Raw genomic sequence first — 72,089 nt, forward strand, 5'->3', positions numbered from 1 at the left:
CACTGAAAATTCAGTTGTTCAATTTCTTTTTGAGGATATTTTTACTCGTTTTGGTGTCCCAAGAGAAATTGTGACAGATCAGGGAAGTCAATTTACATCTAACTTGATGGGGAAGCTGATGGAAGAATAAAAAATCAAGCACAGAAAATCTGCCCCTTACCATCCTCAAGCACATGGTCAAGTGGAATCCACAAACAAAGTTCTTGAGAGCATCATCACCAAAACTGTTCATCTCCACAGAAGGGATTGGGCAGAAAGGCTTCCTGAAGCCTTATGTCCTACAAAACTACATGGAGGAACACAACATGACATTCTCCCTATGAACTTGTTTATGGGAAAGAAGTCCTGCTCCCCATTGAGTTTCAAGTCAAGACTTTCAAGATGGCAGTCCAGTTGGGGATGAATCTATCAGAAGTCAAAAAGCACAGAATGGAGCAGCTGAATGAGCTAGATGAGATCAGACAAGATGCAATTTTAAGGACTGGTCTAGTTCAACATCAAAGAACTAAGTGGCATGACAGATATATTAAAGAGAGAAAGTTTCAAGAGGGAGATTGGGCTTTACTGTTTGATTCCAAGTTTAAAGACTTCAAAGGGAAGTTTCAGACTCATTGGCTTGGGCCATATGAGATTGATAAAGTCTTTAACAATGGAGCAGTAAGAATCAAGACCATTGATGAACATCAGACTCCTCTTATTGTGAATGGCCACCGATTGAAAATTTATCATAAGCCACTTTCAAAAGAGGAGTTTGTCAAAATGTTCCAAGAGAATTCTGCAATAAGGTTGGTGGAGAAGAATCCTTCTCTTCCACTAGCCTAATCTTTGTTTCTTTCAGTTTTTGAAGAAAAAAAAAAAAAAAAAAAAAAAAAAAAAAGAGAAAAATAAATAAATGTGTATAAGCCTGAAAACCAATCCCAGATTGGCGGTCTTATGCAGAAAATATAGAGTGAAAATCAGGGATACTTGACACTCTATATTTTCCAAAAAAAATCTCCTCTCCTTCTCTTTCCATCTTCACTTCATCTCACTTGTCATTTCACTTCACCTCCATCTCATTTTCATCTCCATTCCACTTCATTTTCACTTTCACTCATTCCATTTCACTCCATCAATAAAAGTCCCCTTCAGGACTATTTTCATTCAGTTAGTTCTTTTCTAACTATCTTTGTGCAGACAAGGGGGTGCTGTCTCAGTTTCCGCAGCTGGGAACCGTTTCCGCAGCCAGAAGCAGTTTCCGCAGCCAGAAACGATTTCCGCAGCCAGCATCACTCTGTTTTCAAAAATACAATCAACCGTTAGTGCCATAATCATGAAATGCAGGTGTAATTGAGCTAAAGACATGGGGCATCTCAAGATATCAAAGAAGAGCAACTGGTTAGAAGCCTTGAGCAAGAATTGACAAAGCTTCCAAAGGTATGATCAAAAATCTTTATCAAATAACGATTCAAGTCATAATTACGTATAGTTATTAAACCATAACAGGCTCTCCTATGTGCAATGATTTGATATATTAGCCCACTATCACTCTTATTCCGCAATGTCACTCCACACACCTCACATTTATCTCCCTAACGGTCTCATGATTACTCCGAGTTTGAACTCAAATGTGACTGCACTTCTAGTTATTACCCGTACTCTTGAGACGTGACCTATTGTGCTACGGCTCTTCCCAGCTGTAATTTCCGCAGCCGTCTGTTGAGACGTGTAAGATCTCATACATAGTCATCCGATTCGAAGGAATCTTGCCGTTACTCCACCGCTTATCACTCCACTCATACTCCACTTATATCATACTCTTTGCATGCATCCACATTTCATTTTATGAACTCGTTTACCGCTGTTCACTCACTGTTCTCTATTTCCAACTGCCGTCACTACAGTTTGCTCTAAACCCTGACTACCGTCATTACAGTCTATCCAAAACCCTGAACAGAGCTATTTTTTCCTCTTAACCCTCACACGCAGAAGAACTCTCAGTGGAATTTAAAACAAAGAATGGGAAAATTACTGAGAGCTGAGCCGGAAGGATCGAAATACTTGGAGGGTTATCCGCAAGTTAAGGAACTGCTGAAGAAAGTCAGATGGCTACAGTTTATCCAAAAGTTTAAGGGCTATAACAAGGAAGTGACCAAAGCTTTTGAAAGGTCCTTTAATGGACAAACAGTGGAGGTTGGAGATTTGAAATTTACAGTGACCGAGGCCACAATAGTAGCTGCCACGGGCCTACCTCAAGAAGGTGAAAGGTGGTTTAAAAATAGAAGTGTGGAAGATCAAATATGGAGAACAATGCTACAAAACCAAGGTATGGATACCACTGTATTCACAAGAGGCATCCCCGTTAATGTATTAAAAGAGGAATGGTCTAGTCTATTGTTAGTCATTCAGAAATTTATCACGTGTGAAGGTCGTTTTGGCTCTATGTATATGTATCATGTCAGACTGATGATGAATTTCATGGACAGTCACACTCTTAATTTGCCTCATTTTCTGCTATCAAGTTTGAAAAAGATGAGTTTTACAGTTCAAAAACATGTAGGCAATATTGAACCTCATCTTTACCACCATGGATTCATCAAAATTCTTATTGAGGAACAGTTGAAGAAAACTAAGGATACTTGGGGGCAATTCTTGACAAGGAACTACTTCCAAGAGCCGTCTGAGGCCTCTGGAAGCAGTCCACCAAAAATTCCAAGAAAAAGTAGGAGGAAAGAAAAAAGCATTACAATCCAAGACTCCCCTACAATAGAAATTCAAGAAACAGTCCAAAAAGGAACAAAAGATAGAGCTAGAAGTAAGGAACAGAAAAAGGAAAAAGGCAAAAGGACTATCCAAGAAGTCTATCCATCCCCTGAGCAATCCATAGAAGAAGATTATCAACCTCTGTCAGAGAGATTAATAGATCTTCAAGCTGCTGCCATAACCAAGAAAAAGCAAAGAGGAAAATAGATTGCACAAGAAAAGAGTACTAGTTCATACTTAAGAAGGAGCACTAGGCTAAAAGGGAAGGGGAATAAAACCAAAGAAAAACAGTCTCACTTTATTGATTTAGATAAAGAGACTGTTGGGTGAAACTATGTTCGTTTAATTTCGTTGTAGTACTTACCCAACTATTTAATTTATCAATCCGAGGTCCGTAGACTTACGAGACACATGCACTATATATGCAGGACTGAAGTGGAACTAATCTAATCTAATCTAATCTAAATTACTGAAATCAAATTAAAGCATTGAAACACTAACTAGGAAAGCATGAAATTGCATAAAGGAAAATAAATACAACATGTGAAGAAGTGAATGGCAAACAACATATGTGAGCTCACAAAAATAAAACTATGTCAAATTATATTACAAGAACTAAATTACAAATTCAAAGTTAATCTCCATTCTCTATTATTCATTATTCATTATTCCAATGAAGAGAGAGCACTCTCTTATATACATGAGGAAGACAACCTTTCCATAATTACATATCCAATATTCTCTCAAGCACTCTCAACTAGTTTCCCGTTATTACAAGAAATCATCGCACAAATCTCTCAAACATGATCCCACAAATCTCTCTCATATCTTGGATAAGATATGTTTTCATGATTTTCTCCTTAGGATAAGATATGCCTCCATGATTTTCTCGATATGCCTCCATGATCTTCTCCTTAGGATAAGATATGCCTCCATGATTTTCTCGATATGCCTCCATGATTTTCTCCGTAGAAAAAGGCTTGCATAATTATCTCCTTGATATGGTGGAGGAGATATTAATTCTTCACATATTTCCTACATCACAAAACTCACATATTCTTGAGATATATATAAAAATATGTACATTTTCTAATAATTAATCATAAATTCACTTATAATACAAAAATGAATAAAATGGAAAATAAGAAGGTGAAACCCAAGTGTATGTAGGAAAGTGATATGATAACAGGTTAATGGGATGATGAAATGTAACGAAAAAGGTGGATGAAAATATGACATTTCTGAGTCCCAACATCCTCCCCAACTGAACTTGTTGCATGTCCTCATGCAACCATGCATGGGTATCTTTTAAGAACATTTGGCATATTGAACTTTGGCTTTACATGATGATGTCTTAAATGTTTCCAGGATATGTGAGAGACATTGGTAACAATTTACATTTTCTTATGGTTGGTTCTTGTGTGACAACCATGAATACAAAGAGTGTTGGTTCTTGTGTTAACAACATTCATTTCATTTTCTGTTCTCTCTTCTTCAATAATGTAAACATTCACTGGAAATCATAATGTGCATAAGAAAGCCCTTTTTGTAATATTAATAAAGCATGCCAATATTGCGTATGAAACAAAGTGCAACAAAGTATCATTGGAAAATAATTGTTGGTGAATGGTAAATGGAGTGATAGTGGTGAAGAAATGGAATCATGGAAGTGAATATGTAGTGAATGTAGTTCCCCCCCCCCTCAACTGAATTGGTTGCATGTCCGCATGCAACTTAACATGGCGCATGAAAGGAAATGTAGCATGGTGAGGGAATTTTCCAAAATATTCAAGTTAGCATATAAGGAATTGCATGATTAAAGATTAGAAAACAACATACCTCTACTTACCCAAGAATGATGAAGTATGCAATAGGAATGTAGCTGCTGCTGGATCAGGAAAATGTGACTGATGTAACTGGATCCTGGAGAATGAAGGAATCTGAACTGCTGATGCTGAATCACGGAAAAGATAAAAGCTGAAAGTGGTACTGTGGTACTCTCATAGATCAGAATGGATACTGCTGTAACTGCTGAGGGAGTCATGAAAAAGTGTATAGTCTTCACCCGCTACAAACCCGATGGTACAATTCTAAACATGCGAATGAATGTGTTGATGTCGATCATGAATAGAAATCATTGGATTACCGGCCATTGATGTATGTCGTTAACCAATGCGAGGCAACTCACCATTGATGTCAATGAGTGCCAAGGTACCGGAGTACATCTTGCAAAGTGCGAATGGATGTGTCGAGGTCGAGCCACTTGCAAGATCTGAAGATCAAGGGACATTGATGTATTCCCATGATCGCCAGCGAGAGAACTTGCCATTAAGGCATGCAAGCCTCTAGGTACTCAAAATGAACTCTAGTCTATTTCCCAGATAAGGTGCTGGTGTCGATGGGGCAAGACTTGTTGAAAGGTGGGCCTTAAGGAATCCCACATCAGTCAACGCGAGTTTGTACAAAAAGATTTGGTAGGACTATAAATGGAAAGAACTCACGGACAAGCAGTGTGGATCATCATGGCTAGGAAATCAAGGTAATGTGATCATGGAAAGGGAATGAGTTTTATTCAGAAGGCAAACTAGAAGGAAAAACTAAACTGAAAAGGATAAATGGATGTATGCGATTCAGAAAAATAGGCGTGCATGAAGTTGTGAAAGATAAGGAAATGGAAGATGGGCTGCAACACAAGGATGGTCTAGGTATGTGGAAGGAAAAAGGGAAGTAATCATGACGCAAAAGGTGTGTAATGGAAAATGTCATGATATGTGCAGTGAAGAATTTGTTCCTTCAAGCGTCCAATGATGCATGTTTCATTGTGATTTGGAAAAATCACTTTGCATACTCTGAAAAACTTAGCACCATTCCTGCATAAAAATTGTCATCTTCGTGTGCCATCTCCATCGATCATTCCTGTATGAAGTGACTCAAAAACAAATTAGCGCATTTTCAAGAATTTACAAAATGTCCATTTTTTTAATTATTTTCCGAAATAACTCTAATTGTGGATGAAAAAGGTGTCGCATCGTAATGTTGAGCTTTCTGCATAAGCTTCTCATTGTCCTACACATAACACCAATCTCATTTCACTTGTTAGTATATACATCCTAATTTTGCCCACAAATTCACAAAAAGTCCAACATACTTTTATTTCCCCCCAACTTAGAAATATTGCATGTCCCCATGCAATGTACTTATTGATGGTGCAATACTTTTTCAAAATGTTTTTAGTGGCTTGCAGAAAAATTCATTTAAAACATTTGAAAAAGCATTGTATTTGTTAGGGAACAAGTAGTGAGTGTATGAATGAATGAGGGCAATTATTATTTATTATTTATTATTTATTTTTATTTTATGTTTATTTATTTTTTATTATATATTTTTTATTATATATTTTTTATTTTTATTTTATTTTTATTTTTTTGTTACAGAAAACAATTTCATAAATTTGGAACAGAATAAACAATGAATGGAAGAAAGGTTTTCATAAACGAGATATCATTATCAAAACCCCAAAGGTGTACAAATCAATGATGATAAAAATGAAACCAAGAAATATGGAACAACCGCTCCATTGATACCAAGCACCATGCCGCTTTAGCATTAATGAGAATTTGTTGCTGCGCTAATATCATTATTTGTCTGGGCTAGTGCTTCAATTGCGAGATTTCTATCAAAGCTCATTATAACCAATGTGGAAACAGCTTCTTTAGATGGATCTATAGTTACATGAAGAAGTGGAGTTGCAGCAAACTCATCCTCAAATTCCGTGTCATATGAAGTAACAGCCTCCCTTGTAACATTCTCTCTTGAAGAGGTGTTAGATAGCCCCATTAACAAAGTCGACAAGGAAAGGCGAGAAACAGTAGAAGCTAATTGCTCAGGGAACTCAATTCTGCGAAGCCCAAAGACATGCAGTCGATAAGACAATCCAGCGATGATTTCACAAAGACCTGATATTTTCCATGATGAAATAAGTGGCTGAGGACCAGCAAGGTAGACAAATGATTTGTCAGAGAATTGGATCCCAAAAATACGAAACCATGTTGAAACCGGTATATCGAAATAAAAATGTATAAATGAGGAAAATATCAAGCACTATCACTCACTAAGCACTCGTAATGGAAATTTGATTGGGAGCAATTAAGTGAAAACCTCTGAGAACTTTTGGTCTGGACATTATAGCAGCGATTGTTTTTGGCATCCATGCAAAATCAGTGGCATGATACTATGATGAAAGGTTCTTTAAACGCTGGTATAAGGAATGTAAATACTGAAATGTCAAAATGGCACGCTGGTTTGAATCACCGCAAACATGACTAAAATTAACCATCATCTCTACTATCAACTTGACGAGTAAATTCAGCTTTTAAATGAGAGTAATAGAGAGTGTAAGGAGGCATTGGGATTGCGCTGAAGCATTGAACATGACCATATAAAGGAGCCGTGGTAAAAAGGGACAGCGCCAACGCTAACCTTGCCAATGGAGGATGCAATTATATCCGTCAACAAAAGGCTATGCATTCAGTCTCGAAACATCAACATCACATGAATCATTTTATTGATAATAGGCAGAAGTAATAAGCATAGTTGTGCATCATCCTCAGGAAATTGGGGCATCGAACGTACATTGCAAATACACCAAAAACCAAGCAGTGTGGTAAAGTGGCTCTCAAAACGCCGGAGTCGGAGCTCGATGATCATGCAGGACTTGAGGGGGATTTTCACAGCTGCAAAGATATGATACTTGACATGCAACAATGCATAAAGCAAATGGCAATCAGCCTATCCACCTGACAGAGCCTTCAAAAGACAGATGTACAAAACCGTTTTTATTCACGCAGTTACCAAAATAGGGTCTCGAAGAATCGCGATTCCCTCTCAAACCGTTAGGAATTCAAGCAAACAATTTCTGGGTTTTATAATTCATTCTATTAGGGAAAAAACCCATGTCTTCTTTTTTCTAAATTTGTCCCGGTTTGATCACAAACCGCTTTTGAAAACTGACGTTTGCAGGGATTGCGTATGGATGGCCTGTCAAATCCAACAAAATTCAATTGGCTTTGCCAAGCCTGTGACTTGACTAATCAGAATCAGAAGGTTTTCATTGCCATAAGATTCATGCATTTAACTGGAAAACCCAGCGATTGGATCCCTGGCATCTTGGGCTTGGGTTCTGGGTGAGGATGATGTGTATTCTTTGGACTTGGTGGATGAGAACTGAATTTAAGAACCAAGAACTTAAAGCAGGGAATAAAAACAAAATACAGTACAACCAAGATGAAGGGCGCTGCAACCAGCGAGCCAAGCATCAGTGCATCTGAAGTCAAAGAAAAATGATCCCCGCCAGTAATGACTTCACCAAGACGCAAGAAAGGCACCACCAAACTCAGTTCTATGGGTATGGCAACAAAGTTGGCAAGCATCAGGGTGGGTGTGTGAATATTGGATCCAAGCAAATCAGCAGCAATCCCACATAGTATCACTGTTGTACCGCAATTGGTTGAAGACAGGGCTAGTTCTTTGGTTCTGCACCCCTTTTGAGAATTACGAGAAGAGCCCAACCAGATCCTCGACTACTACCCATCCTGAAAATTCCATTATTTTACTGTTTTTTTTTTATTTTTTTATGTTTTAACAATATGGAGACGCTGACTTCATTTGGTTTCTCTCTGTTAGATTTTAAAGCCGGGTAATTGGGTTCTTCTGCTTTGAAAAAAACAATCATCCCCTCTCTCTGTGTTTTCTTTCCCATCTGTGTCATTGAATTATGCATTGGGTTTTATTGAATGAAGTTTGGCAGTAGGTTATCTTGAAAATCCCACGGTCCATTGATGTTTTTGAAATCATGATTGCTAATATTGATTTAATGGCATGCGGGCTTTACAAATGGATGTCTAGAGTCGAGTCCTCGAAAGAGGATAAAATCCCAGATGGATCCTCCCTGGATTCCACAGTCCAATATGTTTCCTCCCCAACGGAATCCTCGATAACAAGAATGTTCGTCGCTAATTTAGAGCTTCCAACTATCAAGCTATAACCCGTGTGAAACCATACATGAGTGCGTTGGTTGACTGTTTTATTATTATTATTATTTTTTTATTATTTTTATTATTTTTATTTATTTTATTATTTTATTATTTTATTTTATTTTTTATTATTAACAGTCTAGAAAATGAAATTAATCCTATCTTTAAAAACAAAAATGGTTAGTTTTAAATTTTCTTTTTAACAAATGGACACAAAAATTTGCATATTGAAAGATATTTTTGATGAAGCATATTGCAAAACATTTATTTATTCCTGAAATTGGTCGCCTAAATCATCCCTATTTTCTGATCCTCAAGATCGTACAAAGACGCAGGAGGAGAGCATACTTATTCTAAGCAAAACTGAAACCTATTTTCTGATCCTCGAGATCGTACAAAGACGCAGGAGAAGAGCATACTTATTCTAAGCAAAACTGAAACCTATTTTCTGATCCTCGAGATCGTACAAAGACGCAGGAGGAGAGCATACTTATTCTAGGTAAAAGCAGAACTGAAAATGAAAGCAAAAACTAAAACTGAAAGCCTACCTACTCTATACTAATTAGAATTTACAAATTAGCTACGTGTAGTTAAACTTCCAATGAAGCCATTCACGTAGCAGTGACAACAATAGATTCAGTAGCAATTTGTCAAATGATGGATGAAAATATTTGACAGTGAATGAGTCTGGTTGCTGTAACTGCAAATCAACTAAAAAATTAAAAGATGAATCTAATCTAGTACTTACCTGGAACCATTGTTCGATGAAGCTTTGATAAGCACAGTTACTCTCACTCAGATTATGCTGTAATTCCTGTTCTTCTTCTCCGATCTGCTGCTCTTCTTCCTCGATCTCCTGTTCGAATGGTTGTTCGCCATCAGATACGCAGGATTCTTCAGATGTTGAATCTTCATTTATTTCTTGGGGAGTAGTTGAACTTTCAATTTTTGTCCAGATCTCCTTTTCCAGGGAAGAGGAGATTCCAACTTCTGCAAGGATCTGAGTGAGTAGTTCCAAGCTGACACTCATTATAAAACCATGTTGAAAGAAAAAAAAAACAAATAAAAATCAGCACACTAAAAACAAAAGGACCACAGAAATAATCTTGAATTCAATACTCAATTAAACCCTCTTACAAGGACTGCTCATTAATTGAGTAATTGAATGCTTCAATTATAACCATGAACCATGAATTCATCAAACACTCTTCACAGTTGAGAAAATCAAACACACTTGCAGAAATCAAAATTCACACTTGCATAAATGTAAACACACCCTACATGCCCTGATCCATAAGAGGTCGAGCCCATTACGGTATCTCGAATGCGATGCGTAGGCTGTTCCCCACGTCTTACCGCCTTAACACCTCGGAGTTAGGAACATGTCTAAACACACTTGCATAAAAGAAATCAAACTAAACTTCAATCCATCGTGCCTCCCCGGCAACGGCGCCAAAATGTTGGGTGAAACAATGTTTGTTTAATTCCGTTGTAGTACTTACCCAACTATTTAATTTATCAATCCGAGGTCCGTAGACTTACGAGACACATGCACTATATATGCAGGACTGAAGTGGAACTAATCTAATCTAATCTAAATTACTGAAATCAAATTAAAGCATTGAAACACTAACTAGGAAAGCATGAAATTGCATAAAGGAAAATAAATACAACATGTGAAGAAGTGAATGGCAAACAACATATGTGAGCTCACAAAAATAAAACTATGTCAAATTATATAACAAGAACTAAATTACAAATTCAAAGTTAATCTCCATTCTCTATTATTCATTATTCATTATTCCAATGAAGAGAGAGCACTCTCTTATATACATGAGGAAGATAACCTTTCCATAATTACATATCCAATATTCTCTCAAGCACTCTCAACTAGTTTCCCGTTATTACAAGATATCATCGCACAAATCTCTCAAACATGATCCCACAAATCTCTCTCATATCTTGGATAATATATGTCTTCATGATTTTCTCCTTAGGATAAGATATGCCTCCATGATTTTCTCGATATGCCTCCATGATCTTCTCCTTAGGATAAGATATGCCTCCATGATTTTCTCGATATGCCTCCATGATTTTCTCCGTAGAAAAAGGCTTGCATAATTATCTCCTTGATATGGTGGAGGAGATATTAATTCTTCACATATTTCCTACATCACAAAACTCACATATTCTTGAGATATATATAAAAATATGTACATTTTCTAATAATTAATCATAAATTCACTTATAATACAAAAATGAATAAAATGGAAAATAAGAAGGTGAAACCCAAGTGTATGTAGGAAAGTGATATGATAACAGGTTAATGGGATGATGAAATGTAAGGAAAAAGGTGGATGAAAATATGACATTTCTGAGTCCCAACAGAGACACTTGAGAAATCTCCAACTCAGCCAAGCATTGAGTCAAGTCCTCCACGTGAGGAAAGCCCTTTTCGGCCGGAAAGAGAAAGAAGTCCTCCTTCATCAGAATTTGAGTTTAGGCCGAGAAAGACACCTGAGGTAGATTCTAATCAACAAGAAGCATACAATTACCTGGAAACCTTAGAACAATCAGCTGCAGGACCAAGTACCTCTCTGCCACCTGATGCACAAGTTCAGTCTTTGAAACAGGAAATATTTGAGTTAGAAGTCCTAAATAGGCATATTATACAAGAAAATGAAGCACTCAAAGAGCAGAGTAAAGTAGACAAGATTGTCCATGATAATACTATGCTCCATTTAGGACTGTGGCAAAAGAAAAATAGAAAAGTGAAGAAGAAGTGCAAAAAGTTAAGCAGAGCATTGATTAACCTCAAGTTCAAATGCCTAGTCAGGAAGCCAAGGATGATGTTAGCATCAAGGAAGAAGAAAAGAGGGCTAGATGTCCTTGCAGAAGCATCAGAACACATGGATTAGAGGGAAATAACTCAATTTTGGTTGCATGAGGACATGCAACACCTTCACAGTGGGGGTATGTTGAGCCTCAAACCTGCACCTTCATATACACCCTCTCAGCCTTCCTTTTCCACTTATTGCATCCACCCAGCTGCTAAATCATTGCATTATAGTTTAAAAAGAGTTCTTTACATGGTTTTCTGACTATACTTATGACTGTTGTTTGGTTTAGTTTTTTTGTTCATGCAGCTGCGAAAACTTGTCAATTTCTGCAGCCAGCACAGGTTTCCGCAGCCAGCACAAGATTCTGCAGCTATTTTGTTAAAATCTGTGCTACAGGTGTCTTATGAAGAAACGAGCCACATAGGCAAGCTCCAGGCGACGAATACATGGAACGTGTCCCTTCGAAGCAGCCAAATTATCCATGGAAGGTCACGGTCAACGGAGGTCAAAGGAAGAGCCAACCAAAGAGTTCAGTGGTGGCACGTCTCTGTTTTGAGCACGTGAACGTTACGTGGCACAATCCTCAGCTCACGAAGACACCAACACACCTGGAGATCACTTCTGTAACCGGAATCTAACATCAACCACTCCAGAGATTTAATAAAAATTATGACAGTTACGCTAGATCTCGGATGAAGGGATCTACGTGTCTTTGTCAATACAGTCAATAGCGTAGGAGTTAGTTAGCTAGTCTCAGCATTTTGTCATTATAAATAACGCGTCGATGAACGCTGTAAAGGAGTTTTTTTCTTGATATGTAAATTCTGAACTATTGTGTTGCCACCCCACTGTTTATACATATTGCTGTTTTAATATATGAGGAGACTTTTCTGAGCTTATTCGTGTGATTACTTGTGACCGGCCGAAGTGGCAGAGGGCCCCTGCGCGCTGAAGCCTTGTAAAGTTGTCATTTGGTTTTATTATGTTTTTGTATCATTAGCTTGTACATAACATACTTTTGATGTTTCTTAACTCACTGCTGCTTAGATTTTCATCTCTGTTTTCTTATAATTGTCAACTGATCAGTGCTTTTCTGCAGGTTTTCTTAGGCAGCCCGGGCAAATTTTCATCTTTTTGATAACTATTGGCATATGAGATCATCTTGTCCTTCCTGCTAACTTTCATTTTCTGAAGTTCTTTCATTTTCTGAAGTTTAATTTCAGCACTGTCTTTTCCAAGTTGTGATTTGCTTACTTATTTTCTTTGTTATTTGGATATCATACTGCTCATCAATTTATGGTTTCTTTCTATAGTGAAGTGTCTCTATTAGCAAGAAATCAGAATATCACTAACTGTAGTGTGATTTAGTTATCATATTGCTTAAACTTATTCATGATTGCTTCCCACAAGGTAGATTGAGCTGAAGGGTAAAGGATCAGAAGAGTTGAAGTAGTGTGATTAGTTTCTTTTCTGCAATTTAATTTCTTGCAATTTAGTTATCATATTGCTTAAACTTATTCATGGTTGCTTCCCACAAGGTAGATTGAGCTGAAGGGTAAAGGACCAGAAGAGTTAAAGTAGTGTGACTAGTTTCTTTTATGCAATTTAATTTCTTTCCATTTAGATAGCATATTGCTTGACTTATTCATGATTACTTCCCACAAGGTAGATTGAGTTGAAGGGTAAAGGATCTGAAGAGTTTGAGTAGTGTGAGTTAGTTGCTTTGCTTTTGGTTTGAGTTGCTTTAAGTTCAATTTTTACTTTCTTATCATTCAGCAGCAAGGATACTGGGCCATTGTCATTAGTTCACTTTTTGATGCATTTACTTTCTCTTAAGAATTGATTTCAGTTTAGCTTTCTTCTTGAGAGCTTTCAAGTTTGAGGAAATCACTGTAGAAACCACCATCACTGTCCATACTTCATACTTCACTTTCACTCTCACCATCACACATTAGGGAAAGATAAATCCAAAAATAAACTAAAAAACGACAAAAGATTAAAGAAATGGTTATCTAGTACATATAGTACACTTCACTTCGTCAGTTTACGAACCCCGGGTTGACATTATAAACAGAAATTTAGATCACACTAAATTGACCAAACAGCTGGATCTGAACCAAGGAGGAACCTAAGCGCAAGAAGAAGGATAAGTTCTATTTTTGGGTGAAGATCTTAAGGCTTGAATAGTATTATCTTTGTGTGATTTTGATCTGTTATATTTGGTGCATGACTTGATCTATAAATCTGATAATCTGGGTATAAATCATGTCTGAATAAGTGAAAAGGGTAAATTATCTTTTATAGATCTGTACGCAGGTTCGGCATAGCAGAGGCACGTATCCACGCTGGTTTAGTAAGTCAAAGCAGTGTATACGATGGTTGGTCTTAATAAAGAAGGGTATGTATGCAAGTTATACATATTGAAGTAGTGTGCGTCTCATGAAATATGTTTTAGATACTTCTATTTATTGCTGCAGTGTTCTGGGTTTAGGATTGGTTTCTGATTACTGTCAATGTAGTCTGGTTATCACATTCAGAGAAGTAATTGTTTGATTGAAGCAAAGGAGATTGGTTGATGCAAATGTATTTGATGTTTGATTATTGTCATTGATGGATCCAGTCTGAGATTTTACGAAACGTGGTCCCTAGAAGAAAAGAGAAGGTTGTAGCCTTCTATAGTTTAGCACCTACGTACTAGTACATCAGCTAGTACAAGAGCTAAAGGGGTTGTAGCTCCCTTCCAGGAGAAGCTGGAAAAAGAGAGAAGGTTGTAGCCTTCTGCAGGTAGAAGCCTGCATACTGGCATAAGACTGCACCAGTACAAATCCATTGTAAAAAGAAGTTTCTAATTGAAAGAAGATAGAGACGAATTGTAGCAGGTGGTTTTCACCCACATTGGGTTTCAACCTTAGATCTTGTGTTCTTGCGTGTGACTGTCTGTTTTGTTTTACTGTTCCTGGTTCTGACACACAAATTAATGATCAACATCTGAAGAGTAAATTAAATTATAAGTCTGCAAGTTATACGTGAGTTTCCTTAACTGTAGTTGTGTATATATGCCAGTTTCACTATCTGAAGTAGCGTATGCAAATCTAATTATGAAATGAAAAATAATTGACTTGATAATACTAATTCAACCTCCCTCTCAGTATTATTTCCAACAAATTGAAGATTGCCATTTCAGAGGAAAACACAAGGTGAAACCAACTACTGTCCCTTTGGTAGGGAACTGCATCCAGACGAGACAATCCAGATTGGAGTGCATAAGCCAGGAAAAGGAAGAAGAAATACCAAATTAGTGCAAGAGGATGAAGAGGTAATTGAAGGATAACGATATGGAAAATCCCTCAGGATCCTTTGATCCTGAGGGATAGCTACCTTAAGAATATCTGTATCTTTGATATTTCCACGTAGCTGCTATAAAAAGGGACAACATTACTAGCCCAAGGGGCAAACTATTGTTGTTTTATAAAATCTACTATTGTAAACAAAACTTTGATCATCGACTCTCTTTAAAGAGTGATTACTGTAACTCTGTTTCCATGATTAATATATAAACTTTGTTGCTATTCGATCTTTGATTCTAGAGTAACCGCAGCAATGCGTCCCTGGAGGCTGAGGGCCCAACCCTAGTGGATCACTTGCTTCCTATACCATTATTTTCCAATTCCATGTCGTGTGTGGTTTGATTTCTTTTACTTGCTTCAATTAGTAATCTATTGTTACTTATCATTTTGTGTACTAGCTCTGTCACATTTCATTCATATTTGAATAGTAAGGTTATCTTTTGCAACTAAAATGCTAGGCTATCCATTCTGAAATCGTATCGCATTGTTGTTCCCTTATAGATTGGCATTACTGTGTAACATTGTTGTTCCTTTATAGATTAACATTACTGTTAGTTTACAGAGTAATGGTGCTGTGCATTTACAGATCGGTATTATTGTGTATGTAGCTACGGTTTACCTTTAAGTGTGATTGTTGTTCATTTCGATTATCGTTCCATTGTAACCGCAATCGCTATTTCTTTATCATAGTGGTTAATATTTATTATGCTAAAGACTCAGATTACTGGTTCCATCATTATAACTTCGTTGTGTGTTAACATTTCATTTAGTTTGCTATGTGTTTACCTTTGAATTTAGTTTCTCTTCAACATTTTGTAGACTTACTTTAGTTTGTTGTTCCATTCTTGGTTTGATGTTCCAACCATTTCTGAAGTTAAATATTGCTACTTAATTCCTTTATATTATGATTGTTGTTTCATTCATTTCCGTAAGTTAAAACTTGTTGTTCAATCCTTTCAATAGATTAGTTGTTGTTTGCCTTTTTGTTAATTGAATTATCATTTTAAGTAATTGCTTTGGTCTGAACAGAACAGTCTACAACTGTAGTGAACATTGACCATTGTCATCTGGTTCCGAGATTGGAGATCTTCTCTTTGATTTCTTTTCATTTGCATCAGTTTACAAAGGGAAGAGTTATCATTACTACACCCTTGACTGACGAAGTGTTGTGGTTTCTTAAATGAATGATTTAGTTACAAAGCATTTCCATTTCTTTCCATTACATTTACAGTTTGTTTCCAGAATTTAGATACTCTTGTAAAAGCACTATACTACTAGCATTGCCCTTGACAAGTGACCGCCTCAGACTGAGTACACTCTTTGAGATAACAAATCGTACTTGGATTGATAATTAATGTACGGTAAATAGAGGTGAAGAAGACCCTTTTTACTGCTCAACACCTCTACCATTTCTGCAACCATATGTTCAATTTCACTCCTTTAGGTATATGGATATCTATAAGGCCCGATGATTGGAGTAACACTTCCTGGAATCAAATGAATAGCATGATGATGATCACGAATATGTGGGAGACCTTTACGAGCCTAAAATACCTTGGAATGATTGTCAAAGACTGTTTAGAGATCTAGAGAAATAGATGATTTCGATGTTGGAACCATTAGCGAACATAATTTTGAAATTACGCCTCATTGTTGTTTCTTTAGAAGCTTTGTCATTCTATTAGAGTTGATTATATTTCCTGGTTTCCCTGTGATACCCCTTAGTTTAACTTCCTTTCCTTCCAAAGAAAATTTCATGAGAATTTCTTGAAAATTAAAAGTTATTGTACCCAAGGATTATAGCTAATGGACTCCTAGTATAACATCAGTACCACCCATTGGAACGGAAAGCATTGGGCTATTCAATACATATTCTCCCATGGATAGGTTGATATTATGGCACTTTCCAAAGCAATTTATGGTTCCTCCACTTACAACCATCACTTGACACTCTCGTGTTGGATATAGGAAGCAATTCAATTCCTTGGCTATCTTACAATGAATAAAATTATGGGTACTACCCAAATCAATCAACAATATTACCTTTTTCTTCTTGATATGTCATATCTCTTTATTTTGAGGACTGGTAATTCTGACCAATAAATTACAAGATATGGTTGGATTCATTTCTTCTTTCTTTGTTGTTGATTCCTAGTGAGTATCCTTTTCTTTTTATGTTTCTTGATACTTTTCTTCCTGATATTTCACTGCTTGAACCTTGTTCTTCGTGATATGTCCTTCTATCTTGAGAGTTTGAGGAGTGGTAATTCCTACCATTGCAATACAAGATATGGTTTGATTCATTTTTTCTTTCTCTAGGGTTGGTTCTCGGTGTATTTCCTCTTCTTTTGATGTTTCTTGATCATTTTCGTCATTAGGAGGCCTTTCTTGTAGCATCTTTGCCCCACCTTCCTTCAAACCTCCCATGTATTACTCTAAATATTCCATGCCCTTTTTCCAATATGATTTCATATCACTGATATCATCTTCCATGGCATAGATAAAACTATTTATCTTTTGCTTCCCTAGTTTATCATTTACTCTTATATTAAATTTTTGAAAGTCATCAATTTTCTCTGCTAATGAACCCTTTCGTTTGAGATTTATCAATTTCCTAAAGAAGGTGTTGCTCTTGGTATCCTCATAATGTGTTGTCATTTCCTCCATGAAAATTGACCACATGGCAAGTGGTTTACGTGAAAAAATCCCTTTATACCATAGAAATTGATTTGGTTCTAAATAATTAGATGCAATACGTACCATTTGTAATAGTGGTACACCATGTAGATCAAAATATTTCCCCATCTGTATTATCCAATTTACCGAATCCTTGCCTTCAAACTTCCTCATATTACGTTTTCTTGATTTTGGGAGATTGATCTCGAAACGACTATAACTTTGTAATATTGGATCTTCCAATTCTGAAATCACAACCTGTAGTAGCCCTTTGCGTTCTCCTTCCAATTCCACCAGTCTAATCAAAATTGGATTATCCAAGAAAGAGTTATGCACAATGTCCTAGGATGACCTGATTATATACCTTTTTAGAAGAGCTAACTTGTATGAAGTGCCATGTGTCATTGTTTTGACCTTTGGATCTAAAAAATATACACAGAAAATTACAGTCTGTATTCTTTCTGTAACTTATGAAATTTCAATCTGATGCTCAGAGAGATAGTTATGATGATTTTCCCTAGGTCACTTATTTAGGATGTAATTTGGGATTGTTCCAAAACCTTAACTTCCTCATATCATATATTTGCAAATATAGCGAAACAAGATCTAAAATTTGGACTCTAGGTTTAGATTGATTTCTTCTCAAATGGTTTTTTTTAGCTTCTGAAACTTGGTATCAAAAAGTTATAGCGAAAATTCAATGACAGACTATTTTAGATGAAATTCTAGAGCTTGTAAAACCCTAACTTCCTCATATCATATCTCCAAAAATATAGCGTGAGAAGATATGAAATTCATACACGAGTTTCAGAGAGATTTCGCCTCAAATGGGTTTTTTTTAGCTTCTAAAATGTCGTAGAAAAACAGTTATAGCGAAAATGCCACGATGACCTATTTGGAGCAGTGAAACCCTAGAATCCAAAGCTCTAATACCAAATGTTATGAAACTAGCTCACAAAAGGATAGAAAAGAAAGATAAAATCCTTAGAATTTAGCCTCTTCAAGAGGGCAACCTCCTTTACATTACACAAATGAACAATTCTTGGATGATACAAATGACAACACCTCCTTTATATATATAGGATTCTAAGGGGTCATAATATAATCAGAGCTGACATAAAAATAATAATGTAAGGGCACAATAATAACAATATGGGGACTACATGGTGTTATCGGGAAAACTAGTCTCCATTCAGAGCTGCTAGTCCCACTAAGATGGGTAGCTATCTTAGAAACAAACAAACTAAAGACACTTGTGTTTTACTTTATGAGAGATAGATGAGAAAGAAGCAGAGCGTACGAACCTCAGTCTTTTGCTTGGCTCCTTGCTTGTTTCCTTTCCCCTTTAACAGAAACTCACCACTCCTTCCTTACTTGTCCCGCCTCAAAGAGCACCTGTACAGTCAAAGCAGAATAATACCATCAAAGCATAAAGATCTATAACCATAAAAAATATAGGATGAGATGTATATTAACCATACAAATGCATATATCAATATAAGATTCAAAGATATACAAGAATATGGAGGAAAACTCAAATAGCTTTATTGATAGAAATAGTAGAAGAGAGGATTACAACCCATTGGTCTAACCCAGCACCATCCTCCCAGCATGAAAGCCCTCTTCACTTCATGAAACGTTTAGATCACCCAACAATACAATGTTGCACAGAGAAACCAACAACACTTCCTTACAAAATACAAGATTCCAGCCTCTAGATCTCTAGGATGAGGGATCCATATATAGATGTTTGCAGGGCGGTGTTAGCCTCCTGTTGCAACAGGGTTTCATCTTTCATGATTGACATTTTTACATGCCAAATATGTCATACTTTGAAAGCTGCAGTGTTCCATATTTCCAGAAGAAGCCAAAGAAGAAAGCCATGAAGTGTGCTAGTCCAAATGCCACTACTGATTCCAATTTTGATGAGTTGTTCCAGTTTTGAAGAGTTTTCATTTAAGGAAGGTCCAAACAGTCTAATCTTGGCCTTCCTAGGTTTCAATTTCCTGTTTTAGAATATAGAGAAATGTGTCTGTCCAAACAGTTTAATCTTGGCAGATTTGTAGATAGGTAGAGAATCAAAGGGACCCAACTGTTTAATCTAGGCCCTGGCAGAAATAAGTGTAGAGCTAGATAGGAAACATTAAAAAGAAAAATTGTAAATCTGGGTCTGCAAGTCTAAGTGCACCCAACCAAAAAAAGAAGAAAAAATGTTAGATGAGTAGGCTGGGTAGGTAGCTGAGAGGTTGCAGAAAGATGACTTATGATCAATTTTGTGTTACTAAGTGTATATTTTTCCGGATCACAGTGCAGGCAGTTTTCATTCAAAGGATCTCAAAGGTGGACATCACCAACTCCCCCTTCTTCTAATTCCTTAAGTCACTTACTAATTAAAGAGGTCAAGATCTGCTTGATTCCTCTTAGTTCCATCATCCTCCGCATCAGATTGCCTTGGTGAAGATCTGCTTCACTCAAGGATTTTATTTCTTTTCAAATTCTTTTCCCCAAAATTAGCCCAAGGTCCCTGACCTTGGCGCCTGCTTATCATCTCCATATTAACTACTAACTCTAGTATATAACTCCCTATCAGTTTTCCCCCTTCCCCTACTAAAACTTTGTATATAAAATTCCCTTATGTAAATATCCCCTCCCTGGCAATATAGCCATATTTTTATAAGTCCGGGAAAAAATGGTCCACCTAGGGCTGTTTTTAGCCCATCCGAGTCATAACAGGGGTTAGATGACGCCTGGTCATGCTAACAACCTCTTCCCTATCCCTAAAACCCTAAAAAAACCCACTTTTTGCCACCTTATCCTAAGTTTCAGGCATAAATTGTTAAACCCGCTTGCAAAAAACCATGTTTGACCCCTTATCCCTAAGCCCCAACTATAAATACATTAACCGCGCTCATTTTAAACCCATAAAACCCCTTTCCCTAAGTCTAAACCCACCCGCACGCTTTATTAAATTCGGAATATCCCGCGCATATTCCCTGCCCATATACCCCCACCGACTCACCATCGCCGCTAGCCATTGGATCGTCTGCCCCGCAGATCTACGGCTGATGGGCCCTCCCATCCCCGAACCGCCCGAAGCTTAGCGTCCGGGAGATGGGCGGTATTACTGCCGTACTCCCGCCACGCGTCAAGCTCTCGGGTGTGGCGGAGCCCCTCCCTCCAAAACCACCCAGGCGCTAAGGCGGTGCGCCCAAAACCGCTTACCGCCATTTCCCTTGCGACGTCACCCTCCTGCATCACCTCCCTGCCTAGTCAACATGACATGTCATTTGCCTGCGTGGCCTCCTTCCACTGTACCGCTGAGTGACCTGCCACGTGTCATGCCACATCATCAGAGCCACTATACCTGCCACGTCACTGTCCGTACATGATGACGTCATCATGCTGACGTCATCGCTGACGTCACCCGCCTTATGAGGTCCCATCGCTGACGTCATCATCACTTTTTTGGCGCGAAGGAGCAAAAAATCGCACTTCGGAGCCTCGAAATCAGTTTCTGAGGCAGTTTTTGATGAGCGATTTGCGCATCGCTGGATTTTTTAGGCCGAAATGGGGAATCTTTAGGGAATCTTTTCATTTTGTAGCCCCCAGGAAGCCCGAAAGGCGCCGAATGACCCATTTTTCTTCGCGAAGCTTGCCGGAAGGAGCAGAAGACAGTTCTAGAGGAAGCATAGGCTAAACATCGGCCATTAATTTGTGATTAGACCCACAGCAAAGGAAAACAATGGCCCAGTTTATTGTCAAAGAGTATCAGAGGAAGAAGAAGAGCCAAAGAGTATCAGTCAAGATTTTTTAGGGGCTCGAAGCACCTGAACATTGATGAGCCCCACAGAAAGTCAAATCAAGAGGCGTAAGCCCATCCTTGCCCTCAAATCACAGTTAAAGCTTTAAATGCAGACCGACAACAAAGAAGCAGAAACCCATACACATTTATTGCAGAAAGCACTGCACCAAGCCGCCAAGGACTACATCATTTACTCAGTTTTGATAAGGCAGCCCTGAGCGCAGCCCGAGATATTTTTTGCATTTATTTCTGGATAGGATTAGGTCAAGTAATCATCTTTCTTTCAGACCTGTTTAGGTCAAGTTGTAATAAAGGCAGTTGTAGAGAGTTTTTCCCTATATATATCGCCCTCTACATTGTTACAGGGGTTGGAAAATTGAGAATTTTCACTAGAGACTCGCCTTGTATACCTGGGTTTTTCTATAATCAAAGATTGCTGAAAGCTTGGAGGGCAAACTGTCTGTTGTAAATGAATGTTTTTGGAGATATGAAGATGGAATTCTTGTGCTGCAGTCTGAAGCAATAAGTGCATCTTACCTCTGTTTATTGTTTACCACTATCTAGATAGCAGAAAGAAAGAATAGCTTAGAATTTGTTTAAGTACACTCTATGCTCAATTTCTGCTGTTTCTTTATGTTTTCCTCTGAATGAATTGGTTATGAATGAAGGGCTCATATTTACCCCGATTCACCTGTGCTAGCCAATTATCTAGGGATTCTTTACTACCCCTAGGTAGAGCTCTGTTACCCCCATCTGTTAAGCCGATTGAGAGATTCTTAACTGCCTCTCATTACTTAGCATTCTTTCCATCACTTAAACCTGAAATATTGTTTCATGCGCAGCTATCTGGCTCCACTTTCCCTCTCTTGTGACTGAAGAAGTGCACCAGCAGTTCTCCTCCTCGACTCCACGCCCAATGGTTTGAAACTCCCAGCCTATGCCTTGCCTCTCTGTCTGAAGACATCAATTTTCCCACCAAAAACAAAACAAAAACCCTCTGAACTCAAAACCTAGCCTAAAATCCTTTTCAACAAAGCTAAATATAAAAGAGAGAGCCCTCTCTGATTGCAGGTTGGCTAGAACCTGCAGTCCAAAGTTGGTCTGTGGTTACCTCGGCCGTATCCTTTTCCAGAGCTTAAGGACAACCTGAGTGATAACATAATGGCGACTCCACTGGGGAACTTCCTCAGATAGTTTCACGAAGAAGGTAAGAAAGCTCCGCTGAGACCATAAATCAAACTTTCCAATTGCTGTTTATCTCTTAAAACTACAGATGAAGCCTGAATGTCAGCCAGGAAGCCTTTGAAACTGTTTTTTGCTTTGCATTAACAGGAGTAAATAAATGCTGCTTCAGTCAATCTTCATGCTAGTTTTAAGTTACAAATAAGCTGTCCCAAATTTTAATTAGTCCCTTGTTGATTACAAAAACATTCCTAGGAAAAATACCCAAAAAAAAAAAACAATTCAGAAGCTGGCTCCCAAGAAAAATCCACGATATACAAGGTCAAATCCAGATCCTAACCCTCCAGCTATTTTTGAAAACCCTAACTTGGTTCAGATCACTTGCTGCAAATTCCATAACCACCCCAGATGAGCTTTACCAATCCTTTACCAACAGATGGGAGAAAAAGAAATACCCCTTGCACATACTAGCTGAATATGATATGATCAAACGAGGTCCTCAAGAGACTGTTTTGGAGTACTGTGCAAGATTCAATAATGTATATAACACAATACCACAGAACTTAAGGCCTCCACCTGACCTTGCCTTGTACAAATTTCTCGATGGATTCGACCCGGATATGGCATACCAGTTAAAAGAAAGAGCTCCTCAAACCCTTGCGGACATGCAAAATGTTGCTGTTAGCGTAGAAGCCAATTTAATTGCCAAAAGAAACAGAGCTAGAATGGAAAGAAGAACCACCTTTAAGGAAGAACCCTCAGCTTTTGATCAAAATCTTGATGCTATCATCAGTGGCCTGCAAAGGCTGGGAGAAAGAGTAGAAAATGTCAAGAGAAAAGCATCATGGGAAGGACAGCAGTCCAATACCATAAGGAACCCAAATTTTAGGAAAACGCAGAACACAAATGTTGGTAGACCCACCCAAGACCATGATATAAGACCCCCTTTTTAAGATAACTATGTTGAAGGATCTACTTCTGGTGAACCCATAGAGGACACTCACATGAACTTAATGGATCTAAAGGGCGAGGATCAAACTGTCCTGTCCCAAGAAGACCAAAATGAACCCGATTACAATCAGTTTCAGACTAAATCTGGTGAGTCTTTTGATTATAAACAGGGTTATGATACTGCTATGTATGAAGTACACAAACAATATAAGCTGAGAACTAGGACCATTGACATTTCTGAACCTAGCAAAACAAAGGATGGCAAACAGCCCAACAAGATCAAAGGCAAGGCTGTCATAATAGAACCAGTTGATATACCTGTTCCAAACCCGCATCAAGTAACGGTAGAAGACATAACAGAAATATAGTCTTCCAAAGATCAACCTTTACCACCTCCTTCCTCGAAAGAAAGCTCGAACAGGGTTCCCAAAACTTTCCTGAAGTTGAAAAACCGCAAGCTAAAACTTCCCATAGCAATGATAAACAAGAGCGAAACGCAGACAATTCAAATGAAACAGAAAAAACTGCCATTATCAACACCAAGACGCCATTGGAAAAATCATTTAATTTAGAGGCAGAAATAACTAAGTTGACGATATCCATTCCCCTCTCAGAACTGGCCAAACACGATGTATATAGGCAACAAATTCAAAGATCACTTCAAATTCCAGAGGTTAAGGAGGATGTAAATGTTTTAGATGACACCCTAGAGCTGTTGTTTGGCCCAGAAGTTAATGGAAAATCAACACATGGACCTGTCCCACCCTTTTATGTCAGTTTGCATATACATGACAAAGTTTTGCACAGTGCTATGTTTGACTCAGGGGCATCGCACAATCTTATGCCCAAAGCAGTTATGGAAAAACTGAATCTTGATGTTACAAGACCTTACAAAGATTTATACTCATTTGACTCAAGTCAAGTGAAATGCCTAGGCCTCATCAAAGACTTGTGTGTCTCCTTAGTCCAATATCCCAACAAGACCATCCTCATGGATGTAGTGGTTGCTGACATTCCACCAAAGTACGGTATGCTCCTGTCAAGATCATGGGGAGAAAAGCTCCAAGGATCCCTTCAATTAGATCTTTCCTATGCCACCATTTCAGTCTTCGGGCAACCAAAGAGACTATATAGAGAAACGCTCATGAAATATGTGGTATGTAGTGAGAGCAAGCCTGAAAATTTTCCCATTTACTCACTCCACTCTGATATGGATTCCTTTATTTTGTTTAATGATGATACAAATGTTTCAATTGATAATGAGCCCTTCGCTCTAGAACAACAAGCACACATCAACGAAGAGTTGGATGCACATACCCACGAAATTGTCGCAGCAGTTAATGCAACCAGCCTACCAAAAGAAATTCCCCAAACAGAAATTTTAAAACTGCCCAATCCTAAAACAGCTCAATCTCTTGATACTGACCATAAGCAAGAAATCATTTGGTATTTAGAGTTTGATGGATCTGTTAAAAAGTTAGGAGCAGGGGCAGGTGTCTGGATTCACAATACATATAACAACCATGCAGAAGGTCATGCCTGCAGACTGAATTTCAAATGCACAAATAACATGGCAGAGTATGAGGCTCTGCTGCTAGGCCTTAAACTCCTCAAAGCTCTAGGAGCTGCAAAAGTGTCTATTTTAGGAGACTCTGATTTAATCATACAACAGATGAAAGGTAATTTTGTAACCAATGACAACAGAATGAGAGCCTATAGGACCGCTGCTACTAATATACTCCAGGCATTCACTGAATTCAAGTTGACAAGATTTCCAAAAATCACAACATTCATGCACACAGCCTAGCCACCTTTGCTAGTACATGCAAACTTCCTTTTGACCCAAACCATCACTTCATAGCTGAAATAAAACATAGGCCCGCAGTCCCAAATAACATTAGAGACTGGAAAGTATTCGAAAACGATGCCCAGATTAACAATTTCCTCACCCTTGAGCATGAGTTTTCGAATATTAACATTGACATGGACACTATGACAGATCCAGAACACCAAACAACTGAAAATCAGCAAGATGTAACCGGTGCAACAGTCAAGAAAATCCTGAAACCAACTATTTTTGACGAAGAAAACATAGAACAACTGAAACAAATACACTTGGAAGATATAGCCAAAACAGAGGCAGAGATCATTGACTTAAAGGATAATTTTCTGCCTGATGGCCTAACCCAATTAGAAGACATGTTTTATACTAATGACGTGCCAAGAAAGCCAAAATTTCAGCCCATAAACAATGATATAGAGGAACACAACATTGGGACAACAGAAAAGCCTAAAATGATCAAACTGTCCAAAAATTTACCACCTGATCAAAAGCCCAAGTACATTGACTTATTCAAAGAGTTCCAAGATGTATTTGCTTGGAGCTATGAGGATCTAAAATCCTATGACACCTCGGTGATCCAACACACCATTCCTTTAAAACCAAACTAGAAACCCTTCAAGCAGAAACTTAGAAGAATTAACCCTATGCTTCTTCCCCCGATTGAGAAGGAAGTAAAGAGGATGTTTGAAGCAGGCATCATAGCACCCATCAGATTTTCTGAATGGGTGTCCAATCTTGTTCCTACGAGAAAAAAGACAGGTGAAATTAGACTTTGTGTACATCTCAGAAATTTAAACCAAGTCTCCCTCAAAGACCATTACCCTTTGCCTAAAATGGACCACATCCTACAAAGGGTAGTGGGATCATCTAGAATCTCCTTGCTAGATGGTTTTTCGGGTTTCAACCAAATACTTGTTCACCCAGACGACCAAGACAAAGCAACTTTTACCACACCCTGGGGAACATTTAAGTATGTAAAGATGCCATTTGGTCTTAAAAACGCTGGTGCTACCTTTCAACGTGCAATGGATATTGCTTTCGCCAGAGAAATACATGACTTCCTAGTTGTCTACCTTGATGACTTAACCCCATTTTCCAAATCTGATGAAGAACATCTCAAGCATCTCAGGCAAATTTTCATGACATGTAGGAAATATGGCATTTCCTTGAACCCCAAGAAGTCTCTGTTTGGCCTTGAAGAAGGCAAATTACTTGGCCACATCATATCAAAGGATGGGATCAGAATTGATCCTGAAAGAATACAAGCCATCCTCCAAATCCCATTTCCAAGAAACATTAAAGAGCTACAAGCATTCCTTGGGAAAATCAACTTCTTGAGAAGATTTATTCCAAATCTAGCTGAGCTGATAAGATTGTTAAGCAATATGTTAAAGAAGGATGCCAAGGTAAAATGGTCTCTTGAAACCAAGAAAGCATTTGAGAGTATCAAATCAGCCTTAACACAAACCCTTGTCCTAACTAGCCCACAATTTGACAAAGATTTTATCATATTTTCATTTGCATCTGACCACACAATAGCAGTTGTCCTGCTACAAAAGGATGAACAAGGAGCTGAAAAACCAATCACTTGTTTCAGCCGAGCCTTAAGAGATGCTCCTTTGAAGTACCCAATAATGGAAAAGCAGGCCTACACACTTCTTAAGGCCATCAAGGATTTGAGAGTGTACATTTTATATTCACATGTGATTGCCTATGTCCCACATGCTGCTGTAAAGGACATATTGACTCAAGAGGGATTAGAAGGCAAAAGAGGCAAGTGGATTGTGAACATCCTTGAATATGACATAGAAATAAAACCAACCAAGCTGATAAAAGGACAAGGTTTAGCTAAACTAATGTCCGAAACAAACTTCCAAGCCTTAGACATTAACCAGCTGGACAATGAACCGGAGCTGGCGACTCCACAGATCAGTGAAATATTTTTACAATCCCCATGGTACGCTGATATATGCTTTGTATTGTTAAACCTGTGTGCTCCACCAGGATTGTCCAGAACCAAGAAAAGATTTTTGAAAATGAAGGCTTTAAAGTTTTGTGTTATAGACGGTGCATTATTTTGGAGAAATCATGAAGGTATATTGCTTAATTGTTTAACCATGAATGAAACTAACAATGTCATGAAAGAATTCCATGCAGGTGACTGTGGAGAACATCTATATTGGAAGTCCACTGCTGATAAAATTTTAAGGGCTGGTTTCTATTGGCCCTCTCTTTTTGCAGATGTAAAGAAGTTTGCCATGTCATGTCACAAATGCCAAATTTTTGAGGGCAAGAGAAAGCTGTTACCCCTGCCCCTTAAACCCATCTCAACCGAACAACTTTTTCAATAATGGGGTCTTGACTTCATTGGAGAAATCCATCCCTCTTCCTCAGGCCAGCACAAATGGATCCTAACAGCCACTGACTATTTCACTAAGTGGGTTGAATCCATTCCCTGTAGACAGGCCAATGACACCATCATTATCCAATTCCTTGAGTGCAATATCCTTTCCAGATTTGGCTGCCCTGAGAAAATCATCACTGACAATGCAGCTGCCTTTAAGTCCAAAAAAATGATCAATTTCTGCCACAGATTTCATATTACCTTGGGCCACTCCACAGCCTATTACCCTCAAGGTAATGGCTTGGCCGAATCATCTAACAAAAGCCTCATCAACATCATAAAGAAAGTGCTGGAAGAAAACAAGAAGAACTGGCACAAAAAACTGGTAAATGCCCTATGGGCAGACAGACTTTCAAGCAAAAGATCAATTGGGATGAGCCCTTATGAGTTAATATACGGCATGGAGGCTAGATTTCCTTCATCCCTGGGCATTCTTACTATCAAACTGTTACAAGAGATTCAGGCTGAAACAAATGACATTCAGAGAAGAATCAATCAGACCATTCATCTTCAGCAAACCAGAGAACAGGTTTATGGCAGAACACAAATTTTGCAGGAAAAGCTTAAAAAGATATTTGATAAGAGAGCTAAGGCTGAGGATTTCAATGTTGGTGACAAAGTTCTGAGATGGGACTCAAGAAGGGAAGACAAGGGCAAACATGCCAAGTTTGATTTTCTATGGAGAGGTCCATTGGTTATTTCTGCTGTTCAGGGAAATAACACTTATTTTCTCAGATCTGTAGAGGATTGTTCTGCAGAAGAAGGCCCTGTCAATGGCCGTATGCTGAAACATTACCATGATACCTTTTAAGGGACACAATGTAGTTTTGTATATATATTTGTACAGTATTATTTGTATATATCAACACTCTGTTTTTATTTTGTATAGACAGACCAACTGTTTAAGAAGCATCAATAAATTTGGGAAGGCACAACAAAAACAAGTGTTCCAGTTTTAAAGCCTCTGTCTCTGCACCAATTTCAGCAAAACAGCAAAAGGAAGACTGTCACATTAAAAGCAATTCACTATAGAAAAGAACTATTTGCAGTCATTGTGCATAATTATCAAGCACGCAGAAGAAAGCAGGCGATGCTGTGCAGTTCACCGTAATTTAGTTGAGAAGGAGGTTGTTCATAGTTCAAAGTTTATGTTTTTAGCAGCCAGAACAAATGTTTCCAGTCTACAACAACAAACAGAAGATCAAGGCAGTCTGACCTGTTGTTCTTGGCTTTTCACAAGGAAAAGCCATCCCCAAGTGGAGCCACTCTTAGCCTCCTGTTGCAACAGGGTTTCATCTTTCATGATTGACATTTTTACATGCCAAATATGTCATACTTTGCAAGCTGCAGTGTTCCATATTTCCAGAGGAAGCCAAAGAAGAAAGCCATGAAATGTGCTAGTCCAAATGCCACTACTGATTCCAATTTTGATGAGTTGTTCCAGTTTTGAAGAGTTTTCATTTAAGGAAGGTCCAAACAGTCTAATCTTGGCCTTCCTAGGTTTCAGTTTCCTGTTTTAGAATATAGAGAAATGTGTCTGTCCAAACAGTTTAATCTTGGCAGATTTGTAGATAGGTAGAGAATCAAAGGGACCCAACTGTTTAATCTGGGCCCTGGTAGAAATAAGTGTAGAGCTAGATAGGAAACATTAAAAAGAAAAATTGTAAATCTGGGTCTGCAAGTCTAAGTGCACCCAAACCAAAAAAAAGAAGAAAAAATGTTAGGTGAGTAGGCTGGGTAGGTAGCTGAGAGGTTGCAGAAAGATGACTTATGATCAATTTTGTGTTACTAAGTGTATATTTTTCCGGATCACAATGTAGGCAGTTTTCATTCAAAGGAGCTCAAAGGTGAACATCACTAACTCCCCCTTCTTCTAATTCCTTAAGTCACTTACTAATTTCTCCAAAGAGGTCAAGATCTGCTTGATTCCTCTTAGTTCCATCATCCTCCGCATCACATTACCTTGGTGAAGATCTGCTTCACTCAAGGATTTTATTTCTTTTCAAATTCTTTTCCCCAAAATTAGCCCAAGGTCCCTGACCTTGGCGCCTGCTTATCATCTCCATATTAACTACTAACTCTAGTATATAACTCCCTATCAACTTTCCCCTTCCCCTACTAAAACTTTGTATATAAAATTCCCCTATGTAAATATCCCCTCCCTGGCAATATAGCCATATTTTTATAAGTCCGGGAAAAAATGGTCCACCCGGGGCTTTTTTTAGCCCATCCGAGTCATAACAAGGGTTAGATGACACCTGGTCATGCTAACAGCCTCTTCCCTATCCCTAAAACCCTAAAAAAACCCACTTTTTTCCCCCTTATCCTAAGTTTCAGGCATAAATTGTTAAACCCGCTCGCAAAAAACCATGTTTGACCCCTTATCCCTAAGCCCCAACTGTAAATACATTAACCGCGCTCATTTTAAACCCATAAAACACCTTTCCCTAAGTCTAAACCCACCCACGCGCTTTATTAAATTCGGAATATCCCGCGCATATTCCCTGCCCGTATACCCCCGCCGACTCACTATCGCCGCCAGCCGTTGGATCGTCCGCCCCGCAGATCTACGGTTGACGGGCCCTCCCATCCCTGAACCACTCGAAGCTCAGCATCCGGGAGATGGGTGGTATCACCGCCATACTCCCGCCACGCGTCAAGCTCTCGGGTGTGGCGGAGCCCCTCCCTCCAAAACCACCCAGGCGCTAAGGCGGTGCGCCCAAAACTGCTTACCGCCATTTCCCTTGTGACGTCACCCGCCTGTGTCACCTCCCTGCCCAGTCAACATGACACGTCATCCGCCTACGTGGCCTCCTTCCACTGTACCGCCGAGTCACCTGCCACGTGTCCTGCCACATCATCAGAGCCACCGTACCTGCCACGTCACCGTCCGTACGTGATGACATCATCATGCTGACGTCATCCTGCCACGTCATCATGCTGATGTCACCCGTCGTACAAGGTCCCATCGCTGACATCATGCTGACGTCATCATCACTTTTTTGGCGCGAAGGAGAAAAAAATCGCACTTCGGAGCCCCGGAATCAGTTTCTGAAAATGGGGAATCTTTTCATTTTGCAGCCACCAGGAAGCCCGAAAGGCACCGAATGACCCATTTTTCATCGCGAAGCTTGCCGGAAGGAGCAGAAGACAGTTCTAGAGGAAGTAGAGGCCGAACAATGGCCATTAATTTGTGATTAGACCCACAACAAAGGAAAACAACGGCCCAGTTTATTGTCAAAGAGTAGCAGAGGAAGAAGAAGAGCCAAAGAGTATCAGTCAAGATTTTTTAGGGGCTCGAAAAACCTGAACATTGATGAGCCCCCCAGAAAGTCAAATCAAGAGGCGTAAGCCCATCCTTGCCCTCAAATCACAGTTAAAGCTTTAAATGCAGACCGACAACAAAGAAGCAGAAACCCATACACATTTATTGCAGAAAACACTGCACCAAGCCGCCAAGGACTACGTCATTTACTCAGTTTTGATAAGGCAGCCCTGAGCGCAGCCCGAGATATTTTTTGCATTTATTTCTGGGTAGGATTAGGTCAAGTAATCATCTTTCTTTCAGGCCTGTTTTGGTCAAGTTGTAATAAAGGTAGTTGTAGAGAGTTTTTCCCTATATATACCGCCCTCTACATTGTTACAAGGGTTGGAAAATTGAGAATTTTCACTAGAGACTCGCCTTGTATACGTGGGTTTTTCTATAATCAAAGATTGCTGAAAGCTTGGAGAGCAAACTGTCTGTTGTAAATGAATGCTTTTGGAGATATGAAGATGGAATTCCTGTGCTGCAGTCTAAAGCAATAAGTGCATCTTACCTCTGTTTATTGTTTACCACTATCTAGATAGCAGAAAGAAAGAATAGCTTAGAATTTGTTTAAGTACACTCTATGCTCAATTTCTGCTGTTTCTTTATGTTTTCCTCTGAATGAATTGGTTATGAATGTGAATTCCCCCGGGCTCATATTTACCCCGATTCACCTGTGCTAGCCAATTATCTAGGGATTCTTTACTGCCCCTAGGTAGAGCTCTGTTACCCCCATCTGTTAAGCTGATTGAGAGATTCTTAACTGCCTCTCATTACTTAGCATTATTTCCATCAATTAAACCTAAAATACTATTTCATGTGCAGCTATCTGGCTCCACTTTCCCTCTCTTGTGACTGAAGAAGTGCACCATCAGTTCTCCTCCTCGACTCCACGCCCAATGGTTTGAAACTCCCAGCCTATGCCTTGCCTCTCTGTCTGAAGACATCAATCTTCCCACCAAAAACAAAACAAAAACCCTCTGAACTCAAAACCTAGCCTAAAATCCTTTTCAACAAAGCTAAATATAAAAGAGAGAGCCCTCTCTGATTGCAGGTTGGTTAGAACCTGCAGTCCAAAGTTGGTCTGTGGTTACCTTGGCCGTATCCTTTTCCGGAGCTTAAGGACAACCTGAGTGATAACAGGCGGTGAGTAAGCTTTTGGGAGTTTGATTAGTGTAATCTCTCTAATAGTTCTTGGTTCCACTTGGAGATTTCATGATCTCTTACTCATCCCTGGGCAAATTCAGAGAGGCAAGTGTCGAATGAGCAGCTTCTAGAAGATTTTCTGGGTTTCCACCTAGCAAACTACTTTTTCCATTTGTCTGCTCTCGCTCATCACACCCTACAGAAGGGATTTCTAGTATGCATCACAGTTTTTGCATGTGGCAGGTGAGATACATCGCACCCTTAGCACTGAGCAGTCTGTATAGTCCAGTTTTGACCAATTTTGAGTAGCTTTTCAGGGAGAACTTTTGGGAGATGATGTAATCAGCTGACCTTGCTCCTTTAGGGTATGAAACAACACTTTTAGGGACATAGAAGCCCTTGGTTTATGGACATATGTGATTGGGGTTACAGTGCCCAAATATGTCTATAACAGTTGCCCCGTAAAGCATGAGGTCGTAAATCTTTTTGATGTCGGGTGAAATGCTTTATCATGAGGATCCGAGGTTTTTCGAATTGGAAGGTGACCTATAATAAGATACAATACAATACATTATATTCAAAATATTTTCATGATCTAGCTAAGGCGGGCATTCCCTTGCTCAGCTTTATAAATTCATTCTCATGTACATAGGACAGACAACCGTCTGAGTAGTAGACTGATGATTCTGGTAGAGCCATCATCCTTTGGTTTGGATGATTATCTGTGCAACAATGATGTACATTTCATGTTTCTATTTTCCTAAATATATCACAGCCTGAATGGAATAAATTAGATCCGGGGTCTTCAAAACTCATTCAATCTTCACCAGAAGTACAAGCTGATCCATGTGAAAAGATGTTCTGACGTCGAACATGGAAAGACATCGCCTGATTACCAGCCAATGATGTAAGCTGTTAATAGGCGCGAGAGGAATCATCGATAATGATAACGACCCTCAAGGTACTGTAGTACAATTCACGTGGTGTGAATACATGATTCGATGTCAAACACCATGTAAAATCTTTCGGTCAAAGGCCATTAATGTAAACCTGTTGGCAAAAGTGAGAAACTTGCCATTGAGGCATGCAAGCTTCAAATTACTAAAAGGGTTGTTCCTAGGTTGACTTCTTGGATAGTGAGTTGATGTCGACAAGAAGTGACCCATCGTAGGAGGGAATTAATGAATCCCACATCTATGACACGGAACAAAGCAAATGATTTTGTGGAGGTGAAAACGATCTGATGATACAAGGTTCAGGGTGGCGGTCATGAAAGAATGAAGCATGAAGGTATTTAAGCGGATGAGACATAAGCTGGGTTGGTGAATTCTCTAATTGACTTCTCTTCAACATATCGGCGACACTGAAATGAATTGGTAGCGTTAACCCCAAAAATCGATGGTACGGTTGACCAATGGCAATATGACCAGTCAATGGGATAACCCAACCCGACTTAATCATGTTGATGGAGTGAAAGTGTCATGTTCAAGAGAAACCTGCTACCAATAAAGTTTCTTCAAGTTTTTTTCCCAATTTTTCCCCAGCCATTTCTAACCAGTACCTCTTTATTTTTCTCAAGCTTGAGGAGGATAACATATTCTTGTTCTATAATTTTCCCTTCGGGCAAACCCGCCGCTATGTTTTAACAAGCCTAGCGACAGTGAGACTCGCTCTTGTCTGCATGGACAAGTTTGTCGCTATTGTTTTAATGAGTTTAACGACAAGGATAACTTGGTTCTTTTCAATTTTAGAGAGTCTAAAAAGAGATGGAAAGGAAACTCCGATATTAGTTTTTCGTAATATAATCCCTTAAGTCCGAAAAGGTATAAAACAATGCGAAAGGGATGAATTTTCAATAGTTTTAATGAGCCGAACAAGACAAATGCTCAATCTTTTTGTGTAGAGGGATGGCACTTCCAATTACTTTAACGAGCTGGAGAGGCCAATTGCTCAACAATCTTTTAATATTTTACGAGTCAGATGAAAAGAGCTTAAAGGAGACTCATTTTTTGAGGAACGAGTGAGGTTTTTCGAATAGCAGCTGGTTCCAGATAAGGTTTGGAACTTTTTCAATCACGACAGTGTAGAGAAAGAGGCTAATAGGATCACTCGTTGCAATTGTTCCTCAAAAGGGGTAAACAATCAAATGGAGGCATATGATCAGCTAAAAAAGAGTGGAGGTGATGGTAAGAACATGACCAAGACTCAAAAGCTGATAATAATACGATCGCAATGGTTATCTACCGAAGGTGGGTTCATTTTTTAATGAGCTTAAACTCTGGTGGAACATATGCTCATTTCTAGGTTTATTTTTTAACGTGCTTGAACTTTGCATAAAACTACTCGTGATAATGGTCATTGATATTTTATTCACCATTAACACTATGTTCTTTTGACGGTCATACTACTTGTTCAATTGCTCCATCAAACTAATTAGAAATGAGAATAAATGCTTGAAAAATGAGTTAAAAAACAAGACCCTACTTAAATTACGTGAAAAGTAACTTAAAAGTAGTTTTTTACCCCCGATTTTACCATTTCATTCGAATTTGGGATTGTTGGAGCTCTAGAGGTGTTTCCCTTGATTTTCATCCGCTGATTCCGGGAGATTCTGTGGTCGATTTTCAGCGCCGTCTGCACCAAGAAGGAGCTAAACCCGAGCTCTTCAATTACATTCTTTCCTTTTTGAATTCTAAGAATGCTTTCCTACTTTTCTAAGCCTCTGGGGTTTGAAGAATTTGCTCTGCCCCCATCGAACCTAGTATACATTGAAAGGTGCGATGAATATTAGGTGGCCACTGCCCAGTCAGTATGCATCCCACCCAGTACATAGCTAGGGTGTGATGGGCGCAAGGAGGAAAATGTTTGCACTAATTTTTCATGGAAATTTTGCCTGTCTTTTGCCAAATCAGGGTCCTAATTCTTCTCTTATTTGTTTTTCAGAGATTCATCAGAGAAAAATGGTTGTTACATGGCATGAATGCAAGCATGAAGAAGAGGACATGGCTACCTTACATGATCTGGGTATGGTAACTGCATTGCGGAACTATGGCTTGCTCAAGTTCTTCCGCATATCTAGCATGAGGCAACAAATCAACTTGTTGCAATATTTCCTCAATGCATGGGATCCTACCAACCAAGTGTTCCAGATTAGAGGCAAATCCATCACCTTGCTATTGAGGACATATACTTCTTGACCAGTTTATCGAGGCATGGAGCCCCTCTCTCACTATCAGGTTCCACGCATGGGGGTGAATCCGTGAGGGATTATATTCGCCGATACTGTAGAGAAGGATCTAAGCCGAGTAGGGATGGCAAGATTAGTATCCGAGATGTCACCAACCGGTCCTTGAAGACTATTTTATTCACCTTTGCTAGATTCGCTAGTAGTGCGGCCCTTCACTTGGCCAACAGGTCCTATATGCAGTACGCCTTGGAATGCCTCGAAACAGAGGTATTCAACTGGTGTGATGCAGTACTTCCGGTGATAAAAGAACAACTTACCAAGGTGAAAAGCAGAAGATCCAAGAACTTGGGCTATGGTTCCATTTTGACTGCTTTCGCCTTGGAGAAGATCCCACTAATGCAGCCACAGTACATTTCACTCGAACCATCAGTATCAAGGGAACCATGGATGCAAAGATGGGTCGATCTTATGGCCAGACATGCTGGCAAGTCATAGATTTCATTCTCTGATGCCTTCTTTGAGTGGTTCGACCATCAGGGTGTGGTATTTGCTGAGTATCCATATGCTGGGATGGATTTCCAGGGTGACCCAGATTTGGTGCTACCGGCTGACGAGCAGTGGGGTGTTATAGGTAAATGTTCTGACCATATCCCCATTTATTGCTTTTATAATGTTCTTATGCTTTTTAAATGTTTATCAAGACTAATCAAAACTCATGTGCTCATGCAGATATCGAGCCAGTGTGACTAGCAGTGCGCCTGAGAGCAGCAGCTACCGTTCCAGCAAGAGAGGCTATAGGGAGGGTTGTCCTTCGCGATCTAGATGTAGCCGAGACTCTTGCAGTGTTGCAAGATCAGATGGAGGGTCTCACCCTTGGTATTCTGGATGTGAGGACCAACAAGCTTCCTTTGAGATTACAACGCCATACCACTGGCGTGCTGAAACGATGGACTAGGCTCTTACACATGATTGCATAGGCGGTGACTTGTTATCACCATCACCATTAGACTAGGGTGCCCCTTCCATTTTGATTTTTTGGGTCATACGACCAATTTTGTCCTGGACACAGAACACTATGTACAAACTATAAACAGTTATATATATTTTTGATTTTCGAAGCTTTATTTTGGTTAAGTTATATGATCCTGATGCAAAATTTGATGAAATGCTTTTCTTTTACTAATGTTGCAAATTTCTATCTAACACATAATTTTCTAATGAATTAGTTAATCTGTTTAAGTTTATGGAAATATGTTGATATTGAATAGAATCAAACTTCCTTTCCAAAATCTTGACCCTTAGGAACATGCGATAGATAGTTGGATTCCGAATAAAATAGATGTCAGTAAGCTGTAGAATGACAAATTGTGAGTCTATCATGATGACAAGTCAGCATATGCCATGCGTGATGGCATCAGAAAGGAGCTCTATCTATGTGCTGTATTCAATGATGTTGTTCATCGATCGACCAATACATACCCCTCTGAAACTCACTAACTCACCGCTTGGATCAAAGATGGCCCAAGTTGTTGAAGATAGGCTCTGCGTACTATTACTTGCTCTGTCAGCGTATCCAACAAATGATTCTAGTAGGTTTGACATCTGAAAAAAAATGCAAAAGTGGATTACCTAACCAAAAAAATCACTCTTAACGAAAAAAAAAGTAACAAAAGCAAGTGAAGAGGTTGCTACGCTGACTCAAGCATAGTAATGCTTAAGGTACAACCCATTTCAGGGTTGTGACAGTGGAATCCCATCGTAATCTACTAGCTCGTAGGCTCCTTTTTCTAACACACGCTTAACAATATAGGGACCCATCCACAAAGACTGGAACTTACCTACTCCCAATTTATTGGATTCCTGGTCGTAAAGTAAGACTAGGTCACCTTCTGAGAAGACATGGGGTTTGACATTTTTGTCAAACTGCGCCTTGACTCGTTTCTTATGTGCTTTGTTAGTCAAGGCGGTATTACGATGGGTTTCATCCAGTTGGATTAATTCAAAGAAACGAGCCTCCTCCTCTGAAGTTCTGCGGAGAAGGTCAACTACGAGCTTGAGGGGCGAAATTTCACACTGAACTAGTAAAATCACTTCCAGGCCATACACCAGTTGAAGCGGTGTAAACCCGGTCACATTTCTCACCGATGTCCGATATGCACACAAGGCTAAGTATAGGATTAGGTGCCAACTCCGTTTATGGACTCAAATCATCCTTTGCAGCATGTGCTTCAAGACTTTGTTGATCGCCTCAACTTGCACGTTAGCTTGCGGATAATATGGAGTAGAGCTGTCGTGGGACAATCCTAATTTGGCAGCCAATTGAACCATCATGTGATTGTGGAAATGTGATCCATGATCTGTGACTATAGCTTGTGGAAGACCGAATCTGGAGACTTACATGACTGAAAAAGAAAATAGTAGTTGTTTCACCGTTGTTGTTTAATGTAGGCATCACCTCGGCCCATTTTGTAAAATAGTCAACTATGACTATGATATGCCCATGCCCCCAGGCCAAGGTGGGGTTACATGTCATGAAATCTATGCCCCATTTGGTGAATGGCCCAACAACAACTACTGGCTTTAGAGGTGTGGGTGGTATTCAGGTTTTGCAGTCGAAGATTTGACAAGCATGGCAACTTCTGACTGCAGTTATGCAATCCTTGAACATTGTTGGCCAGAAGTATCCTGCTCATAAGATCATTTGTGCCATAGCATAACCAGATTGATGCCCCCCACATGCGCCTAGATGACAATCATTCAGGACTTTTTCAGCCTCCTCGTGGGTGAGGCACCTTCACAGAACTGTATCGATACCACGACGGTAAAGTGTATCACCGACGATCATGTAGTCTTTTGCTTGGTATCGAGTACGTCGTTGTTTTGAGTGAGAGGTATTAGACCTATATGTTTGGGTTTGGAGATAGATGATTATATCTCCATACCACAGATCACTTCAAGATATCAGAAACAAAGATTCATCCACAATTGCTGCTTTGGATGTTGAATTGTTGGACGATGATGGGAAATCACATAGTAACTCCATGAATACCAGAGATTTCTTTGATTTGGATTTTACGAATTCTAGATCAAACTCTTGCAAAATTGCTATCCACTTCGAATATTTTCCCCCAAGAAATTTTCGCGACAAGATGTAAGTCATGCGGTTGCCTTCTGACAAAATGGTAGCTTTTCGAAAGAGAGCATAGTGTCAAAATCTCTGTATTGCTTGAACAGCTACGAGAGCCAGCTTTTCAACATAAGAGTACTTTCTTTCTGTATCATTTAAGTTTCAACTTAAATAATAGACAGGATGTTCCATTCCATTGTCTTCTTGAACTAAAGCCATTGTGATGGTTGTATTTGTCGTAGCCAGATACATGTTAAAGTCTCTTTGATAATCAGGAGCGTACATTAATGATGATTTTATTAGGGATTCCTTTAGAGCATCATAGGAAGTTTGCACAACCTAATCCCAGTTGAAGGGTACTTCTTTTTTCAACAGATGCGTATAACCTTTAGCAATTTTGGCGTAACTTGGAATGAGCCTCCTCAAAAGGTTTTCTTTCCCTTGGAGTTTCTGAATCTGAAGCAAATGTGAAGGTGGAGGCATATCGATGATTGCTTGAACCTTACACGGGTTGAGGAAAATCCCGTCCTTTGAAACTACAAAGCCAAGTAAATGACCAGAACTAACACAAAACACACTCTTGTGTAGATTGAGTCGTATCTTGTAGTGTTGGCAACGTCGAAATATTGCTCTCAATTACTGCAGAATCGGTCCGCTTTCACGAATGAGCCGAAAGATCATCGAGGTATGGTTGAATGATGTTCCTAATGTCATGGAAGGCATAATTGATTGCCCTCTGAAAGGTTACCTCTGCGTTATTTAAACCAAAAGGTAGCTTGCGGTACGCGAATGTGTCCCATGGACAAATAAATGCAGAATTTGACTGGTCCTATGGGTGGATGTTTATTTGATTATACTCGGAAAATCCATCCATAAACGAAAAGATTTCACATCCAGCGCATTCATCAATTATCTGGTCGATGAAGGGTGTGGGGTAGTTGTCCTTTGGACAAGCTTGATTTACATCCCTATAATCGATGCACACTCTAATCGTTCCTTGCTTTTTCATCACAGGAATAATGTTCGATACCCAATCAGTTAGGGGAACCGGGTAAATGAAATTAGCATGGAGAAGTTTTTCAACTTCTTCCTTGATGGCAGTGGCTTTCTTTGGGTGCACCTGCTGAAGACGTTGTCGTACCGGTTTGACATCCAGATACATCTTAATTTTGTGTTCAACTATGCTTGAGTCAATGCCTGGCATTTCTTCATATGACCATGCAAAGACATCTTTGAACTCGCGAAAGAGAGCATAATATACTTCCAATTTTGAAGAAGAACAAGATTTTCTGACATGAATATTCTCTATAACATCTGGTTTGGTCAAGATATTTATGGCGATATTTTCTTCAATATTCGATAGGTTTCACTCGTAATCCACCGCATTTACAGTATTTGATAGGAAATCAAAACCTAAAGGATGATTAAGGTCGCTGGAGCAATCTTCATTGTAATCTTGAAGATGGGAACGATGGTGGTAATCTTCCCACGGTGCCCCCTCTATGATCATTGACTAAAAATTCCTTCGTGATGATCCATGCTAACATGATGTTTGGACATCTTCTGAATAGAAGGTACAATATTGCAGGTTCCCACTATGATCACTTCCGCCAGGTTGTTTGGAGGTGGTAGGGAAAAAGTACCCATCAATGGAGGGTCTTTTAGCAGGCCTACTCCGATATTTTGAAGCAACTGAGAGCTTCCGTGGATCATTGGGATGCTTCCCTTAACTTGTGAACTATTGGGAGAAAGGTTTGCTGGTCAACGATTGTAATTCCTCCTTGAAAAGGAAATGCAATCGTTCTGAAGTATGTTGACACAACAATGGCCATAACATAAATCCAAGGCCTTCCCAGTAGGATGTTACAATCGAGGTTTCCATCGATAACTTCAACATTAATTTCTATTGTTTTTCCCCCCATTTCAACTTGTAAGTTACTCAAAATCCTGTATGGAGTGTATGTTTATCCATCGAATGCTTTTAACGTCATTGACGATCGTGGCAAGGATGGCGAGCCTAAATTTTTCTACCAACTCATTGACATAATACATGTAGATGCCCCTTCATCAATAATTGTTCGATGAATAGTTTTGTTGATGGATTTCACTTGAATGAGGAAAGCGAGTTGAGCTAGCAAATGAGGTTCATATCCTTTATGATTAAAGGCCACAAGATTCGAATCTGCTGGGTCAATCCCACCTATTGTTGATAATAGAGCTTGCTTTTGGGAGGTGCAATTTTGCAATACTTGAAGTGTCGACATAGCGGATGGCGATTGGGCTAGGTCCTCTACTATATTATAATTATATGCTACTCTGGCACAAGGATTAAATGTCGATTTGTGTACTACTCCCTTTGGTGGCTTTATTGTTAGCTTAGGAATGATCAGTGGCACAACTTCGGTCGAAGTTGTTGTCGAACTACTAGGTTGATCCGTAGCCTTATTGTTCGACAGCTGTGGATTCCCGTAATCTTTGTTCCTTGTCAATATCAAAGCATCATTTTGCTATTTTGAAATGGACAGCATAAGCATTTGGGATGGGGAAGTATTGTCGCTAGCAACTAGATTGGTTCTTGGGTTTGGAAATGGGTCAGTCAATACTGCTGAAGTTCTTGAATTCTTAAAGATTTTCTTAACTGTAGCTTTATATGGACAATCTCTCATCCAATGGTCCTCATTGCATATGAGACATGGCTGATTAGGTTTCTTTTTCCCAGAAGGGTTTGCAGAAGATTTTTCAGGAGAAGAATCATCCTATTTCTTCTTTTTTCTTTTCCCTTTCTTCTTGCCCCCTAGCTGCTTTGGTTCTTTGCCTTTGTTAGTCGACACGACATTAACCTCCGAGGCAAGAAGTTCTCCATTTTCATTTTGACCAAAAACCTTACAGGCTTTCTTAGATGTAGCCTTTGTGGATTTCGTGTGGGTCATACCTATCACGCCATCTCCGGCATGAGAGTCTTTGTTTGATTTAGGAGGAGAAGGAATGGAAAACTCTGGTCTAGGAGCATTAGGGATTTTGTCGTAGAGTGTGCTAGACTGAGTATACATCAAGTCTAGATATTGCACATGAGCAATTAATTGCTCTTTAGTGACGACTCCTCCTTTTCCACATCTTATGTAATAGAAGGTGCCAATGACTTAATAAACCATTCAGCTAGCAGTTGATCAGGAACATATGTTTTTACCATTCTACGACATCGTCACCACTCATGAATATGATAAGATATGTGAGTGGCCGTCGTCTGCTTGAAATTGGTAAGAAGCTCCATTCTTGTTTCATACCTTATTGGTAATTGAAAATGGATTAAAAAGGTGGTGGTAAGGGCGCCGAAATTATCGAATGAAGCTCTAGACAATTTGATGTACCATTTTGCTGCCGGACCAGTTAATGTTCGCTGAGAAAGGTGAAGCCTAATCGAATCATCATTTAGAGTGTTGGAGAAACACCATAGATGAAAGGTCATCACGTGATTCGACGGATCTTCACCCGAATTTCCATTGAATTTAGGGATATTTGACGGAAGTTTATGAGGAATCGCCGACCACCAAGGGGCATAAGCAATTGGATTGTTTGTTAGACGATTTAGATCTGGTAACTCCAAAGTCACCACAAAGGGCAACTGTTGATTTAGGTTTAGCGAAGCATATCTAGGATAAGATGGGATCGCCTGAGCTGTGGGTATTTGCATACCAGCATAATGTATTTGATGCTGATAACTTTGATAAGGCTGCTAGGCATCACCATTTTGATATGATTGATGATAACCATTTTGCATAAATGGTTGCCCATTACCGGAAAATTTTTGTTGCTCAGGTCCCTGGTAAGCTTGCTGGAATTGCGGTTGTTGGTGTTGCACCAGCCATGGTTGTGAAACCATTTGTTGTTTCCCAATACTATATGTTTGAGCAAGATGAGGGGTAATGGTACCCATTTGAGCCTGAGTCGCTCCAGTTAAGGAGCCACCAATCGGCGATTGTGGTTGCATCGTGGAGATAAGAGGCTGTTGTATTATGACCTGAGAAACTTGAGGTTCGCATACAACAGGAAACACTTGTACTTGTGACACCATCACAATATCTAGTGTAGTGGGGATATTCGACACAGGTAGACTTGGTTGCATGAGTATACAAATCTTGGCTGTTGAGGTAGTATTGGCACCCAACCACTAGATGTGATCCCAACTTGACCCGAATTTTGTTGTGAACTCTCATATGGTTTTTATCCCAGAGGGAACAATGAAATGGCATACTGCCCCCCATACGGCGGAAATCCAGTGCTCAAAGGAAATATTGGCCTTTGGAGACCAGACTGCCCAAATTGATACTGTTGCAAAGGATCAATTTGCTGAGTCTCAACATAAGAAATTCCAGATATTATTTCAGATGAACAAACGGGAATAGACCATACTGTTGAAATAGTCCCTAGGTGGACTTCCTCTAGCGGTTGAGAGCTAGTTGGGATAGATGGTATACCAGCGAACATCGTCGGAGTGGTAGCAGGAGGTTCTGCTACTGTTGTATCAAATGAAACAGTCCTAGACGTTGATGGTTGTCTAGACATATTGAGTCTATCCAAAAGACTTCCTGGCAATTCTACAGGGACTTGCGATGAAGGGGGACAAACTTTTGAAGTAGAAGGATATAGGTGGATCACAGTTCCAAAATGCGATGGAGTACTGGATGGAAGATCCTTCGTAATATATTCTATAGCAATTAATCCAGGTGGAAGAGGTAGACTGTCAGGTCCGTAAAATATCTCTGGTGCCAAAGAAGGTATAGATTCTACAGCGATAGATGCTGGAGCGGTAACACCTTCCGAATCAACCCTAGATGGAGTTGGTTCAGGAATAGAAGTGTTTACTATTACACTAGGATCAGTTCTAATGTCCTCTTGTAACTGCAGAACTTATTCTGTAGAGGCAGGGATACCAGAAATAGTTGGAGTAACTAGAGTCTTTGAGGATGTTGAAACACAAGTTTCAAACAAACCAAGAGACTTTGACTCAGTTAAATGAGTCCGCTTGGCCTGGAATGGTTTCGTTTCCAGAGTCAAAGACGGTTGAATCATTAGTCTCTACGAACGACGGGGTTTTGATTCAATTTCTTCCATGATTGCAGATTACTTGATCAACTCAAAATAAGAGGGGAGAATGTTATTTTGAATTAAATGTATTTTAGACGCTTTGACACAACTTTCTTTTTCAATTTTTAAGAGTCTAGAAAAAGCTAAAGATGAATGTAGTCGCCTTCGATTTTTAATGATCCTGAAGTGACAAGTGCTCAGATGGACCTTTTCATTTAAGGAGTATAAAAAGGAACGAAAGAGACTACTATGGAAATCTAGACATAGGGATTACCAAACCAATCGCAAAACAACAGAATAATTTTTACGATACGACAGTCAATCTTCCCCAATGTTGTGTTCAGTGCATTGCGATCGATAGGGCGGCAAACATGGCTTTCAAAGGGTAAAGGATATAGCCTATTACGGTCTCCCAATATATACTCGATGGTACGTGGGAGCACAATTCTGTACTGGCACTTGTTGTCTCAAAGAGGAGGAATCACCCAACCTATGATGAAAGTGACAATTACCGGGCTTTATGATGCCGGAATACGTCTCTAGCCTAGACTTCTAGATGTTGTGCGTTAGGTTCCAAAGTGTTTTTTTGTTCATTGAATTTATTTTACAGTTGCTCTTTCTTAAGAAGTTTGCCTTCAAGGTTCACCATGTGATGTAGATATACAACTCCTAAATATGCAATCTAAGATGATAAATAGTCATTTACACTTCTTTTTGCAATGAAAATCGTAGATACTAAGGAAAGAGAAGAGAAATTCTTTCAACATAGAGCAGAGAGCACACACTAGATGCACTGTCCTAAATCAAAATCAAGAAGCAGTCTAAATGCAAATGCACATGCATGTATTTCTTTTCCGCTTTCTTAATGTGTGAATGACAAAAACAATGCTAAGTACAAATCTGAACTATCTTTTCTTTCAGAGCGACAGTACTAACAATTTCTCTTCAAAAGACGAAAGGAAGACAGGATGACACTTTCAACTTCAATTTGAAAACTACTTTCGACACTTGAAATACTATTAATTCAAATCAAATACAAGAGTAACAGTGTAATCAACCATAAAAAAGAGTAGGATTCTTTTCTTTGACTGAAAACGAGACTTGTGACACTTTCAAATCAAGAGACAACAGTTCGATTAAGCTACCTTTTTGTAATAGAGAACTGTAAATGGTGAAAAATACATAAAAAAATTCACAATTCTTTGTACAATGGAGGCTGAGTAATGCTAAGGAAGGGAGTTTCAATAGTGGTATACTGATCATAGACAGTAAAACTCCTGAATATAGCTGAAGTCAATGAAGAAAAAACCAAAATCTGGAGGCAGAAATAGTCTTATCTGATCATCGTACCTGTAACATAGGGAAACAAGGATGCATCCCAGCTACTACACACGGGAGGTGCGATGATCCAGGGACGAGAATTTCACTTGGTCTTTGGTCACAGTTTGCAGCATAGTTCAGGGATTTAGGTTGAGCTAGTGATAGGCAGTAAACACAAAGTATAAGGGCCGATATAATGAGGTTATTTGAGCTACCACTAGGTCACTTAGGATGTTTTCAAATCAGTCGTTCAGTTCATAAACAAACCCATAGATTGACTAAAGCAGCGTTGATCTACTTTTCACTTGCATAGCAAATGCAGTTTGAAGGCTAGCTGGCTTAACTTTAGGCTCCGTCTGTAATTTATGAAGCAAACAAATAGAGACAAGCAATCAAACTATTCGCTCCCCAGTCGAGTCGCCATTTTGTTATCAGGAAAACTAGTGTCCATTTAGAGCTGCTAGTCCCACTAAGACGGGTAGCTATCTTAGAACCAAACAAACTAAAGTCACTTGTGTTTTCCTTTATGAGAGATATATGAGAAAGAAGCAGAGAGTACCAAACTCAGTCTTTCGCTTAGCTCCTTGCTTGTTTCCTTTCCCTTTTGACAGAAACTCGCCACTCCTTCCTTACTTGTCCCACTTCAAAGAGCACCTGTAGAGTCAAAGAAACATAATAGCATCAAAGAATAGAGATCTATAACCATAAACAATATAGGATCAGATGTATATTAACCATACAAATGCATATATCAATACAAGATTCAGAGATATATAACAATATGGAGGAAAACTCAAATAGCTTTATTGATAGAAGTAGTAGAAGAGAGGATTACAACCCATTGGTCTGACCCACCGCCATCCTCCCAGCATGAAAGCCCTATTCACCTCATGAAAAGCTTAGATCACCCAACAATACAATGTTGCATAGAGAAACCAACAACACTTCCTTACAAAATAAAAGATTTCAGCCTCTAGATCTCTAGGATGAGGGATCCATATATAGATGTTTGCAGGGGGGTGAGTTAGCTTCTGGTATTTTGATTAGTGTCATCTCTCTAATAGTTCTTGGTTCCACTTGGAGATTTCATGATCTCTTACTCATCCCTGGGCGAATTCAGAGAGGCAAGTGTTGAATGAGCAGCTTCTAGAAGATTTTATGGCTTTCCACCTAGCAAACTGCTTCTGCCAATTGTCTACTCTTGCTCATCTCACCCTACAGAAGGGCTTTCTAGTATGTATTACACTTTTTGCATGTGGTGGGTGAGATGCATCGCCCCCTTGGCACTGAGCAGTCTGTATGGTCTAGTTTTGACCAATTTTGAGTAGTTTTTAGGGAGAACTTCTGGGAGATGATGTAATCAGCTGACCTTGCTCCCTTAGGATATGAAACAACACTTTTAGGGACTTAGAATCCCTTGGCTTATGGAGATATGTGATTGGGGTTGCAGTGCCCAGATATGTCTATAACACATGGGCACAACATTATAATAAGGGGGTTGTACTAATAACAATAAGGGGTTACACTAGTAGTATAGGGACCTAACAGACACATAGTTCAAGAAAACTAGGCAACAAAAGATACAACTATATCGAGTTGTCAAAGCAGATCAACTCCATCTCTAGGGACCAGGTTTAACAAATATTTCCTCATCTCAAGGAGGCTTTGCATGGAATGGGGACCATTTCTTCCTAAGGGGGGAGGAATGATCTCAAGTGGACATTGGTGGCCACCCACCTATTCCACATAGACCCTCGAGTCAGTTTTATCTATTTTCTTAATTGTATCACAATTTACTATTTTTGGTAGTTTTTCGGGACCTAAAATTCTGGGGCCCTTTTTAGGCCCTAAACAATGTTTTTTTGGAATCATTCCCCTATGACTTACCAAGGAAATCACATTAGTAGTTGTATTCCTTGCAGAGATCTTTCCATCAAGGTATCATACATGTCAAACAGAGATAATATGACCAAGTTATGACCCCGGGAAGTTGGCTGCCCAACTATCCCCAACGGGGCCCATAAACATTTGGTGTTACATCTCAGATTCGGGTTTTGGTTGTTTAGGGTTTTCCTTTATTGTTCAATAATAAAAAGGCCCTTGAGCCTCATTGTAACTCAGCTCATAGGCATTTAGCCACCACATCTCTTCTAAGAGATAAGCTACCATCGCCCAAGCTATCTTATTTCCATTTTGTTTGTAAGCATAGTTCAATATTTTTCTATTAATGAAATGAACTGTTTTTCTGTTGCATCTCTATGTTTATGTTATATCTTTAAGTTGTTGCATTCCTGTTTAAGTTTATACCAATGAGAAACGTGAAGTCAATCATGCATGTACATTGAGTAGTTTGAACATAACAACTTTCCAGCGATAACAATGATGTTTCAGGAACAATAATTAATTGAAAGGTGAAATAATGTTTTAACCCTTTGATAATTACAAAAACACATCATACCATTTTGGCAACGAAAAACCTTCTTTTCAACACGCACCTTTCACTTTCAGATTTAGCATGGCATGACTGGGCAATGATTATTTTGTTGTTGACGTCGAATGTGTCAACACATTTAAAAAATTGAAATTGAAATTCCAATTTTTGCATTGGTACTTTTGTTATCATTTAATACATGATAACGCTGACACTCTCGTTGCAAACATATTCCTCTAATAATTTTATGAACTTAAGAACATTGATAGTCCCATTATCAACATTTTTCCTATTTATTACAAAACAAATCGCCGACACTGTAATTGTGAACATTTAAAAGAAATCAAACCTAACTAAATGTGATAATAGAGCAGATCTATCATCAAGAAAAAAATATGGAGCAACAAGGAAGACAATTTGTCATTGCCACCTCATCATGAATTCCATGTCATCATTGTAAAGTTGTAACTTGTATAGCTTCCATTGGTGGATGTATGTCCATGTATCATGCCATATCATCACGTGGAGTGTAATGATGTATTTTCAAAGAAAAGCACAAGATGTAATATGTGGAACATGAAGAGTTAGATAGTCATATATGAACAATGATTGTATAGAATTCCAAAATTAAATTAGAAGTTCAAGAGTTGTTTAGATGTCCAAAGAAGACACTACATGTCCAAGAGTCATGATGATATGAAAGGTCATTTCTCTTGTTATAAAGGTAACCTCATAACTCAAGCAATTGGATTTTGGAGGCTTAAGCTTTAGAGAGCTAGTCTTGGGTTCTCTACATGGAATAAGAAAGAAAACTATTCTTTGGAGAAGTAAGAAGTGACTTAATGTTCCATTACTAGAATTTACTTCCACCATTGTAATCGATGTTCTTGGATCTTTCACCTTAAAATTGAAGCTTAATGAGTCAACACACTTTCATGCATGTAGTGTGAATGTATTAGGACTATTCTTTGGATGTTTTCTATACATTTGTTTTCATATGTATTAAGAAAATTGAATTATTTCGGTGGCCTCAATACTTGTATTGTTGAAGGTGTGTTGTATGTGGTTTAGTGATCATTTTGTCTATGTGAACTCCTTCGCTAGATAACTCATTAGAGGAAATTTCACCCTAAAGGTGCCCATGAAATTTTCATGTAATTTCTATGTCCTAATATGTAAGCAAATCAAAATCATTTAAATTTAAAAAGAGGTATATGTAAATATTTCGGAAGGTGTTGACAGTGCTGGACTTGCCAATATTCAGGGGATCACCGCAGTAGGAAGTTCCAATTGAACTCACAATATTTGGTGTGTGAGTCCCATTTGGTATGATGACCTGGTTGCATTGTCTTAACGATTTGCCTCAACTCTTGCTTGTCAACATAGGAGAGTGGTCTGCTTTGTCTTCGAGAAGTGAGGTTCTTGTGCCTAGTGAGTGTAAGTGTAATTGTGTCAATGGTTATTTCACTATGAGGGGAAGAGAGTGAAGGTGAGTTCCAGGTTGAAATGGATCAGTCACAACTCATCTAGGAACACACAACAGAAAAGGACATACATAGCCTCTGGTGGAGTAGTCCACTTGGACGCATAAGTCACAACATACAAGGTAAGATAACACGCATAACACTCATTGATCAGTCTGGGATGAGTGCAACAATTGTTACAACAAGGTTCATTTGAAAGGTATATCTGATGTCCAATAGAGTAGACGGACGGGACAACATTAACAACATATACAACACATTTCCCTTAATAAATTATGCATTACAACAAATGAATCAGTTCAGATGTAGAACACATGGTTAAAGAAACATGCATTACAAGTGTTAAAGATCAGTTTTATAAAAAATATAATACATGTGAGAAAACCTGTTGGCCTATTAAGAGGCTTCTGAATTAAGAAAAAGTTCCAAGATAGATCATTACACCATACATCACTAACCCTAAAAGTGGGGCATTGGAGCCACTACTTACTCAAAGAAAATATTACAGATGCTCTTCGCTATATGGGAGGAGCTGAGGTGAAAAGCCCTCTCATGTACAAATGAGGGGGGCATTTACAGGCAAGGGTTAAATTGACCCTTCTGGTTGTTCGACTACCCTCATGACCATTTGACTTCCATGACATTCAAACTTACATGAGGGGGGTATTTATGGGTCTCTTGGACTTCCATGTTACATCACATTGATTAAAAACAAGCCCATAGTGGAGATGTGTGCAACATGACTCATGAATTGACTCGACATGACTTGACAAGAAAATGTTGGTACATTCATGCTATTGCCGAAGTGCGTGTCGAGCTACAGTGTTATTGAGTGTTATTGAGAAGTGTGCGGAGTCTTTGATGGTCCTTGGTTCACTTGATGAAGATTTAGCATGGTGTTCCTTGCTTTCATGTTTGAAGGCTTGACATGCTCACTTGTTCGTGAAGGTGCATGTTTGTCACGTTCATCCGCTACATATGCTTCATTCATACATCCACTTCGCATGCTTCGTTTGTTCGTCCATTGGTGAAACTGTCGGTCTGCATGTACTCCCTTCATTCATCCCATTCATTTTCATGACATGTTTGTTGGTGTACCTATACCTTTAGCCATTGATGTCAAGATGAAATCAAATCCAAAACCTCCTAGTCTACCATGATACATGATCATTCTGATGTGGGTGACCAGGAGAGGCAACAGGGTTGTGATGTGGGATGATGGCTTCGGGCAACTACTAATGAAAACTATGCAAGAGTCACTGAGGGATGGAGACAAACAATCTGAGTCGATAGTTACTATTTGCAAGGTTTGACTTGGCTGGGAGGAAAAATTGCACAAATTTTTGGAGGGATAGTCTAGGCTGCAGTAGGGTAGGGCATGCATGCTCTACGCATTTTCTGGAACAAACAGTCAACAGGGGTTAGATAGCCAAATTTGCGCAATTTTCAAGAGGAACAGACCAGGCTACATGAAGGTTCAACAAGCAGGGATTGTGAAATTTTGTTAGGGAACTTCCAAGGAGACTCACAGCCAGAGATATGCAATTCCTATAGGGAACTTTAGGTTGGTTGCTAGGTTCACTAGTAGCCAGAACTATGCAACTCCTAGAGGGAACTGCCAGTTGGTTTCTAGGGTCACTGGCAGCAAGAATTGTGTAATTCCCAGAGGGAACTTCCAGTTGGTTACTGGGGTCATTGTCAGCCAAAATTGTGCAATTCCTAGAGGGAACTACCAGTTGGCTCCTCAGTCACTGGCAGAAGAAACTCTGTAATTCGTGAAGGGAATAGGCAGTCTGCTACGTGGAGCTCCTAGCTGGGAGAAATGCACTAAGGCTAGGAGGTTAGCCTTCTGATCATCTCTATGTAATTTTTGAGCTAAGCTGATTGATGGGCAGTGGGAGGCCTGATCATGAGAACTACGCAATTTATAAGATGAACAACCGGTCCACTATCCCGGTGGCAAACATGAGTGTTGTTTGAGTTACCTGTGGGCAGCGCAACTTAAAAGAACTAGCTTGGTGCTTCTGGATTGTTCTCGTTAACAATCGATCAAGTTGAAAGCATGGTGATGGTATGCCTATCAATGAGGTGTTTGGTCTTCAGTACTTTAGCAAAAATAACTAAGTGTGTGAATAGCCAAAATATGCACAGGTGATCATACGAACACACACTCGCATGACTTGACGATGAACCAACCAAACAAGTAAGCACACATGTTCAACATGATTGACCGATGGTGCAAGCAACGAGCACGACACTCATTCATGATCGTTCATGATCGAGACGACACTTGCATGACATTGAATGTGACCTTGTGTGTTCGTGCAATAGATTCTTTCATGGCGAACATAACAAACACATATGAAGCAAAGGCTTTGAGCATAACTAGAACATGGTTGCAAACATGACTTAGACATCAACAAGTAGAGACTTGAGTGCAATAAACAAGAAATGTGAATGTAAAGACTAACACGAGATCATAGAGTGAACCAGAGTGTGTGAAGTCATCAAGTTAAACTCTTCAAGGGAGACTACAAAATTGGTGCAGGACAAAAATTTTCTAGGGTGGTTGTAGCTGCTACAACACTTGGTGACACACTAGTAGAACTCCAGATTCACTATTTCGGTTCATTTCTACCATAGGGCCATGGTCCTTCACAGAGTATTGAATCAGTGTGTAAGCTACTTCATTTCCCCACTTACCGCATGGACATACATGGCTCATCCTTTTCCAACTCAGTCAAACACAAAAGGTACAATTTAGAGCTCAGTGTTTCGAATCCTGGAAGGGTAGTTTAACTCACGAGTTGAAGATTTTCAGAGTATACGTTTCATCTTTGGTGTTGCTTCGCTGCCAATAGGCTTGGACAGTACCCCGATGGAGTCACATAGTAACACACACATTGCTCCACTGCAAGCGAGCCTGGACAATACCCCGATGGAGTTGCATGCTTCACCTCTCTCCATAGGAGGCCTTTCTCTTCTTTTGCCTTTGTGTTTTTCTTAAGAGAACTGTGCATAGGCACTTATTTATTTTTGGGGCAGAAGAGGGATCCAATGTTATTGAGAGTAGAAGAGGTTGTTCTGTTAGAGAAGCATGTAAGAACTCTAACATAGGTTTTCTCATTTAGATTTTTCTTCTTCTCTATTTCTACTAGTTGGATTAGCTTCAATACATAGAGTAGAAGGTTGAGTACAGGCATGAGGCTTACCAGTTTGGACTCAGGTTCATGGTTGGACCAAAGCTTCCCTTACAGATGGTTCATATTTTCTATTAGGACTTAATCGACCAAAGGTTGTAACCAAGCATAAATAAAATGGACACAAGACTGGCCAAGTGCTGCAGTGTCACAAGTCTCTTCAAATTTCAGCCACATATTCTATTCAAAAGCCAAAACATAGAAGTTGGAAGAACTTATTTACAGAAACAAAGATAGTTATATATCAAAGAAACAAAATGAACGTGAACAAAACTAGCAAGTATAATCAAACAAAGCGAAAGCCAAGATAATAAGCAAAACAAACCAAATGAAACAACAAACGACAAGCAGACTATGTAGATGGCACAAGTGCGGCCTCACCTACTGAAAATAATGCTTAAGATATTGGCCATTGACAGGAAGGTTGTCAATCCTCCCGTCAAGTGATTACAAATGATACGTGTATGGGCCAAGCTTCTCATGAACTATGTATGGGCCAATCCACAAGGACTAGAACGTCATATGTTTGCCTTCCTCTTCATGGGGTTTATCCCATTTCAGAACTACTTCATCCACATCGAAGCTGGCTTTCCCTTTAGACTTCTTGTCAAACCACCTTATGATACAGTTCTGGTGGATTGTGAATTTTACTTTTTCTTTCATCCTTTATTCCTAGAGCTTATGGAGTGCATCCATCCTACGTCGTACTAGCTTGCAAGGCTTTCCTTAGGATTTTTAGCAAGGTTGAAGAGCGGGCAACTAGATATTTGGCAAGAGGATAGATTCTTTCCTATAAACCAAGAAGTACAGTGAGGTATTTAGAGCGGGCTTAGTTTTTACATAGTCAATCCATAGCGCATTCATCCGGGTGGTATGCTAGTCATAGTGCTCAGAGAAAACAATATTCTTGATTATATGGATGAGGATTTTATTTGTAGACTCTGATAGACTATTTCCGTACCGATAGTAATTCGACGAATGCTTTAACACAATACCATTATGTAATGCAAAGTCATAGAGTTTCAAAGACGATAAATAAGTTGCATTATCAAAAACAAGTGATACTGAAATGCTGAAGCATGAGATGATATTATGTTGTAGGAAGCTGATGACCTCTTGGTCGTTCACTTATATAATTTGAATTGCCTCCATCCACCACGTAAAGTAGTCAGCTGTTGTTAGGATATAGTGGTGTTTCTTGGATGAATGAGGGAAAATTTCCCCAACAATGTCCAAGCCCCACTGTTGGAATGGTTCAGTCACTACAACATGGTGTAGTGGGGCCGCTGATCTTCGTGTTCTGTCAGCGCATTGCTGACAGACCAAGCATTTACGTGCATATGCATGCACATCTTTGAATAATGTGGGCTAGTGAAAAATAGCTCGCATAACCTTGTGTGCAGTGTTATTTCCTGCAAAGTCACCCCCGGTAGGTTTGTCATGCAGATCTTGAAGTACGTTCTCTAATTCTTGTGCCTCGAGGCACCTGAGAAAAACTCCATACTATGCTTTCTGTCAAGCACTCCATGCACCAACTGATATGCTAAGGCTTTTATGCATCATGCCCTCTTCCTTTTAACAGAAAAGTAAGAGGGTATGGTTCCATGCTCAAGGTATTGGTGTATATATGCGTCTCAAGAGGTTTCGTTTTCCATGGGGGATGCTCACCTTATTGCTTACATTTCAATATCCTGCTCCCAACCAATGAGCTCTTCTTCATTCTCCTTCGCATGTATTTCTTCAACTGCAATTTTGTAGAGCCCATGTCCTTTTATCATGTGTATGGGATAGATTTGAAGATCACATTCTTGCAAACCTATCATTAGTTCACACGTCGTTATCCCAGCTCTTGTTGTACTAGAAATGTAATCATTGTTGGGTGGGGAATGAAGAATATGTAGTGGTTCTTTAGCAAGTAGAGACTGAAGTGTTTCACTTCCTTTTAAACTACATAAGCTTGCTTTTCAATGGTGGGGTAGTTAATCTCTGGTCCCTACATGCTTGCACCCATGAAAGATATGGGATGTTCATCATTAGCTTCGGCTTTCTGGCTAAGTGTTGCAGCTAGTGAGTTATCAGAAGTGGAGGTGTATAGCAGGAAATCCCTTTTGGAATCTGGGATGTAAAGTGCGGGCGCTTTATCAATGGCCTGCTTAATCTGAATGAATTCATGCTTTTCCTTCTTGCCCCTGGTGTACACTACATATTTCTTGATCATTTTGTGCATGGGCTTGACTATTTGTGTATAATCCGTGATGAATTTTTGGAGGAAGTTTATCTTGCCCAAGAAGGACTGCATGGCTTTCTTGTTGACTGGGTGAGGAATAGGTGTGATAGCTTAGACCCAGTTAGGATCCACATTGATCCCACTCTTAGCAACAATTTGTCCAGAAGGTTCCCCTCTGACACGGTGAATACAGTCTTCTTGTGGTTTGCATGGCTTTCTTGTTGACTAGGTGAGGAATACGTGTGATAGCTTAGACCTGGTCTAGATCCACCTTGATCCTTCTCTTGGAAACAATTTTTTTGGAAAGTTCCCCTCTGACATGGAAAATACGCTCTTCTTAGGGTTCAAGGAAATCCTGTATCTTCGGCATCGTTCAAAATTTTATTAATATGGTGTATGTGGTCTTCTCATCTCCTTGAGAAAACAGTCACATCATCGACGTATACCACCACACTTTTCCCAATGATTCCACAAAAGGCAATGTCCATACAACACAGAAATGTTGTGCCTACATTTATAAGCCCAAATTTCATTCGCCTATAAGTGAATGCACCCCACTTTGTACGGAAATTAGTTTAGAGTCTATCAGGTTCTGCTACCAGAACCTGATCGTATCCTGAAAAATTGTCAAGGAGAAAGAACATTTGTGCCCGAGATACTGTTTGAGAAATATGGTCAATAGATGGCATGGGGTAGTTATCTTTGTCTAAGGTGAGGTTAACATTAGGGAAATCAACGCACAAATGGATTTCCCTCGACTTCTTTCAGGCAAGAAAAATGTTGGAGACTCAAGTGGAATGACAAACTTTATATATGATTCATGCATCGAACAATTTAGTAAGCTCTTTCTAAATGAGGGGTTCAAGTGACGAATGTAGTTTCTCAGCTTTTTTTGATATGGCTTGACCCCTTCCTTGACAGGGATGATATGTTAGATGATCTGTGTGTCATAAGTTTTCATGTCATCATATGTCCACGCGAACACATCTTACTACTATTTGAACAATCAGATGAAGGCTTGTCATTCCTGTTGTGTACAACATGTACCAAGGTTGACAAATTTCAGTTCCTTTTCTATTCCCAAGGTTATCAGTTCGTGCCTTGTGGTGGAACTATGGGTCTTGTTGTTCCTTGGCCCTTGAAACTACTCTTGCAAGTCATATAGCCTTTCCAGTGATACCACACCTTTTATGATAATGTGGCATTTCATGGCATCAACTCTTGCTAGTAGAGAGCGCTTGTGCTCATCATCGTTTATTGCTGCATCTTTGAAAACGTTAGCATTGGAAATAAAATGTAGTCTATGTTGATCATCATTAAACACACGTAAGTTAGTTATGCTATTTGGGACATATGGCTTGTAAAAAATATCAATAGTAAATCTATCTCTAATCAATGACATTCTCGAGGCTACATTTGCTAATGCATTGGTAGTTGCATTATGCGTATGTGGCACATCAATGATATTAAATGCTTGGAAGTTTGAGATTAGTCGCGATACCTCTTCTTGGTAGTTTTTTAGATGTGGTGATAAATAGTGAATGGTGTCACGTACATGCCGTACCACTATATTTGAATCACATACCACTTTAAGCCTGACCACATTGAGGCTGGTGGCTTTTTGCAAGCCCAACACAAGTGCTTCATATTTTGCTACATAATTCATGCACTAAAACTCCAACCGACTTGACACCGGATGCTTCTTGTTCCAAGGGTCGATTATAACACACTTGAATCCTAAGCCACCACGTGTCTTTGATCCGTCAAAGTACAAAGTCCACAACTCATCTTTACACGAACCACTTGATGTGCTAGTACTGTTGCTATTACTGTCGCTAGTACCACTACTACTATTGGTACAATGTATTGTACAAGTTTCATTACCATCATTTGGGAAAGGAAGGAGTCCCAACTACATCTCTTTTGGGGTTGGAGCTAGCCATGAAGGATAACACCCCAACGTTGTTTCGAGGAGGCAATTTTCAAACATGAGTTCTGTGAGAGCCAACATTTCATTCTCGCCATTGATGGGAGTGAAATTATGCTCATGTACCTATTGGATTCTACTCAGATTTGGTTCCATTTTCCCTTATTTGGAAGCTGCATGTGAGACCATTCTGTACAAAAATATCCATCTAACTTGTTGGACCAGTCCCTACTGAGTAATAGACTGTATGCTTCCGGAATGTACACAACCATTATGTTGATGCATTGGTGGACTTTACGGTCATGAGATAGTCGAATGGACATGTCTCGTAATTCACCAATGAACAATACCATTGTTCAATCAAGTTGGATGATTCACATCGATGTCTTGCTCCACTGTGCATTGATCCTTTTAGAAATGGAGAGTGGCATGAAATTGGATGCCGCGTCAGAATCAACCAAGCAGTTGTGAACATTATAGTTGAATATTTCGAGAGATAGAAGGAATGGAGGGAAACCTGACTTCGCTTCTTTTATTCAGAGTGTTTTGAGCACTGTTGAAAGTGATCCTGGAGGTGTGCTTATGCCCTTGCTAGTAGAGGCTGTGTTGTCCATCATTGTCTGTCCCAATGCATGCAACATGATATCTCGTTGACTCTGGATCTTATCCAACTCAAACAAATTGATGTTTTCTCAAGTTTTCTTCATGTCATCAACAATGTTATAATCCAGAGGTGGTAGACTCACCGAGGTGTCCACCGTGGTATGAATGTTCATGCTGTCTGACAGAGTGTTCTGTAGCTTGCTACCTATGGACGTACTCTTACCCGCCATAGTCTTCCTAGACTATTTTTTGTTTATTGCTTCAAGGAAAATGATGGGTCAATATTCCTTATCAGCACTCTAACCTTTTCTTTCATTTCCACAAGTGTGGGGGAGGCCCGTTTACTTCTAAGACTGTAATGGTTAGTTTGCTTCCAAGGATGCTTCTCGGTGTTCGTCTTTCCCATTGTTTGCAAGCACTGATACATGTTCACCAGATGCTTAGATCTTGATGGCTCATCAATTGCAACCTCTGCATCATTGTACATGTCTTTTGGTTTCTCCTTCATATTTCTTCCTGCCTCGATAGTATGACTATAAAAAGTATTTGCGACTTGCTTCTAGCCTGGGCAAGAGTTCTGAGGATGATGTTCTTCATGGAAAGAACATAATTTCCAATCTGTAGACTGTTTGAGCTGGAGCATAGGCTTCTGCACAGTTTTTAAAATGAACTGGCTACTGGTTGATGAGCCGGTTGATGAACTTTCTATCTCTGTCTGGGAGGGTGACTGCTTGGGAATGTTGCAAATCTACGTTGTTTTAGTTTGGAAATTTTTGTGGACAAGATTGTGACAAGGTGAGTGAGGGTCCCAATGTTAGTTGCTTCCTTGTCTCTACCCTTTCTTGTCGTTACTTCAGACTTCCTGCTGGCATCATTGGATTCCTTCAACGATTCATCATCCTTGATGACTCCAACTGCGTGCAAGTATTTTTAAACAATGATAGCCTCTTCATAGTTTTCTGATAGTGTTGGCTCCGCAGCTTGCTTGATGAACTGCGCAATGCTAGTTGGTAGTGCAGACGTGTAGTAATCAATGGTGATGGAGTCATGAGGCTTAGCACATACTAGGAACTTGTTCATTATATGCATAAACCTATGATCGAAATCTTTCACTTTCACTTTTCCCTCCATCTTGAGGCTTCCCAACTCTTTGAGTGGTATGGTTGGGGTCTTATCATTAGCAAAATTCTCAAGGAACATGTGTTTGAATGTGACCTAGTTGTGTATAGAGTTCGGTGGAAGACTGCGATACCAAGAAGCTACGCAACCAACCAAGGTACATGGGAAAAATCTACATGAGACATCATCATAACGTACCTCAAGGGTCTGTAGCTGTAGGTAGAAGTTGTCTAGGTGGTATTCTGCCTTTACAATGCTCTTAGGGTCGAACTTGACGTTGATTCTCTCTGCTCACTTCGGCATCTTATGCAAGATGGTCGGGAGAACAAATGGTCCCTCAGTCATCGATTCAAGATTTGGGTCAGCCATCTATTCGTATTCTTCATGCTCTTCCTCTCATTTGGAGTCTGATGTGTCCGACTCTGAGTCTGTTGGTTCGTCTCCACCTCCGCCTCCTCTGCTTCCTTCTCCCCACCTCCTACACCAAAGTTTGATCCTGAGATCAAAATAGTTCCTTACTCACCTTTCCGGAGGATTAGAGGCTTCTTTTCGTCTTTGATAACTCCTCCTAGTCCTTCAAGAGTTGCAAGGTTTTCTTCTTCCACTGATGGTACTACAACTTCTGTGGGAGTGGCCTATGGCTTCCTCACTACACATGGAAGATTTTGTCTATCTGGGATTAGTCTAACTACTTTCATGAGCTCACGAGTGATGGGAACAATGGAGAGAAGGTGTTGATATGAAGTCTCGTGCTCAACATTGGGAGGTGAGGAGAAACTAGTAGTTGAGTCTCATGTAGGTGAGAGAGGGTGCGAGTTACTGTCTTGACCATATGTTTGTTGAATGAGCACAAGGGGAATTTTAGCCGTGTACAACTCGCTACCCTCCTTCTAGTGTTAGAAATGCTGGTGGTGCTAGACCCACCAAAATTCAGGGGCTGACCCTGGTATGAAGTCCGAAATAGACATCACACCGTTTGGTGTGGGAGTCCCATCTAGTATTATAGCTCGATTGCCATTGTTTTAAGGATTTTCCTCAACTCTTTCTTGTCAGCACAGGAGAGTGGTATGCTTGGTCTTCGGGAAGTTAGGTTAGCATGCCTGGTGAGTGTAAGTGTACTTGTGTCAATGGTTCTTTCACTATTGGGGGGAAAGAGTGAAGGTGAATTCTAGGTTGAAAGGGATCAGTTGTAACTCAGCTAGGAACACACAAGACAAAATGACATACAGAAATTCCAACGGAGCAGTCCACTTGGATGTGACAATCACAACATACAAGGTAAGATAACACGTAAAACACTCATTGATCAGTCCAACATGAATACAATGGTTGTTATAGCAAGGTTCATGTGGAAGTTACGTCTGGTGTCCGGAAGAGAAATCAACACAGACGGGACAACATTAACAACATATACAACACATTTCCATTAATATGTTATGCATTACAATAAATGAATCAGTTCATATGTAGAAGACATGGTTAAAGAAACATGCATTACAAGTCTTAAAGACCAGTCTTACAACAAATACAATACATGTGTGTAAATATGATGGCCTTTTAACAAGCCTCTAAATTAAGTCAAAGTTCTAAGACACATCGTTACACCATACATCACAAACCCCATCAGCGGGGCGTTTGAGCCACTACTTACTCCTCAAAGAAAATATTAAAAACTCTCTTTGCTATATGGGAGGAGATGAGGTGAAAATTCCTCTCACATACAAAGGAGGGAGGGATTTATAGCCAAGGATGAAACTGACCCTTGTGGTTGTTCGACTACCCTCATGACCATTCCACTTCCATGAATTTCCAACTTACATGACTCTATGTTCAACAAGTGGGTCTTTTTGACTTCCACATTACATCACATTGATTGAAAACAAGGCCAGAGTGGAGATGTGGGCAACATGACTAATGAATTGACTCGACATGACTTGACATGACAATGCTAGTACATTCATGCTATTGCTGGAGTGCATGTTGAGCTATAGTGTTGCTGAGTGATGGATGTCTTCATGGTGTATCATAGCGTCACCTCCGCATGGCAAAGTGCTTGGAGTATTCGATTTTCCTTGGTTCGCTTGGTGAAGCTTTAGCATGTTGTTCCTTGCTTTCATGTTGGAAGGCTTGATAGGTTCACTTGTTCACAAAGGTGCATGTTTGTCACGTTCGTCCACTTCGCATGCTTTGTTCATTCGTCTGCTTCACATGCTTCATTTGTTTATCTATTGGTGAACTTATCCATCTGCATGTGCTCCCTTCGTTCATCCCATTCGTTGTCTTGACATGTTTGTTGTTGTTCATGTACTTGCAGTCACTCATGACGAGACAACATCAAATCCAGAACCTCCTAGTCTACCATGAAACATGATCATTCGAATGTGGGTGACAGGGAGAGTCAGTAGGGCTATGATGCAAGATGATGGCTCCAGGCAACTATTGATGAAAAATGTGCAAGAGTCTCTGAGGGATGGAGATAGACAATCTAAGTTAATAGTGATTGTCTGCAAGGTCTAGTTCGGCTAGGAGGAAAAATTGCGCAAATTTTGGGAGGGATAGTCTGGGCTGTAGGAGGGCAGGGTAGGCATGTTCTACGCATTTTTTGGAAGGAACAGTCAGCATGCATTGGACAATGAAATTTGTGCAATTTTCTGTAGGAATGGGTCAGGCTACATGAAGGGTGATTAGGTAGGGAGACTGGTAGCCAAAATTGGGGAATTCCCATAGGGAACTGCTAGTTGGCTGTTTGGGTCACTGGTAGCTAGAACTATGCAATTCCCAGAGGGAATTTCCAGTCACCTACCGGGGTCACTAGTAGCCAGAACTACGCAATTCTGGAAGGAACAATTAGCATGGGATGGACAACCAAATTTGAGCAATTTTCCGTAGGAACGGGTTGGGCTGCATGAAGGGTGAGCAGGCAGGGAGAATGGCAGCCAGAACTATGGAATTCCCATAGGGAACTACCAGTTAGCTGCTTTGGTCACCTATAGCCAGAACTGTGCAATTCCCAGAGGGAACTGCCAGTGGACTGTTAGGGTCACTAGTAGTCAGAACTGTGCAATTCCAAGAGGGAACTACAATTTGGCTTCTGGGGTCACTAGCATCCATAACTACCAATTCCTAGAGGGAACTACTAGTTGGTTGCTTAGTCACTAGAAGCAGAAACTGCGCAATTCCTGGAGGGAACAAGCAGTCTGCTACTAGGAGTTGCTGGTTGGGAAAACTGCATTAAGGCTGGGAGGCCTGCCTACTGATCATCTCTGTGCAATTTCTAAGATGACTTGACGGATGAGTAGCAGGAGGCCTACTCATGAGCACTGTGCAATTTCTGAGATGCACATCCAGTCGACTGTCTAGGTGGCTAGCATGAGTGTTGTCTGAGATGCTTTCTAGTAGTGCAACTTGATAGAACTAGCTTGGTGCTTCTGTGTTGTTCTAGTTGATAGTCAATCAAGTCAAAAGCAGGGTGATGTTCCGTCTTTCAGTGAGGAGTGTGGTCTTCAGTACTTCACCAAAAACGACTAATTGTGTGAACCATCGAAAGATGCATAGGTTATCATCTAAACACACACTCACATGACTTGATGACGAATCGACCAAACCATTAAACATACATGTTCAACTTGATTGAGCATTGGTGCAAGTGACTAGCCTAACACTCATGATTGATCGTTCATTATTGAGATGATCCTTTTGTTGCATTGAATGTGTGTCTTTGTGTGAGTGCGACAGATGCTTTCATGGTGAACACAACAAAAACATACAAAGAAAAGGCCTTGAGCATAACCAGAACATGATCACAAGAATGACTTAGACATCAACGTGCAGAGACATATGTGCAATAAACAAGCAAGGCGAATGTAAATACTCATAGGACCTCACGGAGAGAACCTGAGTATCTGCAGTCATCAAGTGAAACTCTTCAAGGGAGGCTTAGAAATTGGTGCAGGACAAAATTTTAGAGGGTGGTTGTAGCCACTACAATAGAAGGAAAAGAAGGAAAACTACTTTTTTTTTTTAATTATATTTCTGGCTTATCTCTGTTGGGAAAAATACTTTCAGGGGGCAGTGAATCAGTAGTTAAACATTATTTAAACCTTGCAATTTCTTATTTATATTTATGTATGCTACTGTCATTAAGTAAACCAGTGTATTTATGCATCTATGAACAAAAGGTACTAAGTTAACTAAGTTTTCATATATTCCATCATATGTGCTACTTTAATTAATGTATCATTACTTCATTAGGATTTAATTAAACAGTAGCATGAGAAGTAAGAACAAAATAGACCATCACACATAAGAAAGAGAACAACACATGAGGGTACCAAGATTTTTAGGTGGAAACCCATTATGGGAGAAAACCACTACTGCCATCATCTCTGTCTTCATATTTTATTAGAAAGGAAAACATCTTACATTCTTGTACTAGTGCTGACTCATACTTGTATGAAGACGCCCACCCATAGAAGGCTACAACCTTCTCTCATTCTCTAGCACCCACTGGAAGGGAGCTCCAACCCTGTGATCTTATTTATTGACACATGCCAGAAGGGAGCTCCAACTCCCTAATCCAATTTACCAGCTATCATAGGAAGGAAGCTTCAACTCCCTAACTGAAGGGTCCAACCCTCAATACCTCTATGCACCACATTTCATAATGTCTCATACTAGATCTGCCTAACTCACAACATCAAAACTGTAGACCACTTTTCATCATATTTTCAATCTAGACTCACTTCCAACATTTAAGCTCAATTCCAAATAACAATACTGAAAGCAATCACTGTATCAAATCACTTAATCATTGCAGCAATCAAATCACTGAGTCTCTACCATTTTTTGCAACTAAATGAAACCAATTCATAACAAATATACATTCATCAATATATCAATCCAAACAGTGTTACCCATCACAAAAACCAATTGTTGTCACTGTAAACAATGATCAAGCATACATCAAATTGTATATGCTAATGTTATGATCAATACCTATGTATGTATGCGCTTTCCATGAAGAATACCCACATACAAATATCAACACAGTTATAACTGAATCTGTATTATTGTACCACTAAATCAATCACTGAATCACATACTCAACCCATAACAGATCACTAAACCAAATACACATCACGACACAATAGCATCATCCCTAGTCAACATATCATAAAACATTCAAACCAACCAGAACAGTAAAAAAAAATATTATCGTAAGAGAGACTTCATTGGCAGACAAAAACAAGCATAACAAAACTAATCAGGCATCATTAACATATATTATTGCAAAACCCTAGCAGATGTACGCAACTCTTACAAAGCACTTCTGCACATGTAAGCTATTTTCATACTTAACATTTGTGTATGGATTTTGAACTCTTCTTAGAATATAAACATGACTACCCAGAGGAAGATCGAGGTATGTACACGACTTCTCAATGGAAAACCAGTGTAAAAATATATAATCACTGAGTCATACCTTCTTTTCACAACACAACATTTTTCAAACCCAAATCTCGACATATAAATAGTTACAGAAACACATCATAATACCATCATCAGAGCCCTGTTCAACCATAAATAGATTATCCAATATGTATTCATTTTAGATCTAGCATATCTAAACCATCTACATGCTCTCTGGTGCACACCTAGTCCATATCAAGTCATTCATAAATAATCCATCACATGCACGCACTAACATTTGATCTCCATCTCCTTATATAACTTAGGCCATATCCAATACCTTAGGCCAATCCCTTATTAATTTCATTGGTATTCTTTGACGAGATTAAATATCCATTGTCATGCTCAATACTATAGAAAAATAGCATGGGAAAGACCCTTGGTATTCATAATACCATGGTGTAGAAACTGTATGCAACTTCTCTCAATCATACATGCGTATGTATGCAATGTTTCACACAAGACCCATATATACTTTGCTAAAATTTACCTTTATTATCCTTCTATCTTTGAACTGATATTCTATTCTCCATTCTCTTTGTCGCATATGTACCAATATGGATAATCATCCTGCTATGATCACATTGAAATGTTTGTTAAATATGTTTTCATCAAGGACAACACTTTAGTCATAATTCCAATAATCTCCTCCATTTGGACATTATGGCAACCACTTTGTTGTTTGGTCACCATAATCTATGAATACCTACAAAGAAATTTGTAAGTATACCATGCTTGTCCCCAAACATTCTTCTCCAAACACCAAGATACTATCCCCCTTTGACATCAAGGGAAAAGGGATGACCAATGACGAATGGAGACTTCTTTCTCCCTTTGTAGAGAGGATCATTGTAGGCCTGATCCGCAGAATATGAACATTGACCATGCTCCCCCTAAGCATATACACAATTTTCTAGAATATTTCCAATGAATTACATTAGTCGATGGTTCAACCAGGTATTACCTATCTTATCACCAACCACTCATGCTTACATCAATCACCCACATTATGGGTTTACATATTTGACTCAACATTACATCAATGGCTAACATGGGATTACATAAATAATTGACTTGACCCCCAATAGTCCAAACATGACTAGATAGATCAGTATGGGATTTTTTTGGAATTTTTTGTGATTAAGATAAAATAAAATAGTTTGGTTGATATCTATTCGAACACCCTTCTTACTCACTATTACGAAGCATTGTACCATTTTTTCACCACTTCTTGTGCCACTATTTCACCATTGATACTGGTTGAATTTTTTGAATTCCACACCTACATAGCATCAAAGAGTAATAAAGAAGAGATGGGAGGAGGATTTAACGTAAGTGAACCCTTAAAAAGTAGGATAATTCACCAACACCTTCCTATAGTTGACATCTTTAGAAACATCCAGAGGTTGGGTTTATTTGAGTTATTAAAGGGGTATCATAATGATATTGCCCATGAATTTATCATGGCATTGCCCTCTCAAGGGGAAGATAGTGGCACAACGATTGTTAGAGGGTTGACCACCTCTCTCAGTCCTGAAACTATAAAAAAAGTGACCACCTTGACTCTAAGAATTAGATGGAGCAAAGAAGACAAGAAAGTAAGTGTCATAAGTAGGAAAAATTTCCTCCATTCAAAGGAGAAACATGTAGAAGAAAATAATGGAGTGAGAAGAGAAAGTATTCCTTAGCCTTGGGATGAGGTAGCTTGTAATATCCTTGAATATATATCTTATGAAAGGATATTAAGTGCCTTTTATGCCTACCACTTCAGGTTGCTCCAAGAGATGAGATTCAAGGTAGAATTACCTATTTCTCAAATACTTAGTGTCCCTCATTTCCTTGTGCAGTCAATCATGGAGATGATTTAGGAGGTAAGGGAAGGAAAACACTAGCATTTAGCCCACTGTGGCCTCATCAAATTGATAGTGGTAGATGCACTGAACCACTTGATAATACCTATCATATGGACAAATTTATGGACATGGATAGGGAGACTTTCATAGAAACACAATCCCTCACAGTAGGAGAGACTCCAACCTCTAGTGTTGGATGAAGAGAAGGGAAAACAAAGGAAGAATAAGGATCAAATATGGAGGAGGAAGAAGAAGCAAGAACAAAATAATAAGAGAGAAATATAGAGGAGGAATAGGTAGTAAGAACAAAATAAGATGAAAGAAAAAAGAAAGGAAAAAGAGGCAACAATGATAGAGGAAGGAGAAGCAAAGATGAAAGAAGAAGAGGAGGATAAGAAAGGATATGAAAAAATAAGCCCTAGAAAGAATTCTCCACCACAAAGAGTGGAATGAATGGGCATAAATAGAGAGGAATGAGGGTTTTAACCCACAAGAAGGCACACCATATTAAGGGACTTGGAATGTCAGGGAGGCCACCAGGGCCATGAAAGAGTTTCACATGGATAACTGAGTTTCTTAGAGGATGAGAAACACCTTGAGCACAGGGGTGAGGATGATACCCGTCAATAGGTACATTTTGAAGATGAATATGCCATCCTACAGCCTCAAATCTATCGTTATCTTACCTTAATTCATATTTTTGTTATATTATGCCTAGTAAGAGGAATAAAAGGTGTTTGTCGTAATATGTTGCCTAATGTGGTTTAATTGCAGGAAAATGAAGAAATGTTTAGGCTATTACTATGTGGGAGATTAATGGAGACAACTAGGAGATAATGTAGGGGAATTTGTCCACCTCATTAACTCCTTAAACTTGGCCTGGGATCACGGTATCCTCTCGCACAGGTTCGAGTTCATTGGTGGTCTAGTGACATTTAGTCCAAGTGAAGATGAAGAAGGACAAGATCCACCGATTTCGAGATCAAGGAGGGAACCACTCCTACTTTCAAAGGAGTTTATTCATTTGCCTTTCTGTATAAATAAACTATAATAAGAACTCATTAGGATTCAAATTTTTTGTTCATCTAGGTGTAGCTATTTAGCTCCAAGCTTTACATTGCTATTTTCAAGTTTTATGGGGTGTACTAGACTTGCACTTTCTGACAATGGTTTTAAACTGCATTTGAGTTAGTTTCAGAGGGTTGATATCCTTGGGTTTGGGCCCAACCGAGAGTCTTTGGTCCCTATTCTTGTACTTATGTTTCTTCTTGATTGCAACAATTTCATACTTTCTTGCATTTTAGTAGAGATTAACCTATAAAATCCAGTGGTTGTAGCCTCTACATCATGGTCCTCTCTTGTGGGAAAATGAGTGGAATGATTCACAACCACAACCCACAAAGGTTGTGTTCATGATTTCTTTGAAATATATTATAGTTAGTTGTCCCATTTTACATTTTTTTTTTTTTGCTTAGAAGTTATTTTAGTGATTAGATCAATGGTGTTGCATGAATTAGATGTCATTTAAATTCAACTCATATTTTCCATCAAAAGTTATTTCTTTTTGTTAATGATAAATGGATGCATGCATGTGATCGATTTTTGGGTTGGTTGATCTATAGGAAATGGCACCTTCACCACTTCCATCCTAATCTCATTCATCTTCTACTTCCACTTCCAAACTATGTCCCAAAAACATATTTTATAATCCATTCTTCCTAGGTCACTGAGAGCACTCACACTAGTGCAAGATAGGCCTTTGAGAGGTCCTGAGCTTGCCTAGGGGATCAAGGAAACCTCCTTTCATTTTATTCAACTATTATCCACCTCTCCATACCCTCAAGGAAACGTTTTCACCTTCAAAAACCACTTAGACGCCTTCCTGTAGCATTACAATCCTCCTATAGCAATCAATTGTAGAAATTGCCTATAGCAAACCTATAGCAACATGTTCCTTCATCAGTTTCAATGCCCACTAAAAATTTGACTTAACATCTAGATGCATAATGACCTACAGTTGTGATCATATGATCAGGGAAATCTCCTAGGCCTCTCCAAACCTCTCCAAACCTTCCTTTTCTTCACTGCAAAAATATAGTAGAGTTAGTTTCTTTACCATGTAAGTAGGTAACTGATTTATGAGAAAGTATGAACTAGGTGGATGGTACACGCAATTATGATTGGTAGTTTCATTAATTATGTAAGATAAATTAGTTTCCTTTCTACAAGTAGATGGTTTAATTCAATGAATTATGAACGATAACATAGATTTATTTCTGCAAGTAAGTTAGCCTTTGTCATTTCATAAATTGAATAGTTAAGTTTTTACAAGTTGAGTCAATGGCATTTCTATCTTCATAGCTAGAAGAAATTTTCAATTTTCCTTTTATCAACAAGATTTCATTCTAATTCAGTAGCAGGAAGCGTTTCTGAGCACTTTTTTTTCCTAATGTCATAACTAAGGGTGGAATGAGTGGAATCCAATCTGTTGTGCATATAGCATTGTCACCTCAAAGTGTGTACTCACACAATGTCATAACTGAGGGTGGCATGAGTGGAATCCTATCTGTTGTGTATATAGCAATGTCACCTCGAAGTGTGTACGAACCCTAGGTTTATAATTTGAGTTGAGGAACCCTTGGACATTGCAACATTTTTGGTGCAATACCAACGCTCACCAAATGTACGAAACCAAAAATTTTGGAATATTACCACTTTAATTCATAAAGTAATGTTGAGAAGAAATGATATAACTGTTTGCAATCTTTCCTATGTTTGATCAAAATTTATTCTTTATCAATTTTGGTTATACCATCTATTTTACTTTTAAATATATTAGATTTTATAAAATGATGGTAAAACTTTGAAATTCCATAGGAAATATTATTTGAGGAAAAATATTTTAAATAAAATTTTCTAAGTTTTTTAAAGGAAAATAAAATTAAAAAAGTTTGCAGTCTAATGAGTTGACATTTCACCCTTCATTTTTTGTGCCGTCGCTAGCCATCAATCTTTTTCCAGCTACTCTGATGGGCCCACTCTATCTACTCCAACAACGTTTGTCTCCTTTGTTATGCCAACATCCTACGAGTGTACATTTTTTTATGGTCTAGCTCTAAATGATGTTACACTCTATGAATGATGGCGCCAACAATGTTTGTCTCCTTTGTTACTCCAACCTCCTCCTAGTGTCCATTTTTTATAAATGATGTTACACTCTATGAATGATGGCGCCAACAATGTTTGTCTCCTTTGTTACTCCAACCTCCTCCTAGTGTCCATTTTTTATGGTCTAGCTCTAAATCATGTTACACATTATGAATGATGGTGCCATGCATCATGCTTCTCTCAGACCATGACTTCGAATTTCACATTAAGGGAAATTTTTTTTTTTGAAATAAAGCAAGAATATGTATGGTTTTTTTTTTCTAATTTACATATGTTTGGTGAGGTCCCTGTTTAACATCTGGAACTTATCTACTGGCAGTGAGATGTTTTTTGTGAGTGTGAGAAAGAATCATAAGCACAAACAACTACACATCTGCAACTCCATTGATTTGAAGGAAATTATTTCTAGCTTGCCAATGGAGACAATCTCTACTTCAATGACCTTCTATCCCTCTCCTCATATTTTCCACTTTTTTTCTGAGAATGTATATTTCTAGGTATAGATTCTATTTATTTGATTAAAAATTATTCTTTTACTTCAAATTTGAACAATTTATTGGATTCTAACTTGAAGTAATGATAAGAGCAATATAATTTGAATTTTTCTGCACATTTAAGATGGAGTGATAATAATAGTAAAAAAAAATTCAATCTTTAAGGAGGAGCGATTTATAGGATTCTAAGTTGAAGTGATGATAAGAGAAATACAATTTGATTTTTTCTACACATTTAAGGTCGAGTGATAATAATAGTAAATTTTTTATGCAGCTCATGGTAAATATTTTATGCAGTTTGCTCATGGACAATGCTAGACTTGTTTTATTTTCTCCTTTAAGGAAGAGTGATAATAATAGTAATTTTTTTATGCAGGTCAAGGTAAATATTTTATCCATCTTTCTCATGCACAATGCCCAACTTGTTTCATGGAAAAATTTGGCATAATTTTAAGAGTTGGTGTATGGGTATAGGTTTATCAAAAAAGTTATAAAATCACCTAAAAATCTTCAAATATTTTAAACATATAACCATATTTTTTATAGATTTGTTTTTTTACTTGAATAAATGGCTTTGATACGCTGAGTTACAAAAATATGAGAAGGTGAAAAATAGGAGAAGTATGTAGTGAAATACGACAAAATAAATAACTATTATTTCCAACTTATAGATCAATATCAAAAACCTCACAACAATAATATAATTTGCAACATGTAAAACTTAGATTTCAACAAACAATACTCTGTTCTAGTAACCTAAATGGTAGTTTCCCCAACTAAAAATAGTGGAATTTCCACTCCTAAACAAGGAGTTTCACTTAGTTTTAAAATTATATAATTTGTTTTATTCATATATTTGCTTTGTATCACCTTTCACATGATTCACTTGCATAATAACTAAATCAATAAATAAAAAAACATAAAAAAAACCAATTTTGTGGAAAACTAATTATGGTGATGAATGCATGCCTAACAAGATCAATTCTAAATTAATGCTAAATTAATGAAACATCAATAAGGATACAAATTTATGCAATATACTCTTCAAACATTTATATCTAAAAAATATTGTTGATGATATTCAAACTTTGATTTTGAATCACTTTCTAGCATAAAATATATTTTAAAATTCAAAATAAGATTGTATAGCATTTTACAACCAAGTCAGAGCCAATTAAATTCAGGCGGGAAAACTCTAACAAATTTACATGTCACTTAACTAAGCTTAAATTACGATGAAACACATTATTTAACCAAATGATAAAAAAGATAGAATGATAAAAAATGTGCATTAAATAATATGGTTCTAATAAAAATCAAAGTACTATTGATTAAATTTAGAAATAATAAAATCAAATAAAACAAAAAATAGTGAAATAAATTTAATTAATAATTTAAAATAATTAATTTTTCAATTTAAAATAAAAAATTATAATTAATTTATTTATATGTGAATATGGTATAAAAGTTGACACATAGTAGTAAAGTTTTAGTAACAAGCTATATAGGTGAGTTATCATTATTATAGGGGAGTCGTCGCAAGTGTAACAAGGAAACGTGGGAGTTGTAAGTGTAACAAGGAAACGTGGGAGTTGTAACAACTGTAACAAGAAAATAGAGGAGTTGCAGCCACCAAGCAGTTACACACATATAATTCAACGTAAAATATCACCATTAAGTCAAAGTCACTCGTACAAAACTCTCAAACCAAATAATATTAATTGCTGCTACAATCTACATATTGTGACAATTTTTAAATCTATCACCATTAAGTCAAAGTCACTCGTACAAAACTCTCAAACCAAATAATATTAATTGCTGCTACAATCTACATATTGTGACAATTTTTAAATCATAAGATTGGTTTCGTTAAGATTTCAAAGGCTTGAACTCCAATGACAAAGTAGATATTTTTACCAAATAAATGCTCCCTTGAAAGCATTCCATTAATGAATGGGCTTATGGATGATGAAAAAATAATAGTGTGATCAATTATATTTCAAAGAAATCAATGAATTTATAACTAATGAATGGCCTTATCGATGATTAAAACATAGTAGTGTGATTAATTAAATTTAAAAGAAATCAATGAATTTGTATTTTATATTTAGTTAAATAATGAAAAAAACAACCAATAAAATAAATTATTTATAAAGATATTTTAAATTAATTTTAATTTTGAAATTCAATATATCATTTTCAATTATATATATATATATATATATATATATATAAATTGTGTTTATTCTTCTCAAGTCTCACTAACACATTCGGTTTAGGATGTGCCTCATCATCATGGCGACCCGGGATCATATGGTAGGGAGGGGAGACATGCTTAAAAATCAAATTAGAGGATCACATACAACTTGATGTAAGACACCTTTCATTATTTAATGCAATCTATCATTTGCATATTAATTTTCATGGTGTAAAAGAAAATTAGAACTGTGAAGTTGTGACATATTAATTTTCACACTTTAAAAGAAAATTAGATTTTTGAAGTTGTGGTTGCATGATCCCTTTCAAAGGTAGGTGGATAGTGTTCATTCCGTATAAACATCAATTGTTCCATTGGTAGGAATTCATAAACCTGAGTTTTTAAATATTTATTGGATTTAGAGTGTGACAATGCAAATTAAGTTTAGTTTGCAATTTTTAGAAAGTTTTACATTTACCATGCTATTTTTTTTCCAAAAATAATATATATATATATATATATATATATATATATATATATATATATAGTGTTGAAACACATAAGTAGAATTCCTCCCAACCGGGTAGATTTTAATTTAGAAAACAAGAGTTCAATGTGTTCTTGTCATTCAAACATTATACCTTAAAAAAATTATATTATATTGATTATATCCTAAACTCTATTTTGAATCACTTTATGGTATAAAACCATTTTTTTTTAATTTAAAATAAAATTGAAGAAAATTTTACGACCAAGTAGAAATCAATTAAATTAAGGTGAGAAAACTCACAAATTAACTTGTCACTTAATTTAACTTTATATTACAGCAAACATAAATTATGATAAAATGTATTATTTAATAGAACGATCAAAAGAGTAGTTCTAATCAAAAGCGAATTATTAATTATTAAATATTGAATTAATAA

At 38.6% G+C, this 72,089-nt stretch overlaps 1 protein-coding gene across 1 annotated transcript; it reads right to left on the reverse strand.

The window, feature by feature from the left end:
- Positions 1-6,348: 6,348 nt before the first annotated feature.
- On the reverse strand, positions 6,349-57,093 carry LOC149165184 (rhomboid-like protein 20). The gene is made up of 3 exons (XM_089429738.1): positions 57,007-57,093; positions 9,523-9,630; positions 6,349-6,843 (listed from the first exon to the last, which is right to left on the reverse strand). The coding sequence occupies exons 1-3, from the start codon at positions 57,091-57,093 to the stop codon at positions 6,349-6,351; spliced, it is 690 nt and encodes a 229-aa protein (XP_089285864.1).
- Positions 57,094-72,089: the final 14,996 nt, after the last annotated feature.

The sequence above is a fragment of the Pinus tabuliformis genome, chromosome 5_1, assembly GCF_031772625.1.
Source record: "Pinus tabuliformis cultivar Carrire ecotype Pingquan chromosome 5_1, CPIR1, whole genome shotgun sequence".
Taxonomy (NCBI): Eukaryota; Viridiplantae; Streptophyta; class Pinopsida; order Pinales; family Pinaceae; genus Pinus; species Pinus tabuliformis.

What these genes read in the sequence shown, in the direction of transcription:
- LOC149165184 (XM_089429738.1), bottom strand. Translation starts at nt 57,093, where the DNA reads ATGGCGGGTAAGAGTACGTCCATAGGTAGCAAGCTACAGAACACTCTG. An exon ending in ATACCACGGTGGACACCTCG is followed by an intron (nt 9,631 to 57,006) that starts GTGAGTCTACCA and finishes CCATTCGAACAG; the next exon opens with GAGATCGAGGAAGAAGAGCA. An exon ending in TCATCGAACAATGGTTCCAG is followed by an intron (nt 6,844 to 9,522) that starts GTAAGTACTAGA and finishes AGTGAGTGATAG; the next exon opens with TGCTTGATATTTTCCTCATT.